At 48.4% G+C, this 72,089-nt stretch overlaps 1 protein-coding gene and 2 pseudogenes across 1 annotated transcript; all 3 read left to right on the top strand.

The window, feature by feature from the left end:
* The first annotated feature begins 17,625 nt into the window (after nucleotides 1–17,625).
* LOC125541515 (AAA-ATPase At3g50940 pseudogene) lies at nucleotides 17,626–19,386 on the top strand (annotated as a pseudogene).
* A 13,129-nt stretch (nucleotides 19,387–32,515) lies between these two features.
* Nucleotides 32,516–33,235, top strand: LOC147984623 (uncharacterized). The gene has a single exon (XM_087539785.1). It carries the CDS (start codon nucleotides 32,516–32,518, stop codon nucleotides 33,233–33,235), a length of 720 nt encoding a protein of 239 aa, XP_087395911.1.
* A 23,624-nt stretch (nucleotides 33,236–56,859) lies between these two features.
* Nucleotides 56,860–59,452, top strand: LOC125536531 (AAA-ATPase At3g50940 pseudogene; annotated as a pseudogene).
* The last annotated feature ends 12,637 nt before the right edge of the window (nucleotides 59,453–72,089 follow it).

Below are 72,089 nucleotides of genomic sequence, written 5' to 3' on the forward strand. Positions count from 1 at the left end.
CGAAGTATTTCTTGGCCTTCTTTAGGAGAAACACAACGCTGAAACGTTCCAGTGATGCTACGATGGTATAACTCTCTGTTAGAATCGTCATTGACTTGGACCGTCGGGTTATCTGTCGGGCCAGGGTCTCATCCTCTGGCAACTCGCCCCGGGTCATGTAAGCCAAGAACGGTACTGTCCAATCTGGAATGACGTGAAGAACTGCCACCAACTGTGCCTCCGGGTCTGGAACGGTCAACTCCTCCTCTATAGGTAACTTAACAGATGGGTTATGCAAAACATCCAAAAAAGGTGTTAGGTGGCACCGGCTTACGCTGAGATCCCAACCGGCTTAAAGCATCAGCCGCTTCATTCTTCCGACAGTCAATGTGTTCCACCTGATAACCCTTAAAATGTCCTGCCACGGCATCGACTTCATGGTGATAAGCCGCCATGAGAGGATCCTTGGAATCCCACTTGCCTGACACTTGTTGGGCCACCAAATCCGAATCGCCAAGACACCGGACCCGGCTCAGGCTCATCTCTTTAGCCATTCGAAGACCATGGAGCAAGGCTTCATACTCTGCTGCATTGTTAGTACAAGGAAACATTAATCGCAACACATAACAAAACTTGTCCCCTTGAGGAGAAGTTAAAACAACTCCAGCCCCCGAGCCTTCCAGCTGTCTGGACCCATCAAAATGAATCGTCCAATATGTGTTGTCTGGTTTCTCCTCTGGCATCTGCAACTCTGTCCAGTTGTTAATGAAGTCAACCAGCGCTTGAGATTGGTTGCAGTACGTGGCATATACTTTAAACCATGAGACCCAAGTTCAATAGCCCACTTGGCCACTTGTCATGTGGCTTCTCTATTTTGTATGATGTCTCCTAAAGGAGCAGAGCTAACCACAGTGATTTGGTGACCCTGAAAGCAATGTTTGAGCTTTCGGCTTGCCATGAACACCCCATAAACTAGCTTCTGCCAATCTGGATATCTTTGTTTAGATTCAATCAGCACCTCACTGACGTAGTAAACCGGCCGTTGGACCAGATGTTCCTTGCCAGCCTCCTTGCGCTCCACCACAATGGCCACACTACCAACACGTGAGTTAGCACCTACATATAACAATAACGGCTCTTTCTCAATCGGAGCAGCAAGAACCGGCGGCTTAGCAAGCTGCTTCTTCAGATCCTCAAAGGCAGAGTTTGCAGCATCACTCCAAACAAAGTCATCCGTCTTTTCATCATCTGATACAAAGGCATCGCCTTCTCCCCTAACCGGCTTATGAACCGGCTCAAAGCAGCAACGCGACCCGCCAGCCATTGAACGTCATTGATGCACGCCAGTTTGGCCAGGGATGTGATTGCCTTAATTTTCTCTAGGTTAGCTTCAATACCTCTATTAGACACCAAAAAACCCAAAAGTTTGCCAGCTGGGACTCCAAAAACACACTTGGCCGGGTTAAGCATCATCTTGTAGACTCGGAGGTTATCAAAGGTCTCCTTCAGATCTGTTACCAAGGTTTCCTCTTCTCTGGATTTCACCACTATATCATCCACATAAGCATGAGCATTACGCCCAATATGATTGTGAAGGCAATTCTATACACACCGTTGATAAGTCGCCTGGGCACTTTTAAGCCCAAAAGGCAGACAAATAGCAGAAGGCTCCAAACGGAGTGATGAAAGATGTTTTCTCCTGGTCCTTAACTGCCATCTTGATCCGATGATAACCTGAGTATGAATCCAAAAAACTCAAACGCTCGCAACCCGCCGTAGCATCAATGATCTGATCAATGCGAGGGAGAGGAAAAGGGTCAGCCGGACAAGCCTTGTTCAAATCGTTGTAATCCACACACATACGCCAGGTGCCGTTCTTCTTGCGTACAAGCACTGGGTTAGCCAACCACTCTGGGTGAAAAACTTCAACAATGAACCCGGCCGCTAAGAGCCGGGCCACCTCTTCTCCAATGGCCTTGCGCCTTTCCTCGTTAAACCGTCGGAGAAACTGCCTGACCGGCTTAAACTTCGGATCAATATTAAGAGTGTGCTCAGCGAGTTCTCTCGGGACACCTGGCATGTCAGAAGGTTTCCATGCAAAGATGTCCCGGTTCTCACGGATGAACTCGATGAGCGCGCTTTCCTATTTTGGATCCAAGTTGGCACTAATGATGAACTTCTTGGATGAGTCGCCATGCACAAAATCAACCGTTTTGGTGTCATCAGCTGACTTGAATTTCAACACCGGTTCATGCTCCGTAGTTGGCTTCTTTAAAGACGTCATGTCTGCCGTGTCAACGTTGTCTTTATAAAACTTCAATTCCTCTGCCGCACAAACAGACTCAGCATAAGCGGCATCACCTTCTTCACATTCCAGGGCTATTTTCCGGCTTCCATGTACTGTAATGGTGCCTTTATAACCCGGCATCTTGAGCTGCAGATATACATAACATGGCCGAGCCATGAACTTGGCGTAAGCCGGCCGTCCAAACAGAGCATGATACGGGCTTTTGATCTTAACCACTTCAAAAGTTAACTTTTCAGCCCTGGAATCATATTCATCCCCAAAGGCTACTTCCAGTTCAATCTTACCAACTGGGTATGCCGACTTACCAGGGACAACACCATGAAAAATAGTGTTGGATTGTTTAAGACTCTTATCATTCAACCCCATCCGACGAAACGTCTCATAATAGAGGATGTTGATGCTACTGCCTCCGTCCATGAGCACCTTAGTAAATTTATATCCACCAACCTGAGGTGCTACCACTAAGGCCAAGTGACCCGGATTGTCAACCCGGGGAGGGTGATCTTCTCTGCTCCACACAATAGGTTGTTCTGACCACCTCAAATAGCATGGAATCGCCGGCTCAACGGCATTGACAGCCCTCTTATGAAGCTTCTGGTCCGTCTTGCATAAACTAGTGGTAAACACGTGGTACTGCCCACTATTCAACTGTTTTGGATTACTCTGATACCCGGATTGTTGTTGCTGATTATTCTGGCCGGGTTCCTGATTATAGCCGCCCTGGTTACCCGGATGGCCCTAACCGTGAAAACCGCCTCCGCTTGACCCGGCGCCCGGGCCCTGAAAGCCGCCTCCGCCTGAACCGCCGCCAGGTCCGTGGCTACCATCAAACATGTTGGATTTTTTTAATGCCTTCATGATCGTACGGTCTTTCCACAGATGGGTAGTTGTCTTCTCCCGGGTGCCGTGTCTCGGACAAGGTTCATTCAGCAGTTGCTCGAGGGTGGGACCTGACCCGCCTGACCGAGGGGGTTGCCTACTCTTGCGCCGTTGGTTGTTGCCCTGTGCATTGGTGTTAGCCACAAACTCATCAGCCTTACGTTTATTACGTCCTTGATTTGCCGGGTTATGCTGGTGACCCTTGCCGTTGCCATTCTTCTTTCCCTTCCATGTTTTCTCTTCATCAGACAGGGGATCCTTGGTACTGTCAGAATCAGCATATTTGACCAGGGCAGCCATCAACTGGCCCATGTCATTGCAGTCACGCTTGAGCCGCCCCAGCTTCTGCTTCAGAGGTTCAAAACGGCAATTTTTCTCCAACATGAAGACTGCCGAGCCGGCATCCATCTTATCAGATGAATGTATTATCTCCTTAACCCGGCGCACCCAATGGGTCGTGGACTCACCTTCCTCTTGCTTACAATTAGTCAGGTCCACGATTGACATAGGTTTTTTGCATGTGTCCTTGAAGTTTTGAATGAATCGGGCCTTTAATTCCGGCCATGAGCCGATGGAATTGGGGGCCAATCCTTTCAACCAAGTGTGCGCCGTTCCATCTAATATCATAGTGAAATACTTAGCCATTGCTGCATCGCTGACTTCCAACAGCTCCATCGCCATCTCCTAACTTTCAATCCAGGCCCCAAGCTGCAGGTCGGCCGTGTAATTAGGCACCTTACGAGGCCCCTTGAAGTCTTTTGGCAAGTGCTCATTACGTATAGCCGGCACCAGGCAATGGACGCCTCATGTTCTTGTGGCTACTCCCACCTCAACAGAGGTTGCCGGATTAAGCCGGAAAAGCCTGATGAGCCACCTGCTCAACTGCTAGTTGAACCGCCCGCTCAGCCTCTTGACGGATCCTCTCCTGATCCGCCAAGTTAAGGGCTCCGCCCTGTGCCGACTCATGCCTGCGCGGTTGGTTACGGCGTTGATCGTTACTTGACATAGCGGCTGAGTCCATATGTCTGCTATAGCTTGGGCTCCGGCTTGGGTGAGGGGTCGAATGTATTCCGTCTCGACTATAAGAGTACGCATCCTGCTGCGCAGAGCTGTCTGAAGAAGTTCTCTCACCCTTCGTGTTTTGATTACTGTCGGAGAGTCGCCTTCCATCGGGAGAGCCGCCAAATGAGCCGACGCAGCAATGAGATTCTCCAAAGGATTGGAAAAGTGACCCGGTGGTATTGATGTATAATGAGGCAGAGCGGTATTCATACGAGGCGGTTCCATGGCCCGCGGCTGAACCGGCGCTCCGGGTGTCGTGATCCGATTTGCCTCCGGCGGGTTACTTGGACCGGCCCCGGGTGTGTGGAAAAGGTTCCTAGGATGAAGCGTCAGAGGTAGACGTGACTGAGTCTTCTAATGCCTTCTCCTCATGACCTCGTTTGATGCGTTTAGATCCACCGAGAGCCGAAAAGTCTCCGCTTGAAGCTGCTGAGCGCGAGCGTCCAAAGCCGCCCGCTCCGCGGCCATCCTGACCTCTTCTGCTGCTAAATTTTCCTTGGCATGTGTCATCTCTTCGCGTACCCGTGCCACCTCCGCGTCATGCTGAGCCTTATCCGCTGGCTCCACCACATCAGTCAATAGAGCCGTCAACTTATCCATGAGGTCCATTAGCATCTGAGCCGGGGGCATGTGGGGTCTCCAGACCCGGCTGCTGCCGACCCGATGGTTACTGCTGCCGCAGTCGTAGAATTCTGCCTGGGTTGAGTGCCAGCCATGAAAACTCTGGCTCGATTCGGCGGCTCGGAGAGGTCCGGAATACTGCTGCCATCGGAACAGCCCCCAAGCACGCCATCTTGCAGCTGATATAAAGAATCTGTCTCGCCTGAGGACAAATCACCGTCGGAACAGATGGCCGTCTCCCCGCCATCCACGGATCCTTCAGAAAACTCACCTCCATGGATGCAACCCATGAAGGCACGCTTTACGGCGGGTTGGGCCCGGGCGGATCTCGCACACTGAGCCGTCTCGATGATGTTGGTGTAGACGTCCGGCTTAGGGCCCGATTCACCGATCCGGCCGATGAAGACATGAATTCCGCTGAAGGGGACCCGGTACCCATACTCAATCGAGCCAGCCTCGGGGCCCCAGCCTTCGTTGTCGATGTAGAGTTTTCCGCGATGACTCTTGGTCATCCGGCCCACAGCGTATCCCTTGAGCCCTTCGAAGTTGCCCTTCAAGAACTCAAATCCACCGTGCGTTGGACCCACGGTGGGCGCCAACTGTCGTGGAATTGTCATGGTAGATGTCCTAGCAAAAGGACTTAGTCGTAGGGCCATCGCAACTAGGAATCTTAAAGGGGTTAATTGGGACAAAGGACACTAGAGATTTATACTAGTTCGGCCCCTTACGATGAAGGTAAAAGCCTATGTCTAGTTGTGTTGGAATTGCTGGGGTTTCGAAGACCAGGGAGCGAATATGCTTGTCCTGGCTTCGAGTTGTTGTTTCTCGCCCTAATCCGCCACCGGGTCGTCCCCTTATATATTCGGGTTGACGCCTGGCGGCGTATAGAGTCCCGGCCGGTTCATAAACGTGTCCGGCTCGGTGACTTCTTTATATGCCTTTCTTTACAAGTCTTTCCTTACATACGGTGGTTTACAATATTGGGCCTTAAGCCGCCTATGGGCTTAGGCCTTCTACAAGTCTTAATAAACTATCGCCTTGAATGTTACTGGACTTCTTTTGTAACCCGCCATTAGGGTTGACCCGGCCCCTCCTGGGCGGGTCTTACCTGGTAGCTATATTCCCGACAAGTATCCATAAAAGATTTAACACAATCAATATTAGGTGTTATACCTGACTCCTTACCTTCGTCGAGATCCCAATCTTCAGAGTTGCATTTAATTCTTTCCAATAAATCCCATTTAAATTCAGTAGTCTTCATCATAAAAGAGCCAGTACAACAAGTATCGAGCATGGACCGATTATCAAGAGAAAGTCGAGCATAAAAATTTTGAATAATAATTTCTCTTGAGAGCTCATGATTGGGAAATGAATATAACATTGACTTAAGCCTCCCCCAAGCTTGAGGGATGCTTTCTCCTTCATGAGCCCAAAAATTATATATATAATTACGATCACGATGAACAAGAAGCATAGGATAAAACGTCTGATGAAATTCCAATTTCAATCGGTTGTAGTTGCATGATCCCATATCATCACATAGCCTAAACCATGTCAATGCCTTTCCCTTCAAAGATAGAGGGAAAACCTTCTTCTTGATAACATCCTCGGGCATACCTGCAAGCTTAAATAATCCACAAACTTCATCCACATAGATTAGGTGTAAATCAGGATGCAATGTTCCATCACCTGTGAAAGGATTAGCTAGCAGTTTCTCTATCATACCTGAAGGAATTTCAAAGTAAACATTTTCAGTAGGTTCAGTAGATTGAGGAGCAACTCTTTGCTCTACTGGTCGGGGTGAAGATGCCCCGAACAAGCCCCTCAAAGGATTATGTTCCATAGTAGCAAGTGACAGTAAATTTCAGCACACTATATAAATTTTTCCTTACCAAATTCCACCTATCAAAGGCGCTTCACTCCCCGGCAACGGCGCCAGAAAAGAGTCTTGATGACCCACAAGTGTAGGGGATCTATCGTAGCCTTTTTGATAAGTAAGAGTGTCGGACCCAACGAGGAGCAGAAGGAAATGATAAGCGGTTTTCATCAAGGTATTCTCTGCAAGTACTGAAATTATCGGTAACAGATAGTTTTGTGATAAGGTAATTTGTAACGAGTAACAAGTAATAAAGGTAAATAAGGTGCAGCAAGATGGACCAATCCTTTTTGTAGCAAAGGACAAGCCTGGATAAACACTTATATAAAGGAAAGTGCTCCCGAGGACACATGGGAATTATCATCAAGCTAGTTTTCATCACGTTCATATGATTCGCGTTCGGTACTTTGATAATTTGATATGTGGGTGGACCAGTGCTTGGGTACTGTCCTTCCTTGGACAAGCATCCCACTTATGATTAACCCCTATTGCAAGCATCCGCAACTACAACAGAAGTATTAAGGTAAACCTAACCATAGCATGAAACATATGGATCCAAATCAGCCCCTTACGAAGCAACGCATAAACTAGGGTTTAAGCTTCTGTCACTCTAGCAACCCATCATCTACTTATTGCTTCCCAATGCCTTCCTCTAGGCCCAAACAATGGTGAAGTTTCATGTAGTCGATGTTCACATGACACCACTAGAGGAAAGACAACATACATCTCATCAAAATATCGAACGAATACCAAATTCACATGACTACTTATAGCAAGACTTCTCCCGTGTCCTCAGGAACTGTCGGTGTTCTGGGAACGGGGGTCCCCAGACTTGGCTGCCTGCGGCCTGCGGCGCGGCTCAAGCGGGGGCCCAGCACGGCCCATCTTCATCAGCTCAAGCTCAAAGACCCTCGCGAGGGGCCAAGCCTCGCGGGGAGGACGACAGGAAGCTTCCTCAGAGGCAGCCTCATCAGGCAGGCTCGCGAGGAGGCGGAGAGATCAAGGCAGGGGTACCTCGCGAGGAACCCGTGACGCAAGCCATGACGATCGAGACCAGGCGGGCGCCGGCCAGCGCAGTGTCCTTGCTTCCCCTTTGGTGCAAAGGGGGCAAGCACGGGCCAAGGCATAAGGCAAAGGTTACCATTCCGGTGCAACGAGACCAAGACCAGCTGGACGGCAGGACGGAGGTCACCGTGGAGCCCAAGACGGCATCATCACCAGTGCTTTTGGCAGCCGAAGACCACCTTTGGTCGGGATAACTTGTACTAGATATCCCCTTTCGAAATGGCCAATTGTTGGCGCCCTTCCCGCTCATTATTTGGGGAGAGGCCCAGGGCCTCTATAAATAGAGCTAGCCACCACAGAGTAGACATCATCTAGACATCTAGAGATCCCCAGAGACATCTAGACAGCTAGACATCTAGACATCTAGAGATCCCCAGAGACATCTAGACACCCCAAGAACATCGAGAGATATGGTAAAACCCTAGCAGAGAGAGAGAGAGAGGCGATGAACTCACCCTAGCAGTTCATCGCACCAACTCAAGAACACCTCTCGCGAGGCTGTTCTTCCCTTGTACTGTCCATCATCAGCCGCAGAGGCAATCCACCACACCACACGTGATCTTCCGTCGTCTCCATGGCAGACGCTTGTTGGGCTCGTGCCGAGCGCCTGGCTGCTCACGCCGCTCGCGTCGCCCAGACGGCGCCCGTCGGCGGCCCCCCTCGCCATTCCCCGTCGCCCACCGCCAACGCCGCCACCGGCCCGGCGGGGAACGAGTAGCAAGCCTCGTCCCAGCACCCCTCGGTGCGGCGGGATGGCCGCACCGCCACCATGTCACTGACTCCAGCTGGCTCGTCGTCACACGCCCGTCGCGCACCCATGGATGCGCACGCCTCACTGCTCTTGGCGCGGGAGCTCCTGCACTATCGCCCCGTCGACGACCTCTATGAGGACTGGCTCGCCCGCATCACCGAGCTCGTCAGTGCCGCAGGGGGCTCCCCCTTGCGGTCCCTCTCGCTTCCTCGCCCTCCGTCCCATGTAGGGGGCGAGGATCAGGAGGCGCCTCCGCCGCCTCCTCCCCAAGAAGGTGCCTTGGCTCCAAGGCGCGCAGCCCCAGGGCGAGACCCTCCACGACCGGCGCCAGCGCAGCAAGAAAGGAGCTTCCAGGAGATCCCACGTCCCCGGGAAGGTGCTCGCGCGCTCCCAGCGCCGGCGCGCCAAGATCGCTTCCCAGCGCCTCCACGACAAAACCCCGCGCTGCTCCCAGTGGCGGCGCGTGGTGACCCGCAAGAACGAGTCCAGCACCACCAAGGGGCGCCGGTGGCCACGGCGGGCTGCCTCGCCTTCACCCCCGAGCTACGCGGCGTCACATGGCCAGGCAAGTTCAAGCCTGACCTCCCTCCCCGCTACGATGGCACAGCGGACCCTGCGGAGTTCCTGCAGCTCTACGAGCTGGGCATCGTAGCCGCCAACGGAGACGAGAAGGTCATGGCGAATTGGTTCCCCATGGCGCTCAAGGACGGTGCCCGCACCTGGCTCCTGAACCTGGCGCCCGGCACGATCTCCTCCTAGAGCGAGATGCGCACCCACTTCATCGCCAACTTTCAGGGCACTCGCGACCGGCCCCCGGCCATGAGCGACCTACGCTGCATCAAGCAACAGCCAGGAGAAACCCTGCAGAAGTACATCCAGCGCTTCAACTACGCTCGCCTCAAGATCCCCAAGGTGACTAAAGAAGCCATCATCTCAGCCTTCTCCGACGGCGTGCGCGACGTCAAGATGAAGGAAAAGCTAGCAATCCATGAAGAACTGTGCACATCCCTGGAGATGTTCAACTTAGCGACCAAGTGCGCCAGGGCTGAGGAAGGGCGTCTCTCCCTTCTCGAGCTCCCGGCAGCCGACCCGAAAGAAAAGAAGCTCAAGGCCAAGGACGTCAAGCGCAAGGGGGCTGCCGTGCTAGCAGCAGAACCGGACACCAAGCGAGGCAGGGATCAGCCTGAGTCATCTAAGGGCGGACGATATTGCATGTACCATGACCTCCACACCCACAACACCAATAAATGTCAAGAGCTCAGAGCTGTGCGAGATGGGCGAATGGGCTATGGCCGAGGAGGAGGAAGAGGCGATGGACAATGGGAAGACCATAGCCTTCGCCAGGGATGGCATGACCGCCCTCGCGAGGACCACTGGCAGGACCAGCCTCGCGAGGAAGGCTGGAGGGGCCAGCCTCGTGAGGACCGTCCCCACGGCAACGCAGACCTCCCTCCTATGCCGCCTCCACCGAGGAGGAACGAAGACCAACACCAAGACAATGGGGCTGGGGGCTTCCAAGAGCCGCGTGCAATTGCTTGCATCCTGGGCGGCGCCCAGGCCCCAGCCTCACAGCGCATCTTCAAGCAGTTTGCTCGCGAGGTGAATGCAGTCCTTCCCAAGCTTGAGGCCACGCGCCCTCTCAGGTGGTCTTCGTGCGTGATCACATTCAGTTCCGCAGACCAGCTCAAGTGTGCGGCAACGGCTGGAGTCCTCCCGATGCTTTGCTCCCCAGTCATCAGCAACGTGCAGGTCACCAGGACCCTCATCGATGACGGAGCAGGACTCAACGTCCTGTCCGTCGAGACGTTTGACAATCTCCAAGTGCCATACGACCAGCTTCAGCCGACCAAGCCTTTCTCAGGAGTCACCGATGGTTCCACTGTTCCAATTGGGCAGGTTCGCCTTCCGGTCACCTTCGGGCAACGCAACAACTACCGCACCGAGCTCATCGACTTTGACGTCGCTCACATCCGCCTGTCATATAATGCCATCCTCGGGTACTCAGCCCTAGCCAAGTTTATGGCAGTGACTCACCATGGTTACAATGTCCTCAAGATGGCAGGAAACAGTGGAGTCATCACCGTACCCTGTGAAGAAAGGGACGCAGTGTGCTCGCTCGAGCGTGCGTTCCAAGCCGCAACAATCGAAGACCCAGATCGCAGGAGTGGGAGGCCTCCCGAGGCGACCCTAAAGAAGAAGAAGACCTCACCTGGCCAGAGCCACAAGGAAGCAGGCACCTTCGGAGGTATTGCGTCAGGATTCGCGCCCGATCAGGGAGCGCCGCCCTCTCGCGCATAGGAAGGCGCGCCCGGCGCCCTGCTTAGGCAGGGCTCGGGGGCTCTCTCTTGGAGAGCCACCGACCTTGCCAAGGTCGCGAGGGAGGCGCTCGGGCACCACTTGGAGGGGTGCTTCCAGGCACGCTTCCCTCAGAAAGGTACAAGTCAAAGGAGACAAAACCCTCAGGAGTTCATCGCAAGGAGCACCCAAGAGCTACAAGAGTCCAGAGTCATGCACGGCAGCCGCTGCTTGCCTGCCGTGGCCCCACATCCAAGCAAGGATGGAGGACTGCTCGTCTGCTTCGACGTATCAGGGCTCAACCGAGCTGCGTCCCAGGAGCGTCTATGGCCTTCGGCCGTAGGGCGCTGCGTGGGACCACCCCACAGCTATGTTCGCATGCCCTTCGGCCTGCCGAGCGCGGTCGCCACACATCAGCGCCTGTTGAGGAGCATTCTGGAGGCTCAGGAGGTCAGGCATCGCGCGGTCCTGGCGGAGATGGCTATGGTCCCCGAAGACCTGCACGTGCCACCAGAGCCTCCCGAGGTCCCTGGGCCTGGGGGCTCATGAGGGCCGACATCTTCACCGCGCATCGCTCACTTCCTCGGCATCACTTCATCTTCAACAGCACCAGGTGACATCTTTCAAAGTTCTACTTTCAGTTGGGAGCGCCCACAGGGCTGCACCATTCCCAGGCCGTGTGGGTCCGTCCCCGCGGCATGTATCCATTTTGTTTATGCTCTTTATTCACCTTGTTGGGGGCGGCCCTCGGGCTGCATCATCCCCACGCCGCTCGGGCCCGACCCAGCGGCGGTTGCTTTTACATGTGCTTGCTTGAAATTGGATTTCCTCCTATGTGCTTAACATACCTGACCTAATCACCTTCTCGATCGACGCCTATTTGAAGAGCCGCTCGCTCTGGCATGGCGCGAGCGCACGGGTCCATCCCTACAGCGTTGATAAACCTGAGTGGTCGAGCTCTGGTCGCGGTAACCCCGCACGGCACCACCTCACCAGGCCCTCAGTGCCCTGACCGCTCCCTCGGAGTGACCATAGGTTGGCCGGCGACCATAACGACAGGCCTTGTTTCTCCTCATGATTGGTGTGCAGGACCTACTCCAGGAGCAACATTGGGGGCATCGTGAGCTCTCTCTCCCTCTCTTCGGCACGGACCGCTTGCACGTTAAAAGGGGGTACCTGAGCATCGCGACTCATGGGCTCCTAATGGCTCTCCAGCCCTCACCCCCTGGCCTTGACCCACGGCATCTTGACCTGTCATACCAGCGGCGGCTGAGCTCGCTCGAGGGCCTGGACCTGAGGACGTAGAGCGTTAAGGAAAGTGCGGGGGAGTGGGAGGAAGCTCGCGAGGGCCTAACCCAGCAGTGCCTCGACCACCGCCTCTCGGGCCAGGCGCCTCTCCGAGGAACTACGTTAGACACACAAGATAAGTCGCGCCGTCACAAAAGCTAGACCAACGCAGCGCTAAATCCCCGCCCAGTGCAACTCTGTCACGGCGACGCTACCTTCCTTTCTCGCCCAGCAAGGATTGCTTGAGCGCTAAAGGGGACCTCCCGAGCATCGCGACTCGGGGGCTCTTACCGGACCTCGGGCCGCTCACCTCCTGGCCTTGACCACGGCATCGCGACCTGGCATACCAGCGACGGCTGAAGCTTGCCTGGGGACTGGGACCTGTCAGCGTAGAGCGCCAAGTCCTCGTGAGGATAGAAAGGGGGAGCTTAGCCGGAACAGAACAGACACCTCACGCTAATTCATATTAAGGATATAGTAATTACGAAAGCACGGCAGACGCCTTACATACCCCCGCGGGGCGTTGCTTTAATTCCTTGCAGGGAACAAAAGGTGCTAACCCTAAGGAACGCTACTTGCTAGCACCTCCCCAAGCGACGCCATCATCAACAGTGGGCTGCCCAGCGCCGGCGCCAACCCCATCCAGAGCAGTGGAGTCGGCAGCCCGAGGCAGCTGCCTCACTCCGAGCGCGGCGCGAGCTCGGAGGCTCGTAGCTGTCGTCACTCGTCTCCGGGGTCGCGAGGAGTTCGGGGGAGCCGTTGAAGCCCGCAGTCCCTTCGCTGCTGCCTGAGGAGCTGCAGGAGGACCATCGGGCGGGGCTGGACCTCGCCAGTTCGTCACCACTGCCGCTTCCCTTGGGGCAGCATTCCAGCCGGCGTCCTTGTGCATCAAAGACCTTGAAGAACATCAAGGAGGCGCCGTCGTATTCAAGATGGATCACCAAGGCGCCGTCCGCGCGACAGACCCGGGCAATCTCACCCCAGCCCCGGGTCATGAAGACCTTGCCCGGAGCGACGACCGCGACCTCCGCTCCGGTTGCAGGGGTGCCACAGTCGGTGTGCTGCAGCCAGAGCTCCAGGGCCCCGCTTGGCGGCATCTCGAAGGCGAAGGAGGGAGGAAGGCGGATCCATGAAGTTGGAGGCATGGCGGCGTGAAGCACGAGCTCGCGAGAGGAGCGCTCCGCGTGGACTCCAGGGGGGACGACACGCACCACTGTGACTCGCCGGCGTCAGCGGCGACGCTGTCGGTGTTGCTCGGCGCCCTCCCCCCTAGGGCCTACGACGCGGGCGTGCGAGGGCAGCGGAAACCCAAGCGGCGGCCGCTCGTACCACGGCCTCGACACCACCTGCCAGGCGCCTTCGTCCCGGTGGCAAGGGATTGGCCGCTTCTTCGGCGGGAGGGGGTCAGGACCCTCTCTGGGGGCCTTTCCCTTCTCCTCAGCTGAAAACCGGCGGATCGGTGCCATTGGCGCAAGAGGAAGCAAGGATAAGGAAGAAGAGGAGGAGTGACGGAAAGGGGTGAACCGGCGAAGCTCGCGCGGCCCCGTACTTATAGCCGGGGAAGGCCAGCCGCCGAGTACCATGACCTCAGGTAATCATGACCCATATCTTTGCATGCAGGGACTTGTCAAGTCGTGAAGTTGCCGAGGCGTCATGGGAAGTGCAGGCGCCCACGCCCACGCCCAATCAACCGCCACGCGACGCCCAAGGCCGCAGGCTGTTAGGGCCCGTGGCGCTTCGCGCTTGCCCCTTCGCTTCTCTGCTAAGCCAAGCCCGCGCGCGCCTTGGGCCCGGGGGCTACTGTCGGCGTTCTAGGAACGGGGGTCCCCAGACTTGCCTGCCTGCGGCCTGCGGCGCGGCTCAAGCGGGGGCCCAGCGCGGCCCATCTTCATCAGCTGAAGCTCAAAGACCCTAGCGAGGGGCCAAGCCTCGTGGGACGGACGACAGGAAGCTTCCTCAAAGGCAGCCTCATCAGGCAGGCTCGCGAGGAGGCGGAGAGATCAAGGCAGGGGTACCTCGCGAGGAACCCGTGATGCAAGCCATGACGATCGAGACCAGGCGGGCGCCAGGCGGGCGCCGGCCAGCGTAGTGCCCTTGTTTCCCATTTGGTGCAAAGGGGGCAAGCACAGGCCAAGGCATCAGGCAAAGGTTACCATTTCGGTGCAACGAGACCAATACCAGCCGGACGGCAGGACGGAGGTTACCGTGGAGCCCAAGATGGCGTCATCGCCAGTGCTTTTGGCAGCCGAAGACCACCTTTGGTCGGGATAACTTGTATTAGATGTCCCCTTTCGAAATGGCCAATTGTTGGCGCCCTTCCCGCTCATTATTTGGGGAGAGGCCCAGGGCCTCTATAAATAGAGCTAGCCACCACAGAGTAGACATCATCTAGACATCTAGAGATCCCCAGAGACATCTAGACAGCTAGACATCTAGACATCTAGAGATCCCCAGAGACATCTAGACACCCCAAGAACATCGAGAGATATGGTAAAACCCTAGCAGAGAGAGAGAGAGGCGATGAACTCACCCTAGCAGTTCATCGCACCAACTCAAGAACACCTCTCGCGAGGCTGTTCTTCCCTTGTACTGTCCATCATCAGCCGCAGAGGCAATCCACCACACCACACACTGGAGTAGGGTATTACACCACAACGGTGGCCCGAACCAGTATAAACCTCGTGTCTCTTGTGTTGTTCATCATTTTCATCTTAGTTCGCACGAGAGGATTAGGCGCAGATTGGTAGGGGAGAGATCTCCGCGCGCACCCCAGTGTTCGAACCTCAAGGGTCTGCCGGAACCCCAAACCCGACAGGAACAAACGTAACTATTCACAAATCATATTCATGTTCATAATAAGAGGGGTATTAATATGCATAAAGGATCTGAATATATGATCTTCCACCAAGTAAACCAACTAGCATCAACTACAAGGAGTAATCAACACTACTAGCAACCCACAGGTACCAATCTGAGGCTTTGGGACAAAGATTGGATACAAGAGATGAACTAGGGTTTGAGATGAGATGGTGCTGGTGAAGATGTTGATGGAGATTGACCCCCTCCCGGTGAGAGGATCGATGATGATGACGATGGTGATGATTTCCCCCTTCCGGAGGGAAGTTTCCCCGGCAGAGCAGCTCCGCCGGAGCCCTAGATTGGTTCCGCCAAGGTTCCACCTCGTGGCGGCGGAGTTTCGTCCCGTGAGCCAGCTTATGATTTTTTTCCTGGACGAAAGACTCCATATAGCCAAAGATGGGCATCAGAGGGCTGCCAGGGGTCCCACGAGGCTGGGGGGCGCGCCCAGGGGTGTAGGGCGCCCCCACCCTCATGGATGGTGGGTGGCCCCCCTCTGGTAATTCTTTCGCCCGATATTTTTTATATATTCTGAAACATGCTCCCGTGAAGTTTCAGGACTTTTGGAGTTGTGCAGAATAGGTCTCTAATATTTGCTCCTTTTCCAGCCCAGAATTCCAGCTACTGGCATTCTCCCTCTTCATGTAAACCTTATAAAATAAGAGAGAATAGGCATACGTATTATGACATAATGTGTAATAACAGCCCATAATGCGATAAATATCGATATAAAAGCATGATGCAAAATGGATGTATCAAGGAGCTGCACCGACAGACGGCCAAAAGCATCAGCGGCTGGACATCCGGCGCCTCAACAACGCCCTGATATCCGGCCTTCCCCGGAAATCTGGCACCACAAGTACAACAATGAAGGCCAACGCCAGGCCGGACATCCGGCCCGTGGCCCGGACATCCGGCATCTCGTGAACGATCGGACATCCGGCATCTCGTGTGTGTATGTGGGCAAATTATTTTATCTCTATCTCTACTACTTATAAAAGCGAAAGTTCTAATTCTTCTAAGAGCAATCCAACATCTCCCTTAAAAAACTGCTCGTAAAAATGGTTTTACAGGAGGACCGTAAACTTCACAGGAAGTTGTCCGAGAGCATCTTTTGTCAGTTCTTCTAAACTTCGTCCCCTAAATCCATTTTATTAAACAAAAAATAGATGATTTCCTAAGACCCGCCCGTCGGAGTTGAATCTGACGCGTCTTGGGAGGGGGTCCCGAGTTGGTGATCTTAGCTTGACGGTAACAAGACAAAGAGGAACATGATGTTTTACCCAGGTTCAGGCCCTCTCGAAGAGGTAAAACCCTACGTCATTCTTCTTTTATATTGATTGTGGATGGGGTATAAAGTACATGATCTACCTCGAGATCGTATGTGTATATGTGTCTCTAACTTAACCCTAGGGACTAAACCCCTCGGCTTATATAGACATCCGGGGTACCTAGGGTTACATGTAGGTCGGTTACATCTAGGGATAAATATGTCGATGATTCAAACATGCCTTGAAGTATGCGCCAAGTCTTCGAAGGATTCCATCTTGAGTAAGTCGTGGGTCATGGCAAACATGCCCCATTCTTCGGTTGTGTGGAGGTCCTCGGCCCAGCCCATGAATGATTGGCCGACGTGCTTAGCAACCCCTAGTCCAGGACACGGTCACCACCAGTCAGTGACACACATGAAGACGGGGGTGCGATAGTCGTCGGGAAGGGACGGTGCGGTGGTCGCCGGCACAGCGCGGGCACGAGGCAGCATGGCGGCGGGCAGCACGGATTGCGGCATTATGGCGATATTTATGGGAAGTTGGGGCGAAAAATCCTTCTCAAAGACTATGTGTAATGCAATTAATTTATTGCCTAATACTAAAATGTATTGCACATATGAGATCAATATGTAACATAATTAATATATTGCCTAATATTAGCATGCATTGCATTGCATATCAATATTGTCTAATCTTTGATAAGAAAATCCTTCTCAAATACTGTATGTATTAGTGTGTGATGCAATTAATATGTTGTCATAGGGCTAGGGTGTGCGTGTGTGCGTTCATAGGGGTGAGTATATGCGCATTTGCGTTTGTATTGTGTTCAAAAATAATATTAAGGTGCATTGTACATACGAGATTACTACTACTGTGTTTATATGAAAAAACAATTGAGCACCAGCTTGAACAGACAATTCCTATATTCGCAACAGGAAAAGAAAAACAGACTATTCCTATTGCTCCGACCTCCGATCAAGAGCTTCCTGATTTGTTTTTAGGGTAAGAGCTTCCTGAATTGTGTAAAGTCCTCGGTTGCGTGCTTCGTGAACCGTCCAGCTGGACTGTGTTAGATTTGAAGTCGGTTCGTTTCATCGCAGAGAAAAAAAAACAGAACAAGTCGGTTCTTTTTTGTTGCTGTTGCAAAAATCAATAAGTCGGTTCCTTAAATCTTGCTATAATCCATGGCTATACTGGAAAATTGAGTTCTTGGAGGAGCTGTTTCCGTGTCGTGCTCGTGTTCAGTTTGGAAAGTTTTTTTTTTTAGAATCATGTTTGGAAAGATTTTAGAGGTCGTATCCGCGTAGAACCTGTTAAAGCTGGATCCGATATAAATACAGGAGGAGGGACGCTGGCAACACAACGCGACGGAACACGAAACAGGAAAAGATTTATTTGTCTATATATTATTAGTCCTTGTTAGCCATGGATTTCTTGCCAAAGACAAGCATGGCGTCGTCGCCGGAGGGCGCAGCGGTGGTGAATGCGTACAAGAAGGCGCTTGCCACTGCGGCCTCGGTGAGCGCGTACGCCATGCTGGCGCGCGGCATGGCGCGGGAGCTCCTCCCCGACGAGCTGCGCGCCGCGGTGCGCTGGGGCGCCGCGTTCGTGCGCTCCCGCGTCAGCGCCCCCGACAAGGAGCGCCACACCATCGTCATCCGGCGCGTGCTCGGCGGCGGGTACAACGAGGACGACCTGTTCGACGCGGCGCTCACGTACCTGGCCACCAAGATCAACCCGCAGTCCATGAGCCGGCTCTGCCTCGCGCGCACCCGCAAGAGGGAGCCCGACGGGAGCGGCAGCTGCACCACGCTCCTGAGCATGGAGAACGGGAGCTCCACCACCGATACCTTCCAAGGCGTGGAGTTCCGGTGGACGTCCATCGAGAGCGGCGGCAACGACGGCAACAATAGGGGCAAGGAATGCCTGGAGCTCAGCTTTGACGCGGAGCACACGGAGACCGCGCTCCACAAGTACGTGCCCTTCATTACCTCCACGGCGGAGGAGCTGCGGTTGCGAGACCGCGCGCTCAAGATCTTCCTCAACCAGGGCTCGAGTTGGAAAGGCATCAACCACCACCACCCGGCCACGTTCGACACGCTCGCCATGGACCCGTCCGTCAAGCAGGCCGTGATTGACGACCTCGACCGCTTCCTGAAGCGGAAGGACTACTACCGGCGGATCGGCAAGGCATGGAAGCGCGGCTACCTTCTCTACGGCCCACCTGGAACCGGCAAGTCCAGCCTGGTCGCCGCCATGGCCAACTACCTCCGGTTCAACCTCTACGACCTTGACCTCTCGGGGGTGTACGATAACTCGTGCCTGCAGCGGCTGCTCATCGACATGTCCAACAAGTCCATCCTCGTCATCGAGGACATTGACTGCAGCTTTGACACCATGTCCAGGGAAGACCGCAAGGTATCCCATGCGACGACCTACACAGACGACGACGACGACGACGACGAGTACGACGACGCCCGAGCACGAGGATACCCCCCGGAGCGCGAGCGCAAGATAACGCTGTCAGGCTGCTCAACTTCATCGACGGCCTGTGGTCCACATGCGGCGAGGAGCGCGTCATCGTCTTCACCACCAACTACAAGGACCGCCTCGACCGGGCGCTGCTACGGCCGGGCCGCATGGACATGCACGTCTACATGGGCCACTGTGGCTGGGAGGCGTTCAGGACGCTGGCCCGGAACTACCACCTGGTCGAGGACCACGCGCTGTTCCCGGAGATTCGGGAACTGCTTTCCGTGGTGGAGGTGACACCGGCGGAGGTGTCCGAGATGCTGCTGCGGAGTGAGGACGTCGACGTTGCGCTACGGGTGCTTATCGAATTCCTCCAACAAAGAAGATGCAAAACAAATGAGGTAAATGAGAAGAACGGCCGCATAGCAGGATAGCAGAGACGGTATTTTGCAATGTTTCTTCAGTATTCGGACCCCCTTTCGTGGCGAACGCAGAACTTCAACTTTTATCTTGCTTCGATGAAGATGTAGCAGCCATTTCTTTTATCTTGTTTCTTCATTCGAGCTCCCTCTGCTGACACACGCAGCCATGAAATTATTTATTACTGATATTCTGAATTTTTACAGTGATCTGACATTTTCTTCTTTATACAAACAATTGTTGAGCTTTAACTTTCTTTATAGTTCCCCGCAAAAAAAAAACTTTCTTTATAGTTTTGCTAGGTCCAAATCATTGCTACACTCATCAAATCTTGAGCGAAAATCCGTGTGAAGTTGTCTTTTAGCTTTCTTTCTTGGGTTTATCTATGTGCCCTGGTCTGCTACTAAAGCCCCGCTGGTTGTTTAGTTTCCTTCTTCAGTTGATTGCTTCATGGTAACTGCTTCTGTAATATTAGCTGCTTCCTTTTATTATTTTTGTTTTTGCTTCCTAATCGCCAAGCCCCGGAAATTGCGATATGTTCCCTAAAATAGTCGAAAGTGGGATTATTTCTCCCAATTATATACAACAATTAATTATGATATTTTCTAGATTTGTTTCCTTACCAATGGCAAAACTGGATTTCATAAGGATTTCATAAGGAAGCATTCTTTCATAAGGAAGCATTCTTCTAGATGGACGGCATAATTATTTGGGAATGGCGTGAATCCCTTTTTTATGGAAATCATTTTGGGAAAGTACTATTATTTCTCACTAATTACGATCTCCGTCCCCAATTTGATATTATAGTCCCGGTGTAGATAGAAATTCCCTTATGATTTAGTAATTCCAAGCGATAATAAATACCAGGACTTAGCAATATTTGATTGATCACAATTCGGTATAATTCATTATAGGAATGTTTTCGATAGAAATGGTTTGCTTTTGCACATCGAAACCAAAATTTAATATTGCAGATACGTATAATTCAAAAGAATAGGTAAGATGTGTTTTGTAGATGGCAACATGATTTTATAGCACAAAAGCATTATACTTGATGCATGGAAGCATCGTTTTCGATTGTGAACAAACTCTCTAAGATAGGAAAAACACAGTTGTCAATTTAGTACTAGCAAAAAAAGCACGTGTGGAAGGACAAGAAGCATGAAGGATTTAAAAAAAATCCACTTGGTATAATGAACATTTTATATATAATTCAGAAGAATAGGTAAGATGTGTTTTGTAGAAAATTAATATCGCAGATACATATAATTCAGAAGAATAGGTAAGATGTGTTTTGTAGATGGCAACATGATTTTATATAGCACAAAAGCATTATACTTGATGCATGGAAGCATCGTTTTTGATTGTGAACAAACTCTCGACGACAGGAAAAACACAGTTGTCAATTTAGTACTCCCTCCGTAAATTAATATAAGAGCGTTTAGAATACTAAAGTAGTGATCTAAATGCTCTTATATTAGTTTACAGAGGAAGCACTAGCAAAACAAGCACGTATGGAAGGACAGGAAGCACGAAGGATTTAAAAAAAATTCACTTGGTATAACGAACATTTTACAGCTCTTTTAACAAAGAATGACACATTATTATAATGACACTATTTTGACTTCCGCCCAACCGACATAGCAGCGATGCTAAATGGGCTAATCAATCAATAAGTAGTACACGTGTCGCATGCTCCTTTTGTGAAACACGGTAGTCATGGACACATAACAATGTCAAACCCCATTCACATCATACTCAGCATCAACATAGCATCGTTGGCATTGTGTAGAAACATGAAGCATAACTACCCATCCACTGCTCCCAACAGGAGGTATTGCTCGTCTGTTCAATCCTTGGGTGCTCGAACAGCTCCTTCCCCTGCACCTACCTGGGGCTGCCGCTCACCCTACGCAAACAATCAGCAGCGCAGCTCCAATGCCTAGTGGATAAACTTCATGACTGCCTGCCGCATTGGAAGGCGGCAATGCTTCCGAAGAGTGGTCGCCTAACTCTGATCCTATCGGTCCTCTGCGCAATACCAATCCACTCCATGCTGGCCTTGAGCATTCCGGTGAAGATCATCAAGGCCCTGTCAAAAATCTGCCGTGGGTTCCTCTAGTGCGGGAAGAAAGAGGCGACAGGAGGGCACTGTGCCGTGGCGTGGGATAGTGTATGCAAGCCCAAGTGGGCAGGTGGGCTTGGGATCCCCGACCTGAGCTGGTTGAACAAGGCCTTACAAGCCCGATGGCCATGGCTACAGAAAACGGACAATGAGAGACCCTGGGCTGAGTTCAACATCGACATCCCTGCTGCTTCTCGCGAATTATACAACGCGGCTTCTCGGACGATCATAGGAAATGGCCGTAGCGCCCTTTTCTGGGAAGACCGGTGGCTTTCAGGCTACCGAGTTGGCGAGCTAGCTCCTGCCATCTACAATAGAGTTCGAAGGCGGACGAGAGCCTCACGGACAGTGGAGGGCGTGCTCATAGGTGGGGAATGGGCAAGAGACATTGGACCTAACCTCACTACAAATGAGATGGCACAATTCCTGGCTCTGTGGAAAAGGGTGGCGGGCATGCAACTAGTGGAAGGGGAGGAGGATAGAACTATTTGGTCATGGGAGCAGAACGGGATCTTCTCCGCGCGCTCTGCATACGCGGCAAATTTCATGGGCCTGCAAAGGTCACCAACGGCGGAGTTCACATGGAAATCAAACGCGCCACTTCACACTCGTTTCTTTCTTTGGCTCGCGATTCAAAATAGATGTTGGACATCCGACCGGCTAGCCAAGCGAGGGTTACCACATCAGAGCTCATGCCCCTTCTGTGACCAGCACGGGGAATCACTACAACATCTGCTTCTTGACTGCGTGTTTGCGAGGCAGGTCTGGCACGAGATGGGCTTGAGGACAGGGGTGCATGACATAGAGCCACTCCAGGATGAATCTTTGAGCGCCTGGTGCTTGAGGCAGGACCAACGTCCGGCACATCGCAGATCTTTCAGGGCTAAATGCATCCTGGCCTTATGGATAATTTGGAAGCATCGAAATGACATCGTGTTCAACGGGGCATCTTTATCTCTGCCACGAGTCAAGGAGCGGCTCCAGGACGAAGGGAAGCTTTGGGCCAAGGCTGGACTGTTCAAGGAGGACACTAAAGGTTTTGAGGAGCACGGTAGTAGGCAGACGGCGCGTGAGTAGTACGCCCTAGTGTACTGGCGGAGTTCGGGCGTGTGCCATGTAAATATTGTAGCCCGTGTGGATGCTTGGGAGTCTTTCCCATCCACTCTTTAATGAATGATACGCACACTCGTGCGTATTCGAGAAAAAACTCGAGCGACAAAATACCTATAAGTAGAAGATATTCTGAAACAAGGAAGCACACACTTGCATTGAAATGTATTATGATAAGAAAATTGTTAGTAGAATAAAATTTTACTTGAAGAAGCTATGCTCATAGTGGTTGAAGCACACATGGTTAAAGGAAGTGTTTGTACAAAGAAGCATATAATTGCAATGGTTAATGCAAATTTTTGCCACAATTGGTACACGCGTAAATAAAATAGTGAATCATAATTGCAAGCAGTGGATATGTGAATAACAGTCTCAACCTTATTGTCAGAAACATAGGAGTCATGAGAATTAAAGGAATCACATACAACAGTTGAAGTTATAATCCCTTTCCTGTCGTAAACTGCCCACGAAAGCCTAATCGTCTCAGTTCTTTAAAAACAAAAGAAGTCCAGCCGTCTAATCTTTCTCTCCTAAATAAAAAGGACGCTTCCGATGGCTCTTTATGCTACTCCCTCCGGTCCTTTTTAGTTCGCATATAAGATTTGATTAAAGTCAAGCCTCGTAAAGTTTGACCAATTTTGTAGAAAAAAGTGGCAACATTCATAATCTGAAATCAATACCACTAGATGTGTCATGACTTAAAATTTCATATTATAATACTTTAGCATGGCAGATGTTGATATTTTTTCATATAAATACGGTCAAACTTTGTGAAGTTTGACTTCAGAGAATTCTAATATGCAGAGTAAAAAGGACCGGAGGGAGTATCTCGCTGTGGTTTTGTTGCCAGTGGGAATTGGTCTGGTCCCTAAGAGCATCTCCAGCTGCGCCCCCAAGAAGGCCCCCCAGGCGATTTTTCGGCCGCCGGGGCCCAAAAATCGGCCCAGTCGCGTTCCCAAGGGCTCAGTTTTCGCCGGCTCGGGCCGAAATTGGCACCGGCGGACCCAACCCGAACCCGGCGCGCTGGGGGTCGCTCGGTGGCACCGGGCGAATCTTTTTTGGCGCGAAGAGCCGTGGGCCAGCCACGTCAGCGACTCGACTCTCTTCTCGCCGCTTCGTTGTCCTCATCGCCTCGTTTCCCGTAGAAAATCAATGCCAAAGCTGTGCGCTACGTGCGCTGTCGTGCCGGTCAGCCTCCGTTGATGCCTCACGGGCGGCGCAGTGAAGGCTGTTGGGGAACGTAGTAATTTCAAAAAAAATCCTACGCACACGCAAGATCATGGTGATGCATAGCAACGAGAGGGGAGAGTGTTGTCTACATACCCTTGTAGACCGACAACGGAAGTGTTATGACAACGCGGTTGATGTAGTCGTACGTCTTCACGGCCCGACCGATCAAGCACCGAAACTACGGCACCTCCGAGTTCTAGCACACGTTCAGCTCGATGACGATCCCCGAACTCCGATCCAGCAAAGTGTCGGGCAAGAGTTCCGTCAGCACGACGGCGTGGTGACGATCTTGATGTTCTACTGTCGCAGGGCTTCGCCTAAGCACCACTACAATATTATCGAGGACTATGGTGGAGGGGGGCACCGCACACGGCTAAGAGAACGATCTTGAAGATCAACTTGTGTGTCTAGAGGTGGCCCCCTGCCCCCGCATATAAAGGAGCAAGGGGGGTGCGGCCGGCCCTAGGAGGAGGCGCGCCGGAGGAGTCCTACTCCTACCGGGAGTAGGACTCCCCCCCTTTCCCTAGTTGGATTAGGACTTGGGGGAAAGGAGGAGAGGGAAGAAAGGAAAGGGGGCGCCGCCCCCTCCTTGTCCAATTCGGACTTGGGGGGAGGGGCGCGCGGCAGCCCCTAGGCCTCCTCTCCTCTTCCTCCACTAGGCCCATTAAGTCCCATTAGATTACCGGGGGGTTCCGGTAACCTCCCGGTACTCCGGTAAAATGCCGATTTCACCCGGAACACTTCCGATGTCCAAACATAGGCTTCCAATATATCAATCTTTATGTCTCGACCATTTCGAGACTCCTCGTCATGTCCGTGATCACATCCAGGACTCCGAACAAACTTCGGTACATCAAAATATATAAACTGATAATGAAAATGTCATCGTAACGTTAAGCGTGCGGACCCTACGGGTTCGAGAACAATGTAGACATGACCGAGACACGTCTCCGGTCAATAACCAATAGCGGAACCCGGATGCTCATATTGGCTCCTACATATTCTACGAAGATCTTTATCGGTCAGACCGCATAACAACATATGTTGTTCCCTTTGTCATCGGTATGTTACTTGCCCGAGATTCGATCGTCGGTATCTCAATACCTAGTTCAATCTCATTACCGGCAAGTCTCTTTACTCGTTTCGTAATACATCATCTCGCAAACTAACTCATTAGTTGCAATGCTTGCAAGGCTTATGTGATGTGCATTACCGAGAGGGCCCAGAGATACCTATCCGACAATCGGATTGACAAATCCTAATCTCGAAATACGTCAACCCAACATGTACCTTTGGAGACACATGTAGAGCTCCTTTATAATCACCCAGTTACGTTGTGACATTTGGTAGCACACAAAGTGTTCCTCCGGCAAACGGGAGTCGCATAATCTCATAGTCATAGGAACATGTATAAGTCATGAAGAAAGCAATAGCAACATACTAAACGATCGAGTGCTAAGCTAATGGAATGGGTCATGTCAATCACATCATTCTCCTAATGATGTGATCCCGTTAATCAAATGACAACACATGTCTATGGTTAGGAAACATAACCATCTTCGATTAACGAGCTAGTCAAGTAGAGGCACACTAGTGACATTTAGTTTGTCTATGTATTCACACAAGTATTATGTTTCCGGATAATACAATTCTAGCATGAATAATAAACATTTATCATGATATAAGGAAATAAATAATAACTTTATTATTGCCTCTAGGGCATATTTCCTTCAGTATCCCACTTGCACTAGAGTCAATAATCTAGATTACATAGTAATGATTCTAACACCCATGGAGCTTTGGTGCTGATCATGTTTTGCTCGTGGAAGAGGCTTAGTCAACGGGTCTGCTACATTCAGATCCGTATGTATTTTGCAAATCTCTATGTCTCCCACCTGGACTAGATCCCGGATGGAATTGAAGCATCTCTTGATGTGTTTGGTTCTCTTGTGAAATCTGGATTCCTTTGCCAAGGCAATTGCACCAGTATTGTCACAAAAGATTTTCATTGGACCCGATGCACTAGGTATGACACCTAGATCAGATATGAACTCCTTCATCCAGACTCCTTCGTTTGCTGCTTCCGAAGCAGCTATGTACTCCGCTTCACATGTAGATCCCGCCACAACGCTTTGTTTAGAACTGCACCAACTGATAGCTCCACCGTTTAATGTAAACACGTATCCGGTTTGCGATTTAGAATCATCCGGATCAGTGTCAAAGCTTGCATCAACGTAACCATTTACGATGAGCTCTTTGTCACCTCCATATACGAGAAACATATCCTTAGTCCTTTTCAGGTATTTCAGGATGTTCTTGACCGCTGTCCAGTGATTCACTCCTGGATTACTTTGGTACCTCCCTGCTAGACTTATAGCAAGACATAGATCAGGTCTGGTACACAGCATTGCATACATGATAGAGCCTATGGCTGAAGCATAGGGAACATCTTTCATTTTCTCTCTATCTTCTGCAGTGGTCGGGCATTGAGTCTTACTCAATTTCACACCTTGTAACACAGGCAAGAATCCTTTCTTTGCTTGATCCATTTTGAACTTCTTCAAAACTTTGTCAAGGTATGTGCTTTGTGAAAGTCCAATTAAGCGTCTTGATCTATCTCTATAGATCTTAATGCCCAATATGTAAGCAGCTTCACCGAGGTCTTTCATTGAAAAACTCTTATTCAAGTATCCCTTTATGCTATCCAGAAATTCTATATCATTTCCGATTAGTAATATGTCATCCACATATAATATCAGAAATGCTACAGAGCTCCCACTCACTTTCTTGTAAATACAGGCTTCTCCAAAAGTCTGTACAAACCCAAATGCTTTGATTACACTATCAAAGCGTTTATTCCAACTCCGAGAGGCTTGCACCAGTCCATAAATGGATCGCTGGAGCTTGCACACTTTGTTAGCTCCTTTTTGGATCGACAAAACCTTCCGGCTGCATCATATACAACTCTTCTTTTAGAAATTCATTCAGGAATGCAGTTTTGACATCCATCTTCCAAATTTCATAATCATAAAATGCGGCAATTACTAACATGATTCGGACAGACTTAAGCATCGCTACGAGTGAGAAGGTCTCATCATAGTCAATCCCTTGAACTTGTCGAAAACCTTTTGCGACAAGTCGAGCTTTGTAGACAGTAACATTACCGTCAGCGTCGGCCTTCTTCTTGAAGATCCATTTATTCTCAATTGCTTGCCGATCAATGGGCAAGTCAACCAAAGTCCACACTTTGTTCTCATACATGGATCCCATCTCAGATTTCATGGCTTCAAGCCATTTTGCGGAATCTGGGCTCACCATCGCTTCTTCATAGTTCGTAGGTTCATCATGATCTAGTAGCATGACTTCCAGAACAGGATTACCCCACTCTGGTGCGGATCTTACTCTGGTTGATCTACGAGGTTCAGTAGAAACTTGTTCTGAAGTTTCATGATCATCGTCATTAGCTTCCTCACTAATTGGTGTAGGTGTCATAGAAACCGGTTTCTGTGATGTACTACTTTCCAATAAGGGAGTAGGTACAGTTACCTCATCAAGTTCTACTTTCCTCCCACTCACTTCTTTCGAGAGAAACTCCTTCTCTAAAAAGTTTCCAAATTTAGCAACAAAAGTCTTGCCTTCGGATCAGTGATAGAAGGTGTATCCAATAGTTTCCTTTGGATATCCTATGAAGACACATTTCTCCGATTTGGGTTCGAGCTTATCAGGTTGAAGCTTTTTCACATAAGCATCGCAGCCCCAAACTTTAAGAAACGAAAACTTTGGTTTCTTGCCAAACCATAGTTCATAAGGCGTCGTCTCAACGGATTTCGATGGTGCCCTATTTAACGTGAATGCGGCCGTCTCTAAAGCATAACCCCAAAACGATAGCGGTAAATCAGTAAGAGACATCATAGATCACACCATATCTAGTAAAGTACGATTACGACGTTCGGACACACCATTACGCTGTGGTGTTCCGGGTGGCGTGAGTTGCGAAACTATTCCGCATTGTTTCAAATGTACACCAAACTCGTAACTCAAATATTCTCCTCCACGATCAGATCGTAGAAACTTTATTTTCTTGTTACGATGATTTTCAACTTCACTCTGAAATTCTTTGAACTTTTCAAATGTTTCATACTTATGTTTCATTAAGTAGATATACCCATATCTGCTTAAGTCATCTATGAAGGTGAGAAAATAACGATATCCGCCACGAGCCTCAACATTCATTGGACCACATACATCTATATGTATGATTTCCAACAAATCTGTTGCTCTCTCCATAGTTCCGGAGAACGGTGTTTTGGTCATCTTACCCATAAGGCACGGTTCGCAAGTACCAAGTGATTCATAATCAAGTGGTTCCAAAAGTCCATCAGTATGGAGTTTCTTCATGTGCTTTACACCGATATGACCCAAACGGCAGTGCCACAAATAAGTTGCACTATCATTATCAACTCTGCATCTTTTGGCTTCAACATTATGAATATGTGTGTCACTACTATCGAGATTTAATAAGAATAGACCACTCTTCAAGAATGCATGACCATAAAAGATATTACTCATATAAATAGAACAACCATTATTCTCTGATTTAAATGAATAACCATCTCGCATCAAACAAGATCCAGATATAATGTTCATGCTCAACGCTAGCACCAAATAACAATTATTTAGGTCTAATACTAATCCCGAAGGTAGATGTAGAGGTAGCGTGCCGACCACGATCACATCGACTTTGGAACCATTTCCCACGCGCATCGTCACCTCGTCCTTAGCCAATCTTCGCTTAATCCGTAGTCCCTGTTTCGAGTTGCAAATATTAGCAATAGAACCAGTATCAAATACCCAGGTGCTACTGCGAGCATTAGTAAGGTACACATCAATAACATGCATATCACATATACCTTTGTTCACCTTGCCATCCTTCTTATCCGCCAAATACTTGGGGCAGTTCCGCTTTCAGTGACCAGTCTGCTTGCAGTAGAAGCACTCAGTTTCAGGCTTAGGTCCAGATTTGGGTTTCTTCTCCTGAGCAGAAACTTGCTTGCTGTTCTTTTTGAAGTTCCCCTTCTTCCCTTTGCCTTTTTTCTTGAAACTAGTGGTCTTGTTGACCATCAACACTTGATGCTCCTTCTTGATTTCTACCTCCGCAGCTTTCAGCATTGCGAAGAGCTCGGGAATTGTCTTATTCATCCCTTGCATATTATAGTTCATCACGAAGCTCTTGTAGCTAGGTGGAAGTGATTGGAGAATTCTGTCAATGACGCAATCATCTGGAAGATTAACTCCCAATTGAATCAAGTTGTTATTATACCCAGACATTTTGAGTATATGCTCACTGACAGAACTGTACTCCTCCATCTTGCAGCTATAGAACTTATTGGAGACTTCATTTCTCTCAATCCGGGCATTTGCTTGAAATATTAACTTCAACTCCTGGAACATCTCATATGTTCCATGACATTCAAAACGTCGTTGAAGTCCCGATTCTAAGCCGTAAAGCATGGCACACTGAACTATCAAGTAGTCATCAGCTTTGCTCTGCCAGACGTTCATAACATCTGGTGTTGCTCCAGCAGCAGGCCTGGCACCCAACGGTGCTTCCAGGACGTAATTCTTCTGTGCAGCAATGAGTATAATCCTCAAGTTACGGACCCAGTCCGTGTAATTGCTACCATCATCTTTCAACTTTGCTTTCTCAAGGAACGCATTAAAATTCAACGGAACAACAGCACGGGCCATCTATCTACAATCAAACATAAACAAGCAAGATACTATCAGGTACTAAGTTCATGATAAATTTAAGTTCAATTAATCATATTACTAAAGAAATCCCACTTAGATAGACATCCTTCTAATCCTCTAAGTGATCATGTGATCCAAATCAACTAAACCATGTCCGATCATCACGTGAGATGGAGTAGCTTCATCAGTGAGCATCATTATGTTGATCATATCTACTATATGATTCATGCTCGACCTTTCGGTCTCCGTGTTCCGAGGCCATATTTGTATATGCTTGGCTCGTCAAGTATAACCTGAGTATTCCGCGTGTGCAACTGTTTTGCACCCGTTGTATTTGAACGTAGAGCCTATCACACCCGATCATCACGTGGTGTCTCAGCACGAAGAACTTTCACAACGGTGCATACTCAGGGAGAACACTTCTTGATAGTTAGTGAGAGATCATCTTAAAATGCTACCGTGAATCAAAGCAAGATAAGATGCATAAAAGATAAACATCACATGCAATCAATATAAGTGATATGATATGACCATCATCATCTTGTGCTTGCGATCTCCATCTTCGAAGCACCGTCATGATCACCATCGTCACCGGCGCGACACCTTGATCTCCATCGTAGTATCGTTGTCGTCTCGCCAATCTTATGCTTCTACGACTATCGCTACCGCTTAGTGATAAAGTAAAGCATTACAGGGCGATTGCATTGCATACAATAAAGCGACAACCATATGGCTCCTGCCAGTTGCCGATAGCTCGGTTACAAAACATGATCATCTCATACAATAAAATTTAGCATCATGTCTTGACCATATCACATCACAACATGCCCTGCAAAAACAAGTTAGACATCCTCTACTTTGTTTGTTGCAAGTTTTACGTGGCTGCTACGGGCTTAAGCAAGAACCAATCTTACCTACGCATCAAAAACCACAATGATAGCTTGTCAAGTTGGTGTTGTTTAACCTTCGCAAGGACCGGGCGTAGCCACACTCGGCTCAACTAAAGTTGGAGAAACTGACACCCGCCAGCCACCTGTGTGCAAAGCACGTCGGTAGAACCAGTCTCGCGTAAGCGTACGCGTAATGTCGGTCCGGGCCGCTTCATCCAACACTACCGCCGAACCAAGGTATGACATGCTGGTAAGCAGTATGACTTATATCGCCCACAACTCACTTGTGTTCTACTCATGCAAATAACATCAACACATAAAACCTAGGCTCGGATGCCACTGTTGGGGAACGTAGTAATTTCAAAAAAATTCCTACGCACACGCAAGATCATGGTGATGCATAGCAACGAGAGGGGAGAGTGTTGTCTACATACCCTCGTAGACCGACAGCGGAAGCGTTATGACAACGCGGTTGATGTAGTCGTACGTCTTCACGGCCCGACCGATCTAAGCACCGAAACTATGGCACCTCCGAGTTCTAGCACACGTTCAGCTCGATGACGATCCCCGGACTCCGATCCAGCAAAGTGTCGGGGAAGAGTTCCGTCAGCACGACGGTGTGGTGACGATCTTGATGTTTTACTGTCGCAGGGCTTCGCCTAAGCACCACTACAATATTACTGAGGACTATGGTGGAGGGGGGCACCGCACACGGCTAAGAGAACGATCTTGAAGATCAACTTGTGTGTCTAGAGGTGCCCCCTGCCCCCGTATATAAAGGAGCAAGGGGGGTGTGGCCGGCCCTAGGAGGAGGCGCGCCGGAGGAGTCCTACTCCTACCGTGAGTAGGACTCCCCCCTTTCCCTAGTTGGATTAGGACTTGGGGGGAAGGAGGAGAGGGAAGAAAGGAAAGGGGGGCGCCGCCCCCCTCCTTGTCCAATTCGGACTTGGGGGGGAGGGGGGCGCGGCAGCCCCTAGGCCTCCTCTCCTCTTCCTCCACCAGGCCCATTAAGGCCCAATAGGTTACCAGGGGGTTCCGGTAACCTCTCGATACTCCGGTAAAATGCCGATTTCACCCGAAACACTTCCGATGTCCAAACATAAGCTTCCAATATATCAATCTTTATGTCTCGACCATTTCGATACTCCTCGTCATGTCCGTGATCACATCCGGGACTCCGAACAAACTTCGGTACATCAAAATATATAAACTGATAATGAAAATGTCATCGTAACATTAAGCGTGCGGACCCTACGGGTTCGAGAACAATGTAGACATGACCGAGACACGTCTCCGGTCAATAACCAATAGCGGAACCTGGATGCTCATATTGGCTCCTACATATTCTACGAAGATCTTTATCGGTCAGACCGCATAACAACATACGCTGTTCCCTTTGTCATCGGTATGTTACTTGCCCGAGATTCGATCGTAGGTATCTCAATACCTAATTCAATCTCGTTACCGGCAAGTCTCTTTACTCGTTTCGTAATACATCATCTCGCAACTAACTCATTAGTTACAATGCTTGCAAGGCTTATGTGATGTGCATTACCAAGAGGGCCCAGAGATACCTCTCCGACAATCGGAGTGACAAATCCTAATCTCAAAATACGCCAACCCAACATGTACCTTTGGAGACACCTGTAGAGTTCCTTTATAATCATCCAGTTACGTTGTGACGTTTGGTAGCACACAAAGTGTTCCTCCGGCAAACTGGAGTTGCATAATCTCATAGTCATAGGAACATGTATAAGTCATGAAGAAAGCAATAGCAACATACTAAATGATCGAGTGCTAAGCTAATGGAATGGGTCATGTCAATCACATCATTCTCCTAATGATGTGATCCCGTTAATCAAATGACAACACATGTCTATGGTTAGGAAACATAACCATTTTCGATTAACGAGCTAGTCAAGTAGAGGCACACTAGTGACGTTTAGTTTGTCTATGTATTCACACAAGTATTATGTTTCCGGATAATACAATTCTAGCATGAATAATAAACATTTATCATGATATAAGGAAATAAATAATAACTTTATTATTGCTTCTAGGGCATATTTCCTTCAAAGACCGGGCGACGCGCGTCCCCTCGGCCGCCACGCCATCAAGCCACGCGTAACGCGCCGGCCAAGCCTACCACGCGGCGCCTTCGCCTATATAAGCCGACCACCAGCGCGCCGGAGGCCCGCACAGACACTCCACCACCGATGCGCCCATTTCTCCCCCCTTCCTCCTCTCGCCGTCTCCAGTCCAGAAGAATGGCCGAGCACTTTCCAGGCAACGGCGCGGCGGCGAATGGCTTCGGGCGCCGCCATCTTCACGAGGACGAGGCTCGCCTCCTTTTCGAGGCCGAGTACCCGGTCCCGCCGGACATGCGGGTGCCCGGGGCTTGGAGGATCAGCGCCGGCGGCGTGCCGGTGCCACCACCACCCACCGGAGTGGCGGTGTGTGCGGAGATCACACGTATCCGCGCGTCCCTGCCGCGGACGGCGAGGGAGGGGCCACGGTACGTCCCCAACAGCCCGCTCTGGGAGCCCTACTTCCGACGCCGTCACGCCGAGCAGCTCGAGGCCACCAACGGCGTCGTGCCCTCCGGCAGGCTCAACTCCGATGGCCGGCGCCGGTGGTGGGGCGTGCCTGGCCGCACGTTGAAGGCCGTCCTCAAGTACATGGAGGGCGGCAACACGCCGCGCCTCGAGTACCCAGCTCCATCGTCCTTCTCACGCCGCCGTGGAAGCTCCTGGACGCCGAGGCGCATGGAGCGGCCTGGGGCGTCCTCCTCCTCGTCCGGCCGCTCGTCGGGCTCTCCCTGCCTCCGCCCCGTCAAGCCGAAGCCCCAGGACACGCCTGTCAGCGCGCGCACCCGCAGCTCCGGCGTCCGCATCGGCGACTCCGCCCTCCCCCCCCCCCCACCGGCCGCTTCGTCCTCGTCGAGCCAAAGCCGGAGCCCGACCTCCTCGCAGAGTACGAGGAGATAGCCTGGCGCGGCTTCTCCGACGAGGACGCCCTGCGGTGGGCGCGGGACGACTAGCTCCGGACGGAGATGACTCGGCAGACCCGGGCCCTGGAGGAGATCGCCGCCCGCAAGCGTGGGGGCGAGGACGAGCACGGCATCGTCGTCCTCGACAGCGACGACGACGACGACGCCCCCGGACCGTCCAACCCGCCGCGCCAACCGGGGGAGGGATGCAGCAGGGACGGCGGCGCCGGCGGAGACGACGACGACGACGGCGGCGACTACACGCAGTTCTACCGCCTCCTCGGCATGTAGAACTGCAAAGGCGGGCGGCGGGCGGCGAGGTAGACGGCGAGGAGCGGCGATGGAGACAGCGGGGCAGCCCGTGCTAGTTTTTTTTGTAAAATATGTTTAAATTTGGACGAACTCGCCGATGTTTGCGATAAATTTGAATCATGTTTGTGCCGTATTTGACTTTTTTTAAAAAAACATGGGCGCCGCGATTGGGAAACATCACGCCTTTAATGCGCGGTTTAGCGCCGGTGTGTCCCAGGGACGATTTTTAGCCCTTCTGGGAGGCCAACGGGTGGAGATACTCTAATAACATCGACGAGATTGCAGCGGTATGTTCCGGCAAACCTGCTCCGGCGCCGTTGGGGAAATAGTACAGGTTGGTTCCAGTTGTATGCTGTCGGATCTGACATGGTGTACAGGAGTCCCATGCTATCTTCCTTCTCGGCCTGGGAGGAACGAGCAAGTGGAGACGCCGGCCAGCCGGCCAGGTCCTCGCCAATGGCATGGAGGTTAGCAACGAATGCTTGGAGGAAAGCTGAGCGTTCATTGGGATGTGGACACGCCCGATGGACCTTCACTCTTTATAGGGGCAGCTTTATCTCGGCAACGCCATGTCCAATAAAATATTCGATTTTGTGTCTCAGCGTCATCAAAATTGTTGCACAGATCTTGAACTATGTGGTTGATGTGGATCCGGCTCCTCTACCGTGCCGTGCCTTCTCTAGGACGCCAACGAAGCAGTAATCTAGCCCAGGAAACTACTAAAAGCCCATATCAACAGGCCAGCGGCTCTCCTGATGCCTGATGCATCTGATTAACATCACTAGTCTTCTCAAAAAAAACTTTAACAGCATTAGTCCATGGCTGCATGTTCTCATGACTTCTTGGATGTGGCTAAATTTCGACCTATTTAAATTTGGTTAAGTATATAAGTCGACTGTTGTCTGCATATGTTGTTTCTCAACTTTTTGTCTTCTTCTGGATTTATAGTTTGTAATACATGAATATATTTGCTAAATTTTCAAACTAAAAATATGTAAATGTAGGAAATGGTACTGTTGCCTGCTCGAAGGTAAACATAAATATACTTGAAAAATACAAATATATTTTAACAGAATATAAATATGTTGCTTCAAGCGGGCAATGGTACAAATATAAGTTTTCTCATTTTTTGTATTTTATTTCACCCCTATTTTTTAGCAAAGTAAATAATATTAGAGAGACCAGGGAAGACTAAAAACTATTAGAGAGACCGGGCGAAGGTGGACACGGCCGCGGCGTCGATCCTGGCTTCCAGCATGTGCCGGCGCTGCTTCCTCTTGGCCGACTGGACGGCGCGCTACGGGTGCCGCGGGCCTTGTCTCCTTTGCCAGAGACGGGGCGCGTGTGAGTGGGCGGGAGGTTTTTGGGAGAGTGGGGAGGAATGGTGGCGCTGTGCCACCGACTAGCGGGGCAGGGGGAGGAGAAGGGCTGGCGTCGTCCGCGTCCGTCTCGTGTCCGCGCCGATACAAATGCGGCCCAAATTTGAGCGTGGAATGGGTCACGGGCGAACAAAAAAGGACGCGTGCCCGTCTGGGTCGCCGCGTTGGGCCGAGTTTCGTGTCCGCATCAACCCATGGACACAAGCGAACAAAATGGATGGTCCGGTTGAAGTTTCTCTTAGAGCATCTTCAGCCGTTCGCCCCCCAAGGGCACGAAAAAGCGCCGCTTGGGGGCGAACCGGCGTTTTTTTCGGCGTAGGGACGAGCACGCTCCCAGCCGCCCCCCCAGGTCGCCCCCACAGTTCGTCCAAGTTTTAACAAACACGGCCAAATTTAAACAAACACGGCCAAATTTCAGCGAAATTTAGCCGTTTTTTACATGAATAAAAGGGACGAAAAAAACCTAAACTACGGCCGATGCTTCTCCTCCTTGACACAGCATCAACAGCGACCCCTTGCCCCGGCGCGCTGCTTCACTCGAGCGGCGGGTCGTTGCCGCCCTCGACGTGCGCGAGGACGCCGCTGAGCGTGCGGCCAGGGACACCCCACCACAGGCGGCGGCCCTCGCTGTTGTTGCGGCCGCGCAGCATCGGTGCGTTGTTCGTGGAGACGAGCCGCTCCTCCTCCCGGCGTTCGAAGCACGCCGCCCACGCCGCGTGGTTGTCGGCGACGTACTCCGGGAGCGCCCGCTCCGCGGCTGTCAGGGACGTCCGCGCATGCTCGAGCTCGGCGTGGAAATAGGGCGTCTCGGGGACGGGCAGAGGGGGGACAGGGACCCCGCCGGCGCTGAGCCTCCACCGTGACGGAAGGCGTACGTCGGGCGTTGCGGGGTATTTGGACTCGTGGAGGAGGTTTGCCTCCCACTCATTCAGCGGAGGCGGCCGAAACCCTTGGCCACCGCCGCGTCGCCGGGGTATCTCGCGCTCATGGTTGCCGGGGAAGAGAGAGGGGCTCGAACGGCGGAGAGAGGGGAGGAACTGCGGTGGCGAGGAAGGGGAGGACTGCCGATGGATGGGTGCCTCACCGGCGCGGCCAGGGGCGCCTTATATAGCGGCTCGGGGGCGGCCGCGTGCGACACGCGTGGCAGAAGGCAGGGCGGCGTCGCCGCACTTCGCCGCCCGTGAATCAATGGCATGCTGGCATTGATTCCCCGCGGAAAAACCGAGACGATGAGGACGACCAGCCTTCGTCTCGCTGACGCGCCGGTCCCGCCACTCTTTCACGCCAAAACGTTCGAACTGACGCCCCCGGGCGCCCCCCAGCGCACCGGGTTCGGGTTGGGTGCGCCGACGCCAATTTCGGCCCAATCCGGCAAAAAACAGGCTCGTGGGGGCGTGACTGGGCCGATTTTTCAGCACCGACACTAAAAAACAGCCTTGAAGGGATTGTTAGGGAAGCGGCTGGAGATGCTCTTATGAGCACCTACGAGAAACAGGTGAACATACAGCTGCGGTTGCATGCAGCCGACGAACATGCAATCATAGTTAAGCATGACCGATGGCATGCGCTTGTTATTGTGTGTGATTGTTTGACATGCAACTGTAGTGACGTGTGGTTTAGGATTGAAAAAAACACCAAAAACAAAAAACATATCAATAAAGCCAATAGAACAATTACAAATAAAAGGTAGGAAAAAATATAAAAATTGCTCTGCGTAAAATATAATTTAGATTATGCAAAACCATTTTTCAAATATGAGTTCATTTTAATTTTAGAATGTTGCTCATGTATATTAATAATAGGTAATTAGTTTTTATAGGGGAATAGTTTATTTTTGGTTTGCAAAAGAGTTAATTAGTGTTTTTGGGTTTGAGAAAGAGTTAATTAGCTGACATATGCAGGCGCGTGATGCATCAGTGTACAGCTGGACTGGTTAGATAGACTTTCACCGAGGAGTTCGGCCTTTTTTGCCCATATCAATACCTGCGCTGGGAGGTAAGAGCAACTCCATTGAGGCGATTCATTTCGTCCGCTCGCGTTTGTTTGGGTTAACACGCACAAAAGTAAAGACCCAACGCGCCGATCCAAACTTAAATCGTGTCCGCCTGGCGTCCGCACCGACCCATTTCCAGCCCAAAATTGCGTCTGGAATGCGTCGGCGCGGACGCGAAGCGGACGCGCCGCACGTCTCCTCGCCGTTCGCCGTGTCCTCACCTGGCAGCCACCTAACCGCCACCGATCGTCTTATTTATGACGACTACTAACAACGGGCCCACGCGCCAGCCAGTGGAAACGTCCTTTTTTGACGGGGTCGGCCTCATCCACTTCTCCCGTCCACATATGGCCCCCACCACTCTCTTTGCTTCCTCGCCGGCGACCGCAAACCCTAGCCATGGTCTTCGGCAGCAACAATGGCAAGGGCAAGGGCAAGGGCAAGGGCACCCTCGACGCCTCGTCCTCCCGTGCTCCCCTTCCCCCTCCTCCTCCGGCGGCGACACGTTTCCGCCCTGGTCGTCGGCGCCTACACATCCCGGTGCACCAAGCGCGGTGGCACTGGGAGTACAGGCAGCTATTGCCGTACCCCGATGTCACGCTGCCGCACCGTTGGCATCTGGATCCGCAGCGGATCCCGGTGCCGGCGGTTCCTCGTACCCAACGGGCACACGAGGACGAGATGCGCAGGCGTCACACGCAGCTCACGCCGGAGAAGCATCGGCTGCCAGAGTACGCCGCCGACTCCCCCAACTGGGAGGCATGGTTCGCCCTCGAACACGAGGAGCAACGACGCTCGCGTGTCGACGCCGTCCCGCCGCCGTTCCCACCGCCGCCCCCGCAGGTAGAGCCGGAGGACATGGAGGCGGAGGCGGAGTACCAAGCCGCCCTCGAGGAGGCCCTACAGCATCTATAGGCTAGCCGCCTCGAGGAGGACGCGCACTGGGATGGGCTGGAGCAATCCCTTGCCCTGTCGGTAGCGGAGGACTCTGTCCACACCCCGCTCTTCGTGCCGCCACCGCCACCGTCGCCGCCCGTCCAGCCCAAGCCGGAGCCGGAGCCGACGCGTAAGCGCTCCCCGCCTCCACCCACTTGGCCGGAGGAGGCCTACTCGTGGACGGGCCAATACCGCGAGTGGGTGAGCGCGCCTTCTGTCCACTTCGCCGCGACGCCGGAGGAGGAGGCAGCCCACCTCGTGAAGGAAATATGCCCTAGAGGCAATAATAAAGTTATTATTTATTTCCTTATATCATAATAAATGTTTATTATTCATGCTAGAATTGTATTAACCGAACACATAATACATGTGTGAATACATAGACAAACAGAGTATCACTAGTATGCCTCTACTTGACTAGCTTGTTAATCAAAGATGGTTAAGTTTCCTAGCCATTGACATGAGTTGTCATTTGATTAACGGGATCACATCATTAGGAGAATGATGTGATTGACCTGACCCATTCCGTTAGCTTAGCACCCGATCGTTTAGTATGTTGCTATTGCTTTCTTCATGACTTATACATGTTCCTATGACTATGAGATTATGCAACTCCCGTTTACCGGAGGAACACTTTGTGTGCTACCAAACGTCACAACGTAACTGAGTGATTATAAAGGTGCTCTACAGGTGTCTCCGAAGGTACTTGTTGAGTTGGCGTATTTCGAGATTATGATTTGTCACTCCGATTGTCGGAGAGGTATCTCTCGGCCCTCTCGGTAATGCACATCACTTAAGCCTTGCAAGCATTGCAACTAATGAGTTAGTTGCAGGATGATGTATTACGGAACGAGTAAAGAGACTTGCCGGTAACGAGATTGAAACTAGGTATTGAGATACCGACGATTGAATCTCGGGCAAATAACATACCGATGACAAAGGAAACAACGTATGTTGTTATGCGGTCTGACCGATAAAGATCTTCGTAGAATATGTGGGAGCCAATATGAGCATTCAGGTTCCACTATTGGTTATTGACCGGAGACGTGTCTCAGTCATGTCCACATAGTTCTCGAACCCATAAGGTCCGCACGCTTAACGTTTCGATGACAGTTATATTATGAGTTTATATGTTTTGATGTACTGAAGGTTGTTCGGAGTCCCAGATGTGATCACGGACATGACGAGGAGTCTCGAAATGATCGAGACATGAAGATTGATATATTGGAAGCCTATGTTTGGATATCGGAAGTGTTCCGGGTGAAATCGGGATTTTACCGGAGTACTGGGAGGTTACCGGAACCCCCGGGAGGTTAATGGGCCTTAGTCGGTCTTTACGGAGAAGAAGAGAGGCGGCCAGGGCTGGGCCGCGCACCCCTCCCCCCTAGTCCAAATAGGACAAGGAGAGGGGGGCGGCACCCCCCCTTCCTTCCTCTCTCCCTCCTCTTTCCCCCTCTCAAGTCCTAATCCAACTAGGAAAGGGGGGAGTCCTACTCCCACTCCCGGTGGGAGTAGGACTCCTCCTGGCGCGCCCTCTCTCCTGGCCGGCCGCACCCCCCCTTGCTCCTTTATATACAGGGGCAGAGGGGGCACCCTAGAGACACAACAATTGATCGTTTGATCTTTTAGCCGTGTGCGGTGCCCCCCTCCACCATAGTCCACCTCGATAATACTGTAGTGGTGCTTAGGCGAAGCCCTGCGTCGGTAGAACATCATCATCGTCACCACGCCGTCGTGCTGACGAAACTCTCCCTCAACACTCGGCTGGATCGGAGTTCGAGGGACGTCATCGGGCTGAACGTGTGCTGAACTCCGAGGTGCCATACGTTCGGTACTTGATCGGTTGGATCGTGAAGACGTACGACTACATCAACCGCGTTGTGCTAACGCTTCCGCTTTCAGTCTACGAGGGTACGTGGACAACACTCTCCCCTCTCGTTGCTATGCATCACCATGATCTTGCGTATGCGTAGGAAATATTTTGAAATTACTACGTTCCCCAACAGTGGTATCAGAGCCTGGTTTTATGCGTAGATGTCATATGCACGAGTAGAACACAAGTGAGTTGTGGGCGATATAAGTCATACTGCTTACCAGCATGTCATACTTTGGTTCAGCGGTATTTTTGGATGAAGCGGCCCGGACCGACATTACGCGTACGCTTACGCGAGACTGGTTCTACCGACGTGCTTTGCACACAGGTGGCTGGCAGGTGTCAGTTTCTCCAACTTTAGTTGAACCGAGTGTGGCTACGCCCGGTCCTTGCGAAGGTTAAAACAACACCAACTTGACAAACTATCGTTGTGGTTTTGATGCGTAGGTAAGAACGGTTCTTGCTAAGCCCGTAGCAGCCACGTAAAAATTGCAACAACAAAGTAGAGGACGTCTAACTTGTTTTTGCAGGGCATGTTGTGATGTGATATGGTCAAGACATGATGCTAAATTTTATTGTATGAGATGATCATGTTTTGTAACCGAGTTATCGGCAACTGGCAGGAGCCATATGGTTGTCGCTTTATTGTATGCAATGCAATCGCCCTGTAATGCTTTACTTATCACTAAGCGGTAGCGATAGTCGTAGAAGCATAAGATTGGCGAGACGACAACGATGCTACGATGGAGATCAAGGTGTTGTGCCGGTGACGATGGTGATCATGACGGTGCTTCGGAGATGGAGATCACAAGCACAAGATGATGATGGCCATATCATATCACTTATATTGATTGCATGTGATGTTTATCTTTTATGCATCTTATCTTTCTTTGATTGACGGTAGCATTATAAGATGATCCCTCACTAAATTATCAAAGTATAAGGTGTTCTCCCTGAGTATGCACCATTGCGAAAGTTCTTCGTGCTGAGACACCACGTGATGATCGGGTGTGATAGGCTCTACGTTCAAATAGAATGGGTGCAAAACAGTTGCACACGCAGAATATTCAGGTTAAACTTGACGAGCCTAGCATATAACAGATATGGCCTCGGAACACGGAGACCGAAAGGTCGAGCGTGAATCATATAGTAGATATGATCAACATAGTGATGTTCACCGTTGAAACTACTCCATCTCACGTGATGATCAGACATGGTTTAGTTGATATGGATCACGTGGTCACTTAGAGGATTAGAGGGATGTCTATCTAAGTGGGAGTTTTTAAGTAATACGATTAATTGAACTTAAATTTATCATGAACTTAGTAGCTGATAGTATATTGCTTGTCTAGGTTGATTGTAGATAGATGGCCAGTGCTGTTGTTCCATTGAATTTTAATGCGTTCCTTGAGAAAGCAAAGTTGAAAGATGACGGTAGCAATTACACGGACTGGGTCCGTAACTTGAGGATTATCCTCATTGCTGCACAGAAAATTTACGTCCTGGAAGCACTGCTAGGTGTACCACCTGCGCCAGCAACTGCAGACATTGTGAATGCCTAGCAGTCAAGTGTTGATGACTACTCGATAGTTCAGTGTGCCATGCTTTACGGCTTAGAACCAGGACTTCAACGACATTTTGAACGTCATGGAGCATATGAGATGTTCCAGGAGTTGAAGTTAATATTTCAAAAGAATGCCCGGATTGAGAGATATGAAGTCTCCAATAAGTTCTACGGCTTCAAGATGGAGGAGAATAGTTCTGTCAGTGAGCATATACTCAAGATGTCTGGGTACTGCAATCACTTGATTCAAGTGGGAGTTAATTTTCCGGATGATAACATCATTGACAGAATTCTCCAATCACTGCCACCAAGCTACAAGAGCTTCGTGATGAACTATAATATGCAAGGGATGGATAAAACAATTCCCGAGCTCTTCGCAATGCTAAAAGCTGCGAAGGTAGAAATCAAGAAGGAGCATCAAGTGTTGATGGTCAATAAGACCACCAGTTTTAAGAAAAAGGGCAAAGGGAAGAAGAAGGGGAACTTCAAAAAGAACAGCAAGCAAGTTGCTGCTCAGGAGAAGAAACCCAAGTCTGGACCTAAGCCTGAGACTGAGTGCTTCTACTGCAAGCAGACTGGTCACTGGAAGCGGAACTGCCCCAAGTATTTGGCGGATAAGAAGGATGGCAAGGTGAACAAAGGTATATGTGATATACATGTTATTGATGTGTACCTTACTAATGCTCGCAGTAGCACCTGGGTATTTGATACTGGTTCTGTTGCTAATATTTGCAACTCGAAACAGGGGCTACAGATTAAGCGAAGATTGGCTAAGGACGAGGTGATGATGCACGTGGAAATGGTTCCAAAGTCGATGTGATCGCAGTCGGCACGCTACCTCTACATCTACCTTCGGGATTAGTATTAGACCTAAATAATTGTTATTTGGTGCCAGCGTTGAGCATGAACGTTATATCTGGATCTTGTTTGATGCGAGACGGTTATTCATTTAAATCAGAGAATAATGGTTGTTCTATTTATATGAGTAATATCTTTTATGGTCATGCACCCTTGAAGAGTGGTCTATTTTGTTGAATCTCGATAGTAGTGATACACATATTCATAATATTGAGGCCAAAAGATGCAGAGTTGATAATGATAATGCAACTTATTTGTGGCACTACCGTTTAGGTCATATCGGTGTAAAGTGCATGAAGAAACTCCATACTGATGGACTGTTGGAACCACTTGATTATGAATCACTTGGTACTTGTGAACCGTGCCTCATGGGCAAGATGATTAAAATGTCGTTCTCCGGTACTATGGAGAGAGCAACAGATTTGTTGGAGATCATACATACAGATATATGTGGTCTGATGAATGTTGAAGCTCGTGGCGGATATTGTTATTTTCTCACCTTCACAGATGATTTAAGCAGATATGGGTATATCTACTTAATGAAACATAAGTCTGAAACGTTTGAAAAGTTCAAAGAATTTCAGAGTGAAGTTGAAAATCATCGTAACAAGAAAATAAAGTTTCTACGTTCTGATCGTGGAGGAGAATATTTGAGTTATGAGTTTGGTCTTCATTTGAAACAATGCGGAATAGTTTCGCAACTCACGCCACCCAGAACACCACAGCGTAATGGTGTGTCTGAACGTCGTAATCATACTTTACTAGATATGGTGCGAACTATGATGTCTCTTACTGATTTACCGCTATCGTTTTGGGGTTATGCTTTAGAGACGGCCGCATTCACGTTAAATAGGGCACCATCGAAATCCGTTGAGACGACGCCTTATGAACTGTGGTTTGGTAAGAAACCAAAGTTGTCGTTTCTGAAAGTTTGGGGCTGCGATGCTTATGTGAAAAAGCTTCAACCTGATAAGCTCGAACCCAAATTGGAGAAATGTGTCTTCATAGGATACCCAAAGGAGACTGTTGGGTACACCTTCTATCACAGATCCGAAGGCAAGACTTTTGTTGCTAAATTCGGAGTTTTTCTAGAGAAGGAGTTTCTCTCGAAAGAAGTGAGTGGGAGGAAAGTAGAACTTGATGAGGTAACTGTATCTGCTCCCTTATTGGAAAGTAGTTCATCACAGAAACCGGTTTCTGCGACACCTACACCAATCAATGAGGAAGTTAATGATGATGATCATGGAACTTTAGATCAAGTTGTTACTGATCCTCGTAGGTCAACTAGAGTAAGATCCGCACCAGAGTGGTACAGTAATCCTGTTCTGGAAGTTATGTTACTAGACCATGACGAACCTACGAACTATGAAGAAGTGATGGTGAGCCCAGATTCCGCAAAATGGCTTGAGGCCATGAAGTCTGAGATGGGATCCATGTATGAGAACAAAGCGTGGACTTTGGTTGACTTGCCCGGTGATCGGCAAGCAATTGAGAATAAATGGATTTTCAAGAATAAGACTGACGCTGACGGTAATGTTACTGTCTATAAAGCTCGACTTGTTGCAAAAGGTTTTCGACAAGTTCAAGGGATTGACTAAGATGAGACCTTCTCACCCGTAGCGATGCTTAAGTCTGTCCGAATCATGTTAGCAATTGCCGCATTTTATGATTATGAAATTGGGCAAATGGATGTCAAAACTGCATTCCTGAATGGATTTCTGGAAGAAGAGTTGTATATGATGCAACCAAAAGGTTTGCCGATCCAAAGGGAGCTAACAAAGTGTGCAAGCTCCAACGATTCATTTATGGACTGGTGCAAGCCTCTCAGAGTTGGAATAAACGCTTTGATAGTGTGATCAAAGCATTTGGTTTTGTACAAACTTTTGGAGAAGGCTGTATTTACAAGAAAGTGAGCGGGAGCTCTGTAGCATTTCTAATATTATATGTGGATGACATATTGTTGATTGGAAATGATATAGAATTTCTGGGTAGCATAAAGGGATACTTGAATAAGAATTTTTCAATGAAAGACCTCGGTGAAGCTGCTTATATATTGGGCATCAAGATCTATAGAGATAGATCAAAACGCTTAATTGGACTTTCACAAAGCACATATCTTGACAAAGTTTTGAAGAAGTTCAAAATGGATCAAGCAAAGAAAGGGTTCTTGCCTGTGTTACAAGGTATGAAGTTGAGTAAGACTCAATGCCCGACCACTGCAGAAGATAGAGAGAAAATGAAAATGGTTCCCTATGCTTCAGCCATAGGCTCTATCATGTATGCAATGCTGTGTACCAGACCTGATGTGTGCCTTGCTATAAGTCTAGCAGGGAGGTACCAAAGTAATCCAGGAGTGGATCACTGGACAACGGTCAAGAACATCCCGAAATACCTAAAAAGGACTAAGGATATGTTTCTCGTTTATGGAGGTGACAAAGAGCTCATCGTAAATGGTTACGTTAATGCAAGCTTTGACACTGATCCAGACGATTCTAAATCGCAAACCGGATACGTGTTTACATTGAACGGTGGAGCTGTCAGTTGGTGCAGTTCTAAACAAAGCGTCGTGGCGGGATCTACATGTGAAGTGGAGTACATAGCTACTTCGGAAGCAGCAAATGAAGGAGTCTGGATGAAGGAGTTCATATCCGATCTAGGTGTCATACCTAGTGCATCGGGACCAATGAAAATCTTTTGTGACAATACTGGTGCAATTGCCTTGGCGAAGGAATCCAGATTTCACAAGAGAACCAAGCACATCAAGAGACGCTTCAATTCCATCCGGGATTTAGTCCAGGTGGGAGACATAGAAATTTGCAAGATACATACGGATCTGAACATTGCAGACCCGTTGACTAAGCCTCTTCCACAAGCAAAACATGATCAACACCAAGGCTCCATGGGTGTTAGAATCATTACTGTGTAATCTAGATTATTGACTCTAGTGCAAGTGGGAGACTGAAGGAAATATGCCCTAGAGGCAATAATAAAGTTATTATTCATTTCCTTATATCATGATAAATGTTTATTATTCATGCTAGAATTGTATTAACCGGAAACATAATACATGTGTGAATACATAGACAAACAGAGTGTCACTAGTATGCCTCTACTTGACTAGCTTGTGAATCAAAGATGGTTAAGTTTCCTAGCCATTGACATAAGTTGTCATTTGATTAATGGGATCACATCATTAGGAGAATGATGTGATTGACCTGACCCATTCCGTTAGCTTAGCACCCGATCGTTTAGTATGTTGCTATTGCTTTCTTCATGACTTATACATGTTCCTATGACTATGAGATTATGCAACTCCCGTTTACCAAAGGAACACTTTGTGTGCTACCAAATGTCACAACATAACTGGGTGATTATAAAGGAGCTCTATAGGTGTCTCCAAAGGTACATGTTGAGTTGGCGTATTTCGAGATTAGGATTTGTCACTCCGATTGTCGGAGAGGTATCGCTGGGCCCTCTCGGTAATTCACATCACTTAAGCCTTGCAAGTATTGCAACTAATGAGTTAGTTGCAGGATGATGTATTATGGAACGAATAAAGTGACTTGCCGGTAACGAGATTGAAACTAGGTATTGAGATACCGACGATCGAATCTCGGGCAAGTAACTGATACGTCTCCATCGTATCTATAATTTTTGATTGTTCCATGCCAATCTTATTCAACTTTCATATACTTTTGGCAACTTTTTATACTATTTTTTAGACTAGCATATTGATCCAGTGCCCAGTGCCAGTTCCTGTTTGTTGCATGTTTTTTGTTTCGCAGAATATCCATATCAAACGGAGTCCAAACGGAATAAAAACTGTTGGAGATTTTTTTGGAATATATATGATTTTTGGGAAGAAGAATCCACGCAAGACGATGCTCGAGGGGCCCATGAGGTAGGGGGCGCGCCCCTGACCCTCGTGGCCACCCCATAAGGCGGTTGATGCCCTTCTTTAGTCGCAAGAAAGCTAATTTCTGGATAGAGATCGTGTCAAAATTTCAGCCCAATCGGAGTTACGGATCTCCGGGAATATAAGAAACGGTGAAAGGGAAGAATCTGAGAACGCAGAAACAGAGAGAGACAGAGAGACAGATATAATCTTGAAGGGGCTCTCGCCCCTGCCGTGCCATGGAGGCCATGGACCAGAGGGGAAACCCTTCTCCCATCTAGGGAGGAGGTCAAGGAAGAAGAAGAAGAAGGAGGGGGGCTCTCTCCCCCTCGCTTCCGGTGGCACCGGAGTGCCACCGGGGGCCATCATCATCACCGCGATCTACACCAACACCTCCGCCATCTTCACAAACATCTCCATCACCTTCCCCCCTCTATCTACAGCGATCCACTCTCCCGCAACCCATTGTACCCTCTACTTGAACATGGTGCTTTATGCTTCATATTATTATCCAATGATGTGTTGCCATCCTATGATGTCTGAGTAGATTTTTGTTGTCCTATCGGTGGTTGATGAATTGCTATGATTTATTTAATTTGCTTGTGGTTATGTTGCTATCCTTTGGTGCCCATCATATGATTGCGCGCGTGGATCACACCCTAGGGTTAGTTTGTATGTTGATAGGACTATGTATTGGAGGGCAAGAGTGACAGAAGCTTCAACCTAGCATAGAAATTGATGCATACGGGATTGAAGGGGGACCAATATATCTTAATGCTATGGTTGGGTTTTACCTTAATGAACATTAGTAGTTGCGTATGCTTGCTAATAGTTCCAATCATAAGTGCATAGAATTCCAAGTAAGGGATGACATGCTAGCAGTGGCCTCTCCCACATAATACTTGCTATCGGTCTAATAAAGTAGTCAATTTCTTAGGGGCAATTTCGCAACTCCTACCACCACTTTTCCACACTCGCTATATTTACTTTATTGTTTCTTTATCTAAACAGCCCCTACTTTTTATTTACATACTCTTTATTATCTTGCAAACCTATCCAACAATACCTACAAAGTACTTCTAGTTTCATACTTGTTCTAGGTAAAGCGAACATCAAGCGTGCGTAGAGTTGTATCGGTGGTCGATAGAACTTGAGGGAATATTTGTTCTGCCTTTAGCTCGTCGTTGGGTTCGACACTCTTACTTATCGAAAACTGTTGCGATCCCCTATACTTATGGGTTATCAAGACCTTTTTTCTGGCGCCGTTGCCGGGGAGCAATAGCGTGGGGTGAATATTCTCGTGTGTGCTTGTTCGCTTTATCACTAAGTAATTTTTATTTGCTGTTCTTAGTTGTTTTCTACCTTTAGTTATGGGTAGGAAACGCAAAATAGCAAAAAAATTAGTTGTACCTACTGAACCATTGGTTGAAGAACCAATCAAAATCTATCACACTGCTGAAGCTTATTACTTGGATCATCTTCGATCCCTTTGTGATCGTGCCGAAACCCCAACTAGCTTAGTTGAGGGCAAATCTTTAGATGAGCATGCTTGTTATGTGCGATACCGTATATCCGAAAAAGGGAAATTATTATGGAGTCAAATTCAACGTTTGTAATGCTATGCTTGGAATTTATGTGAATTATATGATTTTACTTGTTGTTCTGAAAACCCTAAGAAACACCTTCCCTACCAATGTGAGTTTATTGATAATGGGATCTTATCTTCTTATGCTAAAGGTGTTTATAGTTACTATGATGTTCAACAAATTGAAGAATTTGTTGCTTTTGAGGGTGCTTATGAAATTGCTTCTTTGATTGAAAAGTATGATGCTACTTTTCACAAATCTGAAAATTTTGCTATGATAATTATGCTTCTAATACCTATGTTAAACAATATATTGAGGAATACTCCGCTGTCCAAGAATAGACTAATATTTTGCAGGAGTCTATGGAAGAAGAAATTGATGAAACTGTGAGTTCATTGGATGAAAAAGATGAGGAAGAGAGCGAAGAACAAAAGGAGGAAGAGCGGATTGATCATCTGTGCCCACCTTCTAATGAGAGTAACTCTTCAACTCATACATTGTTTAATTCCCCTTCGTGCTTACCGAAAGATGATTGCTATGATGACTGTTATGATCCCTTTGATTCTCTTGAAACATCCCTTTTTGATGATGCTTGCTATGCTTGTGGCCAAGATTCCAATATGAATTATGCTTATGGAGATAAACTTGCTATAGTTCCTTATGTTAAACATGAAATTGTTGCTATTGCACCCACGCATGGTAGTCCTATTATCTTTTTGAATTCTCCAAACTACACTATATCGGAGAAGTTTGCACTTATTAAGGATTATATTGATGGGTTGCCTTTTACCGTTGCACATGATGATTTCGATAAATATAATATGCATGTGCTTGTTGCTCCTACTTGCAATTATTATGAGAGAGGAACTATATCTCCACCTCTCTATGTTTCCAACATGATAAAATTGCAAAAAATGTTTATACTATGTATTGGCCTTTACTAGGTGTGCATGAATTGTTCTTTTATGACATGCCGATGCATAGGAAGAGAGTTAGACTTCGTCATTGCTTGATATATGTTGCTTTGTGCTCACTACTAAATGCTAAATCATTGTTAATTAAAATTGGCTTTGATATACCTTGGGATCCGGGTGGATTCACTACTTGAGCACTATATGCCTAGCTTAATGGCTTTAAAGAAAGCGCTTCCAGGGAGACAACCTAGAAGTTTTAGAGAGTCATTTATTTCTATTGAGTGCTTTCATATAGTTTAAAAACAACAAAAATAAAGAGGGGAACCCAAAACTTTTCAAAAAGGAAAGTAAAAGTGAGAAAGACAAGCACTGTTGAAGTGGGAGAGCTCCTTGAACTTTGTTCATGCTCAGGACAACTTTGTGAATCTTGATTACAGAAACTTTTCAATAAAAATAATTACCCCCTTGTACAATTCCATTGTATTATAAAAATAATGTGCCAAGGTTTGCCTTTAGCATGTTTACTTTTGCTTGATGGTTTGTACGGTGCAGAACAGAAACTTTGGCTGTAGTGTGCGATTTTACATTTTTAGCTGGAACGTCAAATGGTTCTGATTCTTTTTGCACTGTCTTCCTATACAAATTTTTTATTTTTCCTAATTTTGGTAGAAGTTTTCAAGTATCAGAAGTATGGTGAATGTTCAGATTGCTACAGATTGTTCTGTTTTAGACAGATTCTGTTTTTGATGCATAGTTTGCTTATTTTGATGAAACTATCAATTTATATTAGTGGATTAAGCCATGAAAAAGTTATACTACAGTAGAAACAATGCAAAAACAAAATATGAATTGGTTTGCAACAATACTTATAGTGGTGATTTGCTTTATTATACTAATGGATCTTACCGAGTTTTCTGTTGAAGTTTTGGGTGGATGAAGTGTTCGATGATCGAGAAGGTTTCGATGTGAGAAGAAGGAAGAGAGGCAAGAGCTCAAGTTTGGGGATACCCGAGGCACCCCAAGTAAATATTCAAGGATACTCAAGCATCTAAGCTTGGGGATGCTGGGGAGGCATCCCCTCTTTTTTCAACAAATATCGGTATGTTTTCGGATTCATTTCGTTCATGCGATATGTGCAAGTCTTGAAGCGTCTTTTGCATTTAGGTTTTTCTTTTTCTTTTTATGCACCATGCTGGTATGAGATAGTCCTTGGTTGATTTATATAATGCTCATTGCACTTCACTTATATCTTTTGAGTATGGCTTTATATAATGCTTCATGTGCTTCACTTATATCATTTGAAGTTTGGATTGCATGTTTCTCTTCACTTAGACAACCACCATTTGTAGAATGCTCTTTTGCTTCACTTATATTTGTTAGAGCACGGGCATATCTTTTGTAGAAAGAATTAAACTCTCTTGGTTCACTTATATCTATTTAGAGAGATGACAGGAACTGGTCATTCACATGGTTAGTCATAAAATCCTACATAAACTTGTAAATCACTGAATATGATATGTTTGATTCCTTGCAATAGTTTTGCGATATAAAGATGGTGATATTAGAGTCATGATAGTGAGTAGTTGTGGATTGTAGAAATACTTGTGTTGAGGTTTGTGATTCCCGTAGCATGCATGTATGGTGAACCGTTATGTAACAAAGTCGAAGCATGATTTATTTATTGATTGTCTTCCTTATGAGTGGCGGTCGGGGACGAGCGATGGTCTTTTCCTACCAATCTATCCCCCTAGGAGCATGCGCGTAGTACTTTATTTCGATGACTAATAGATTTTTGCAATAAGTATGTGAGTTCTTTATGACTAATGTTGAGTCCATGGATTATACGCACTCTCACCCTTCCACCATTGCTAGCCTCTCTAGTACCGTGCAACTTTCGCCAGTACCTTAAACCCACCATATATCTTTCTCAAAACAGCCACCATACCTACCTATCATGGCATTTCCATAGCCATTCTGAGATATATTGTCATGCAACTTCCATCATCATCATATACATGACTTGAGCATTCATTGTCATATTGCTTTGCATGATCGTAAGATAGCTAGCATGATGTTTTCATGGCTTGTCCATTTTTTGATGTCATTGCTACGCTAGATCATTGCACATCCCGGTACACCGCCGGAGGCATTCATATAGAGTCATATCTTTACTCTAGATATCGAGTTGTAAGTAAATAGAAGTGTGATGATCATCATTATTAGAGCATTGCCCCAGTGAGGAAAGGATGATGGAGACTATGATTCCCTCATAGAGTCGGGATGAGACTCGGGACTTTACAAAAAATAAAAGAGGCCAAAGAAGCCCAAATAAAAAAAGAGGCCAAAGAAGCCCACCAAAAAAATAAAAAAAATAAAAAAAAGAGAAAATAAGAAAATGAGAGAAAAAAAGAGAAGGGGCAATGTTACTATCCTTTTACCACACTTGTGCTTCAGAGTAGCACCATGTTCTTCATAGAGAGAGTATCCTATGCTTTCACTTTCTTATACTAGTGGGAATTTTCATTATAGAACTTGGCTTGTATATTCCGATGATGGGCTTCCTCAAACGCCTGAGGTCTTCATGGGCAAGCAAGTGGGATGCACACCCACTTAGTTTCCAGTTTGAGCTTTCATACACTTATAGCTCTTAGTGCATCCGTTGCATGGCAATCCCTACTCCTCACATTGATATCTATTAATGGGCATCTCCATAGCCCGTTGATACGCCTAGTTGATGTGAGACTTTCTCTTTTTTTGTCTTCTCCACATAACCCCCACCATCATATTTTATTCCACCTAAAGTGCTATGTCCATGGCTCACGCTCATGTATTGCGTGAAAGTTGAAAAGGTTTGAGAGCGTCAAAAGTATGAAACAATTACTTGGCTTGTCATCGGGGTTGTGCATGATGTTAATATTTCGTGTGGTGAAGATGGAGCATAGCCAGACTATATGATTTTGTAGGGATGAGCTTTCTTTGGCTATGTTATTTCAATAAGACATAATTGCTTGGTTGGTATGCTTGAAATATTATTGTCTTTATGTCAAAAGATAGATTATTGTTTTGAATCACTCGTGTCTTAATATTCATGCCATGATTAGACATATGATCAAGATTATGCTAGGTAGCATTCCACATCAAAAATTGTCTTTTTTTTCATTTACCTACTCGAGGACGAGCAGGAATTAAGCTTGGGGATGCTGATACGTCTCCGTCGTATCTATAATTTTTGATTGTTCCATGTCAATATTATTCAACTTTCATATACTTTCGGTAACTTTTTATACTATTTTTGGGACTAACATATTGATCCAGTGCCCAGTGCCAGTTCCTGTTTGTTGCATGTTTTTTGTTTCGCAGAATATCCATATCAAACGGAGTCCAAACAGAATAAAAATTGACGGAGATTTTTTTTGGAATATATATGATTTTTTGGAAGAAGAATCCACACGAGACGATGCTCGAGGGGCCCACGAGGTAGGGGGACGCGCCCCAGGGTTTCAGGCGCGCCCCTGACCCTCGTGGCCACCCCGTAAGGCGGTTGATGCCCTTCTTTCGCCGCAAGAAAGCTAATTTCCGGATAGAGATCATGTCAAAATTTCAGCCCAATCGGAGTTACAGATCTTCGGGGATACAAGAAACGGTGAAAGGGAAGAATCTGAGAACGCAGAAACAGAGAGAGACAGAGAGACAGATCCAATCTCGGAGGGGCTCTCGCCCCTCCCGTGCCATGGAGGCCATGGACCAGAGGGGAAACCCTTCTCCCATCTAGGGAGGAGGTCAAGGAAGAAGAAGGAGGGGGGCTCTCTCCCCCTCGCTTTCGGTGGCACCGGAGTGCCACCGGGGGCCATCATCATCACCGCGATCTACACCAACACCTCCGCCATCTTCACCAACATCTCCATCATCTTCCCCCCTCTATCTATAGCGGTCCACTCTCCCGCAACCCGTTGTACCCTCTACTTGAACATGGTGCTTTATGCTTCATATTATTATCCAATGATGTGTTGCCATCCTATGATGTCTGAGTAGATTTTCATTGTCCTATCGGTGGTTGATGAATTTCTATGATTGATTTAATTTGCTTGTGGTTATGTTGCTATCCTTTGGTGCCCATCATATGATTGCGCGCGTGGATCACACCCTAGGGTTAGTTTGTATGTTGATAGGACTATGTATTGGAGGGCAAGAGTGATAGAAGCTTCAACCTAGCATAGAAATTGATGCATACGGGATTGAAGGGGGACCAATATATCTTAATGCTATGGTTGGGTTTTACCTTAATGAACATTAGTAGTTGCGGATGCTTGCTAATAGTTCCAATCATAAGTGCATAGAATTCCAAGTAAGGGATGACATGCTAGCAGTGGCCTCTCCCACATAATACTTGCTATCGGTCTAGTAAAGTAGTCAATTGCTTAGGGGCAATTTCGCAACTCCTACCACAACTTTTCCACACTCGCTATATTTACTTTATTGTTTCTTTATCTAAACAGCCCCTACTTTTTATTTACGTACTCTTTATTATCTTGCAAACCTATCCAACAATACCTACAAAGTACTTCTAGTTTCATACTTGTTCTAGGTAAAGTGAATATCAAGCGTGCGTAGAGTTGTATCGGTGGTCGATAGAACTTGAGGGAATATTTGTTTTGCCTTTAGCTCCTCGTTGGGTTCGACACTCTTACTTATCGAAAACTGTTGCGATCCCCTATACTTGTGGGTTATCAGTAACATACCGATGACAAAAGGGAACAACGTATGTTGTTATGCTGTCTGACCGATAAAGATCTTCGTAGAATATGTGGGAGCCAATATGAGCATCCAGGTTCCACTATTGGTTATTGACCGGAGACGTGTCTCGGTCATGTCTACATAGTTCTCGAACCCGTAGGGTCCGCACGCTTAACGTTTCAATGACAGTTATATTATGAGTTTATATGTTTTGATGTACCGAAGGTTGTTCGGAGTCCCGGATGTGATCACGGACATGATGAGGAGTCTCGAAATGGTCGAGACATGAATATTGATATATTGGAAGCCTATCTTTGGATATCGAAAGTGTTCCAGGTGAAATCGGGATTTTACCGGAGTACCGGGAGGTTACCGGAACCCCCCGGGAGGTTAATGGGCCTTAGTGTGCCTTTACGGAGAAGAGGAGAGGCGGCCAGGGCTGGGCCGCGCACTCCTCCCCCCTAGTCCGAATAGGACAAGGAGAGGGGGCGGCGCCCGCCTTCCTTCCTCTCTCCCTCCTCTTTCCCCCTCTCAAGTCCTAATCCAACTAGGAAAGGGGGGGGAGTCCTACTCCCGGTGGGAGTAGGACTCCTCCTGGCGCGCCCTCTCTCCTGGCCGGCCGCACCCCCCTTGCTACTTTATATACAGGGGCAGAGGGGGCACCCTAGAGACAGAACAATTGATCGTTTGATCTTTTAGCCGTGTGCGGTACCCCCCTCCACCATAGTCCACCTCGATAATACTGTAGCAGTAGGCGAAGCCCTGCGTCGGTAGAACATCATCATTGTCACCACGCCGTCGTGCTGACGAAACTCTCCCTCAACACTCGGCTGGATCGGAGTTCGAGGGACGTCATCGGGCTGAACGTGTGCTGATCTCGGAGGTGCCGTACGTTCGGTACTTGGTCGGTCGGATCGTGAAGACGTACAACTACATCAACCGCGTTGTGCTAACGCTTCCGCTTTCGGTCTACGAGGGTACGTGGACAACACTCTCCTCTCTCGTTGCTATGCATCACCATGATCTTGCGTGTGCGTAGGAATTTTTTTAAAATTACTACGTTCCCCAACACCTCGAGCGATGGAAGGAGCACTGGCTCTGCCAGGAGCAGGCCGATGGCGAGGAGCAGATGTGCTATGACGCTATGCTCCAACGCGACGCGGAGGCGCTCCGGCTCGAGGAGCACGAGAAGGAGCGCGCGCGGTTTGCCGCAATGCCGCCGCCCCAGCAGACGCCGGAGGAGGCTGCCTTGGCAGCGTACCAGGCGGCGTTCAGGTGGGCTGGCCCTGCCCGTTCTTCATCGACCTCACCGACGACGGCGGCGTCGACGGCAAGGGTAAGAGCAAGGCCGACGACGTCTAGGGCAGCGTGCCGGGCGGCAGCAGGCGAGCGCAGACTTTTTTAATGTTTTATTTAATGTTTATTTGATTTAGATGGACTTTGGCCAGCGTTTGACCGGTCACTTTTTGTTCAGTTGTGTTTATTTATGTTTATTTCGTGCAACTTATTATTATTTTTTCACGGCGGCACATTTGGGCCGGCCTCCCGTTGGACGGTTCAAGCCGACCCATTTTAAAATGCGGACGCACACGTCCGCCTGACCGACCCAAACAGACAAAAAACAGATAAAGCGCGCGCCCGTTTGAGTCGTCCCGTTAGAGTTGCTCTAAGAAGGTACGGCACTCTGCCGTGTCCAGCAGGCACGGTAGAGGAGCCGGTTCCACCACGGATATGCGTGTTAACCAGACGGCGGCAACATGCGACAGCAGTACTGGCATACCAGGATCCCATGCTATCATTGGCACTATCATCACAAGGTATTGCAGACAACGATGCCCACTGTCCTCTAGCTTCTGCTACTCATCCTTCTTTTTTATCATAGTGATTTCGTCTATTACTTTTGGATTGTGCATAACCTACCAGTTAATTTGATTTCAGGTAAATGCGTGTAGTGATTGGAGCGGGCACGTTACTAGGTTTGCATGTTCTTGCCCCATAGGTGTTCTTTCAAGTCAGTGGGTCTATTTTCTATTCGTGATTCCTGCATATTCCCTGCTACACTTAGGTTATTCTTTTAGCTTTTCACCGATCTTTGTTGCATTCTTTTAGCTTTTCACCGATCTTTGTTGTTTGATAATCTAAAAGGAGAATTTCTTCCAGGAAGAAAAATTGTATTTCTCGCCATGGTTGGGGATAATCACGCATGGACAAATATGACCGGATGATGAGTTACGTTTTCACTTGCTTGCATAATGCAATCTATTCATAACTATTGGTGTTCAAGGTCAGTCGTAATTGCAATTTAGACGCATTATTATCTCAGCCCCACCTGTTTTAGCAGATTGCACATATTTGCTTCAATTTTCGGAAAGGTGATCTAGGCAAGTTTTCATCGTGTTGTGTTCAACCTTTCTAATGATTACTGGAACAATCATATTACTACATATACTAATTGGTGCTAATCTCAGACAACTTTTAATTGGAGAATGTGCTTTTTAGGATAAACACGCCAGGAATTTAGTACTATTTGTTACACATTGTTCTCCTCTATGCGCATCTCTTCAATAGGTATATCGGAATGTCCCGCGGCAACGCGTGGGGAATTATCTAGTTCATCTAACAAGAGGAAGACTCACGTAGCTCTACTCGTCAGCTTTAATATTCGGGAGACGAGATGGACGGAGATTTCAACGTTCGAGCTTCAAGTGTAAAAACCTGACGTTCGAGCTGTATCATTTTCGTTAATTATCTACTCCCTAATATCAAAATGCAATTAAGATTTTGCCTACCATCCTCTCAAAAAATATTACTGAGTACCAAATATTAACGTGCATTGCATATACACGATTATTATTAGTACTAGGTATGAATGTATATGGATGCATGTACATTTTAGATAGGATATTAATTGCATGTGTATATTAGGTAGAATATTAGTAGCATTTTGATACTCATTGGTAGAAATTTAATTGCATGCGATACGCCTGATTTGGTAGCTTGCTTCACCCCGAAGGAAAGGCCTACCGATGTGTAAACCGGCATTGAGTAAATACGACTTCGCCCCGAAGGAAAGGTCACACACTTCACCCAACTATCCAAGATCCGAGACCGAGTAGAACCTCTGTTTCCTGGTGGTCTGCAAGAGTTAGGCCAACTTTACCGTACGATCCTAAAACTCACCCTATTTTGTTCGGATTTTATCCGTATAAGATAGAAATAGAGAGAGAAAACGCCGGACAGAGGCCGGACAAACTCGTTGCACGCAGCATTGCTACCCCATTTTTACCCCATTTCACCAGCTGTCCGTCCTCGTCATTTCTTCAAACACGTAGCAGGCATAGCAAACTCGCCGCTGCGGCCGCCTTGTCCGCCCAAGCTCGCCGCCGCGCCCCGCGCCCGGGCCAGGCCGTCCGTGCCGCCGCGCCCCGCGCCCGCGCTAGGCCACCCGTGCCGCCGCGCCCCTCGTCCCCGCCGCGCCCGCGCACGCCGCCCGTCGCCGCGCGCCGCGCCCGCGCGCCAGCGCCATGGCTGCCCGCGGCCGCGCGCCAACGCCATGGCTGCCCGCGGCCGCGCCCCGCGCCCGCGCACGCCGCCTGCCGCCGCGCGCCGCGCCCGCGCGCCCGCGCCATTGCTGCCCGCTGTGGAGTTGGCCGTTCCGTAGGGGCATGAAGAGCAGCCCGGCGCCCGGAGAGGCGCGACCTTCTCCCCCTCGCGGTGGCGCCTGTCGCTCCGGCGCCCGGAGAGGCGCAGCCAGAAGTAGCAGAAGGCGAGGCCGTCGAGCCGGGCCAGCGCCGGGAGCGCGTCGGGCAGTGGGTGTACGAGGTGCGCGTGCCCGGGATCTTGGTGAAGTACTCCAGCTCCCCTGGGCCAGGCCGGACACCACCGGCGCCACGACCCCTCCCCCGGCGCGACGCGTGCCGTTGGCCGCGCCGGCGGCCGCAGAGAGCGGCGCTGCCCTCTTCTCGTCCCGCTCCAGCCGGTACGCGAGCAGCTTGGTCGCGGTGGCGTTCTTTGAGCATTTCCGACGGGCTTGGCAGAGGCATGGGAGGCGGCGGCGAGCAGGAGAAGGAGCGTGGAGAGGGAGAGCAAAGGCGGAGATCGGTGTGAACTGGAGGGGGGCCGGTGCTGCTGTTGTACTGGAGTGGCGTGGTGCGCGTGGTGGGCAGGTACAGAAAAGGAGAAAAAAAGAGACTGACAGGTGGGGTCGAGGGTGGACACAGACGGATGATGAGGACGCGAAGATGTCCGCTTTGGCCCCAAACCAAGAGCAACTTTGGTCTGAAAATAAGGCAAAAGCGGACACGGACCGGACGAAATGTCCATATTCTCCCATGCGTTGGGTCGTTCGGTTTGTCCGTTTTATCCTAAACGGACATAAACGGACGGGGTAAAAATGGGTCACGCGATGGAGTTGGCCTGATCCGGCGATCTAACCTGCAATAGTACTACTATAAAATATACACGGGGGTGGGGGTGCATGCCAGCAAGGCAAAGCGACGGATACTGAAGCAAGAAACCAATCCAGTTCATTGATTCCTTGCTGACGATGAGGACTATGGCGGCGCCATCGGAGGCGGCGGTGGAAGCATTCAAGCAGGCGCTGGCGACCGCTGCCTCGGTGTCCGCGTACGCCATGCTTGCGCGCGGCATGGCGCGGGAGCTCCTCCCCGACGAGTTGCGCGCGGCCGTGCAGTGGGGCGCGGCGTTGGTGCGCTCCCGCTTCGGCGCCCGCGACAAGGAGCGCCACACCATCATCATCCGACACTACGACAACGCCGCGTCCAGCCAGAACAGCTTCTTCGACGCGGCGCGCACGTACCTGGCCACCAAGATCAACCCGCGCACCATGTCCCGGCTCTGCCTCGCCCGCTCCCTCATCACCGAGCCCGACGGGAGCATCAGCTGGAGCACGCTCCTGTCCATGGAGGACGGGGGCTCCATCACAGACCACTTCGACGGCGTTGAGTTCCGGTGGGCGTTCATGGAGGCTGGCGGCGATGACGGCAATAGGGCCAAGGGCGGGGGCGAGACCCTAGAGCTCAGCTTCGACGCGGAGCACGCGGACACCGCTCTCGACAAGTACGTGCCCTTCATCAGCTCCACGGCGGAGGAGCTGCGACGCCAGGACCGCGCGCTCAAGATCTTCATGAACGACTACGGGTCGTGGCAAGGCATGAACCACCACCACCCGGCCTCCTTCGAAACGCTCGCCATGGATCCAGGGCTGAAGCAGGCCGTCCTGGACGACCTCGATCGCTTCCTCAAGAGGAAAGACTACTACCGGCGGATCGGAAAGGCTTGGAAACGCGGCTACCTGCTCTACGCCACCCCCCCCCCCCCCCCCCCCCCCCCGCACCGGCAAGTCCAGCCTGGTGGCCGCCATGGCCAACCACCTTCGTTTCAACCTCTACGACCTCGATCTCTCCAGTGTGCCCGACAACTCGTACCTGCAGTGGCTTCTCATCGACATGTCCAACAAGTCCATCCTCGTCATCGAAGATATTGACTGCAGTTTCGACACCATGTCGAGAGAAGACCGCAAGGACCACCCCGACGAGGACGATGGACGAGACAACCAATCGGGAGATGAGCGCAAGATGACACTGTCGGGGCTGCTCAACTTCATCGACGGGCTGTGGTCGACCAGCGGCGAGGAGCGCATCATCATCTTCACCACCAACTACAAGGATCGCCTCGATCCGGCGCTGCTGCGGCCGGGGCGCATGGACATGCACGTCTACATGGGTTACTGCTGCTGGGAGGCATTCAGGAAGCTGGCCTGGAACTATCACCTCATCGACGACCACCCTCGGTTCCCAGGCATACAGGAATCACTTGCAGGGGTGGAGGTAACGCCCGCCGAGGTGTCCGAGATGCTGCTACGGAGCGAGGACGCCGATGTTGCGCTACGGGTACTTCTGGAATTCCTCCGAGAACGAAGAGGGGCAATAAAAGAGTCAGAGGACAAGCATGATGCGTAGCATGGTACTAGCAGAGAAGACAAATGTTGTGTGTACCAAAAGAAAAAAAGACAAATGTCTTGAGCCTTTTTCTTGAGGTGAAAAATGTTGTAAGAACATCTCCAAAAGAAAGAAGCCAAATGTTGTGTGTTAAAAAAAAGACAAATGTTGTGAGCAGGTTACAAAAACACTTAATCATCACTTATTGAAGACCTCCAATAATGTTTTTCTGCTTATTCGGAATGAATGCTTCGCAGAACCTCATTGACCTCATCCCCAATACTCCTCTCTCTCTCTCTCTCTCTCTCTCTCTCTCACGACGGACCATAGAAGGTGGACCCGCACCCTGCTGGAGATGCTCCAAGGAGCTTTGCTAGCATTTTTTATGCTCCAAGCTTGTAATTGTTATATTTCTTTTTTTAGACAAATTTGGAAACTCACACCATACAAATAGTAGAAAATCAGGCTTTCAAGGCGGTTCTGATACATGGGTCGTCAATGTTGGTTACTCCCGCCACAAAGCATGTGTACTCGCTAATAGTCACGACGGCCCAAGCGGTTTCCTAGAACCATTTGCACTATTCACATAACACAATTCCTCCAAGAGCAGAGAGGGGCAATAAAAAAGTCAGAAGACAAGCACGATGCGTAGCATGGTACTAGCAGAGAAGACAAATGTTGTGTGTATCAAAAGAAAAAAAGACAAATGTCTTGAGCCTTTTTCTTTGAGGTGAAAAATGTTGTAAGAACATCTCCAAAAGAAAGGAGTCAAATGTTGTGTGTTAAAAAAAAGACAAATGTCATGAGCAGGTTAAAAGAACTCTTAATCATCATTTATTGAAGACCTCCAATAAGGTTTTTCTGCTTATTCGGAATGGACGCTTCGCAGAACCTCACTGACCTCATCCCCAATACTCCCTCTCTCTCTCTCTCTCTCTCTCGCTCTCTCTCTCTCGCTCTCTCTCTCTCTCTCTTTATCTCTCTCTCACGACAGACGATAGAAGGTGGACCCACACCATGTTGGAGATGCTCCAAGGAGCTTTGCTACATCCACGAAAGGTTACGTGAGAGGGAGGCTTACGGGGTGAGATGGCATTGCTTAATTGGGCTTAGTGGGGCACTGGGCCCACCCTGAAAATCAGGGGGGGAGGTTTGATTAGTTTAGATTGAAAAGTTTCGTAGGGTTACGTAGGAGTCTTCGTAGGTGTAGCATTTTTTATGCTCCAAGCTTGTAATTGTTATATTTCTTTTTTAGACAGATTTGGAGACTCACACCATACAAATAGTAGAAAATCAGGCTTTGAAGGCGGTTCTGATACATGGGTCGTCGATGTCGGTTACTCCCACCACAAAGCATGTGTACTCGCTAATAGTCACGACGGCCCAAGCGGTTTCCTAAAACCATTTGCGCTATTCACATAAAATTCCTCCAAGAGCAGAGAGGGGCAATAAAAGAGTCAGAGGACAAGCATGATGCGTAGCATGGTACGTCTTCCGTAAACTAATATAAAGGCATTTAGTAGCAGAGAAGACAAATGTTGTGTGTATCAAAAAAAGACACAAATATTTTGAGCCTTTTTCTTTGAGGTGAAAAATGTTGTAAGAACATCTCCAAAAGAAAGAAGACAAATATTGTGTATTAAAACAAGATAAATGTCATGAGCAGGTTAAAAACCACTTAATCATCATTTATTGGAGACCTCTAATAATGTTTTTCTTGTTATTGAGAATGAACAGCTTTGCAGATCCTCGCTGACCTCATCCCCAATACTCTCTCTCTCTCTCTCTCCACACGATAGGAGGCGGACCCACACCCCGTTGGAGATGCTTCAAGCTTGTAATTGTTATATTTATTTGTTTACACAAATTTGGAGACTCATGCCGTACAAATCATAGAAAATCAGGCTTTAAAGGTGGTTTTGATACATGGGTCGATGTTGGTTACTCCCGCCACAAAGCAGGTGTACTCGCTAATACTCACCGCGGCGTGAGCGGTTTCCTAAGACCATCTACGCTATTCACATAACGCAATTCCTTCCTGACAACCGCATGCAGTGATTTTGTACCGGAGGCGGTTACTAACTACCTGCATAACACTATGATGTGGAGGTGGTTTCTCTTTTTGAACCACGTGTAATACATATCAGATCATTATATAAATTTCTTGTTGTTGTAACCACCTTGCAAATAAATTATCTGATTTGGCAATCAACACTTACAAGAGCAATCAACAGTAGCATGATATCATATACTCCAAAACTAAATGAAAAAGATCAAGTACAATAACTAAATCCAAAATGATAAGTGTCACATGATGTGGCATGAAGCAATCCGGTGCTGACTGTTTTACAACTAAAGTTGTCACACGAAAAGAAAAAAAAACTAAAACCTGCCATTCAAAGAAAGTTGTCATGCTTGACAATTAAAGTTGCCATCCTCGCATCACTAAACTTACTGTAAAAAATGTTCGGAGTTGTCATGTGTCAGTGTTACACGTGTGACACCTTATCATGGTTCAACTAAAATAACACTATTTTGACATGAAACCTGAAGATCAAAACTAGGACAGTTTACAATGTCCAAACAACAATTTAAAGTATTACTAGCACACATGTTCGTGCGTTGCAACGGGAAAGAAAAATAGCATGCATTCAAATTTAGTGGGAATTGCATATGCAAAACACATTATCTGCTCATTATTTGTGTTTCACTATAGAGCAGAGCAAATGCTCCTAGAAATGAGTAGCTCTTATTTATCCACATAACTTTCTTCCATTAATTATAAGCAGCGAAGAATCTGTGTACATCGCGGGCAGCCATCATACAATATTTTTATTTCATGATGTACAAATCTTATAATAATCAGTATAGTATACCATATAATTTTTTAACCTTTTTATGAATTCGTTCTAGCTAGCTAACAAAATCACTTTGAGCTCATTACAAAAAAATCATAATTTTTCTGTTCAGATATGTGTTTGATTGAAAATCCTTAAGAAATTATGGTACCTAAGTTATCAACATGTCATTACATTTTTTCCTCAGTAAATAATCAAAGCACTATATGGTAATGTTTTTGTTACTCATATTATTATTATTTACTATCAAAATGTAGAATTAAGTTGCTAAATTTTAGTCCACTGTACAAAGTTTTGGAAATTTATTAATCAATTTGCATGTGTTAATTATTTAACTTAACTAATCTGTATTAAAGCATGCATGGTTTTAATGTTTACACTTGCATAGCCATAACATCTACTACTAATTATGTTTGTGTTTAAAGAGATCGGTGTCATTGACTTCTCTTCCCATGCTAGCTATAGCTCCTAGTCATGCTAAGACATACCAGATATGAAGAAACATACCTGATGAATTATATCATTATATGTTGCGTACCACCCCTTCGTTCGTCTTGGAATTTGGCCATATGTGTGGGGAGGATGCAGACTGCAGACCACAACCACAATGATGTCCTGGAGCAGGTGTCGATGACCTTCATTCTTCTTGCAATTTGGTTGTATGTGTGGCGCTTGCCAGCCTTCTCAAATGTGTGATTCATATTTTTAACGGTGGACTGGAGGAACTCAATCAATCTCCATGTCAAGCATCTCATTTCTTCTCAACCCAACTATTAGCTCTTTGGCTTATTCATACGAAGATCACATCCCCGTTTTGAACTGCTAGAAGATCTTGCTGAAGGAAAACCGACGTGCACACTGACCCAGGCTTGTATATATCAACATGAGTTATTACAGCAGATGGTCATACATGGAACAAGTTCAATGTTAGGCTCTAGACCAAACTATGCTGCAAAACATGTCAGCCATCAAACACTTCACAACTACTATGTTCTATTAATATAATCATTTCTGTTTCATAATATGGACATGCTTCATGAAACAACAATCTGAATCCACGTATGAACAGAGAATGCTTAGATGCACTACTTGAAGAGGATGCCATGCATTAAGATATTCTCCAGTCAATGCAATTTCCAAACTGTAACCATTCGGATATTTCGCAAAAAAAGCAATTCCCAAACTGTACTGCAAAACTTCCAAGCAATCAAACACCTCGACCAACCTTAAGAATTTGGCATGCGTATATAAGAAATAAGAGCATCTGTCTTTTTTTAGAAGAATAAAATCATCTGTCATACCCGCACATAGGAACATATTGTGAAGAGGGGTCATGGGCCGTGGGCCAAGTCTCACATGGGCCGGCAGGGTTGATCCTCATCTACAAAGTTGAGTAGAGCCAGGGCATCTTACAAAAACAGAACATGAACCTGTTGTATGTCTTCTTCTTCCTCTGTCTTGATGTTGTTCTTCTCTCTAAAATTCCCGATTTCTTTGATGGCCGCACTCCACAAGCGGCGTTACCCTTTCCGTCCTCACATCTATGATCGCCGCAGCCATGGGGTGTGACACAATCTTAAAGCTAGCCCATCATGATCGCTCTCGTGATCCAGAGCTTCATGGGCCATTCAAGCTATGCAACGTTGTCCGCCTGGCCAAGGATTGAAGGATGGGTAGGGCCATGAAATCCCAAGGGTTACCATCCTCAAGTAAAAGTCACAACCACACAACCTTCCTCCCAACCTCCATGACTCCATCCCGAAGTCATACCCCACCGCCTGCCCCACCAGCTCATCCCACACATCAAACCCGGACACCTAGAGCTCATCTCACCAGAACCCCACCCCCTCACGATCGCGTCTCTCGGGTTCTTCAGCACATATCCAACAACTGCAGGGTGGGTGGTGGTGACGTGGCCCGATCGATGTGGACATGAACAGCATCAGGGTGGTATACTAGGAGCAGTTCAGGCCAAAGATCGAGGGCACCGTTGCTGGTAACAGGCACAAACACTTCAAGGATGTGCTCGTCTTGCTCATCTTTGGTAGGTAAAGTAAACTAACATGAACGGATGGGTTCCGATTCTTCTTCCCATCATGGTTGTACCTCGTACGTATGCCCCATGTGGATGAACAGTGCCACAAACAGCATGAGGAGCCGCCAACGGGCTTAGGTGGCGTCCATTGGCGCTCCTCGCATCTCTCATTGGTCTTCAGAAGAAACATCGCCCTCCTCAAACTTGCTAGCGGCGTGAGCAAAACTCAATCCTGGCACCGCCGATAGGTCGACTTTATTGCCATTGGAGGCGGTGGTTCGTGGTTTCCACATGGTGGTGAGCGTTGCTGTCGTGGTTTTGTCACGCAGATGTCCTCGTGAAAGGACTTAGTCATGGAGCCATCGCTACGGGTTAGCTTAAAGGGGTTAAACCGGACAAGGGACACGAGAGTTTTTATACTAGTTCGGCCCCTTCGATGAAGGTAAAAGCCTACGTCTAGTTGTGTTGGTATTGCTAGGGTTTCGATGACCAGGGAGCGAACCCGCTTTGCCTGGCTCTCGAGTTGTTGTGTCTTGTCCCTAAACCGCTGTCGGGTCATCCCTTTATACACATAGCCGAGGCCGGATCATAAACGCGTCCGGTTCGGTCTCTATTCCTTCTAACTTACAATACAAGTTACATATTCATGCCGGTTTATGTTTACAGGCCTTAACCCGCCTATGGGCCTTAGGCCTTCCTGAAGCACCACCATCCTTGTCTTCATGGGCCTTTGAATAAAGCAACCATTATGGGGATAAGCCGGCTTCTCCTAGCTGGTTTACGCCCATTGGTAATTGTTGGGGAACGTTGCAGAAAATAAAAAAATTTCCTACGTTTCACCAAGATCAATCTATGGAGTCAACTAGCAACGAGAGGAGAGTGCATCTACATACCCTTGTAGATCGCGAGCGGAAGCGTTCAAGAGAACGGGGATGATGGAGTCGTACTCGCCGTGATCCAAATCACCGATGACCAAGTGCCAAACGGACGACACCTCTGCGTTCAACACACGTACGGAGCGGATGATGTCTCCTCCTTCTTGATCCAGCAAGGGGGAAGGATAGGTTGATGAAGATCCAGCAGCATGACGGCGTGGTGGTGGATGCAGCAATGATCGCAGCAGGGCTTCGCCGAGCTTCTGCGAGAGGGGGAGGTGTAGCAGGGGAGAGGGAGGCGCCAAGACTTGAGGTGCAGCTGCCCTCCCTCCCCCCCTTTATATAGGCCCCCTGGGAGGCGCCAGCCCTGGAGATGGGATCTCCCAAGGGGGCGGCGGCCAAGGGGGGTGGAGTGCCCCCCAAGGCAAGTGGAGGCGCCCCCCACCCTATAGGGTTTCCAACCCTAGGCGCAGGGGGGCCCAAGGGGGGGGGCGCACCAGCCCACTATGGACTGGTTTCCCTCCCCACTTCAGCCCATGGGGCCCTCCGGGATGGGTGGCCCCACCCGGTGGACCCCCGGGACCCATCCGGTGGTCCCGGTACAATACCGGTGACCCCGAATCTTTCCCGATGGCCGAAACTACACTTCCTATATATAATTCTTCACCTCCGGACCATTCCGGAACTCCTCGTGATGTCCAGGATCTCATCCGGGACTCCGAACAACTTTCGTATTACTGCATACTCATATCTCTACAACCCTAGCGTCACCGAACCTTAAGTGTGTAGACCCTACGGGTTCGGGAGACACGTAGACATGACCGAGACGGCTCTCCGGCCAATAACCAACAGCGGGATTTGGATACCCATGTTCGCTCCCACATGCTCCTTGATGATCTCATCGGATGAACCACGATGTCGAGGATTCGAGCAACCCCGTATACAATTCCCTTTGTCAATCGGTACGTTACTTGCCCAAGACTCGATCGTCGGTATCCCAATATCTTGTTCAGTCTCGTTACCGGCAAGTCACTTTACTCGTACCGTAATGCATGATCCCGTGATCAACCACTTGATCACATTGAGCTCATTATGATGATGCATTACCGAGTGGGCCCAGATATACCTCTCCGTCATACGGAGTGACAAATCCCAGTCTCGATTCGTGCCAACCCAACAGACACTTTCGGAGACACCTGTAATGTACCTTTATAGTCACCCAGTTACGTTGTGACATTTGGCACACCCAAAGCACTCCTACGGTATCCAGGAGTTGCACAATCTCATGGTCTAAGGAAATGATACTTGACATTCAGAAAAGCTACAGCAAACGAACTACACGATCTTTGAGCTAAGCTTAGGATTGGGTCTTGTCCATCACATCATTCTCCTAATGATGTGATACCGTTATCAATGACATCCCCATGTCCATAGCCAGGAAACCATGACTATCTGTTGATCAACGAGCTAGTCAACTAGAGGCTCACTAGGGACACATTGTGGTCTATGTATTCACACATGTATTACGATTTCCGGATAATACAATTATAGCATGAATAATAGACAATTATCATGAACAAGGAAATATAATAATCATTTTATTATTGCCTCTAGGGCATATTTCCAACAGTCTCCGACTTGCACTAGAGTCAATCATCTAGTTACATTGTGATGAATCGAACACCCATGGAATTCTGGTGTTGATCATGTTTTGCTCTAGGGAGAGGTTTAGTCAACGGATCTGCGACATTCATATCCGTATGTACTTTACAAATATCTATGTCTCCATCTTGAACATTTTCACGAATGGAGTTGAAGCGACGCTTGATGTGCCTGGTCTTCTTGTGAAACCTGGGCTCCTTGGCAAGTGCAATAGCTCCAGTGTTGTCACAGAAGAGTTTGATCGGCCCCGACGCATTGGGTATGACTCCTAGGTCGGTGATGAACTCCTTCACCCAAATTGCTCATGCGCTGCCTCCGAGGCTGCCATGTACTCCGCTTCACATGTAGATCCCGCCACGACGCTCTGCTTGCAGCTGCACCAGCTTACTGCTCTACCATTCAACATATACACGTATCCGGTGTGTGACTTAGAGTCATCCAGATCTGTGTCGAAGCTAGCGTCGACGTAACCCTTTACGACGAGCTCTTCGTCACCTCCATAAACGAGAAACATGTCCTTAGTCCTTTTCAGGTACTTCAGGATATTCTTGACCGCTGTCCAGTGTTCCTTGCCGGGATTGCTTTGGTACCTTCCTACCAAACTTATGGCAAGGTTTACATCAGGTCTGGTACACAACATGGCATACATAATAGACCCTATGGCTGAGGCATAGGGGATGACACTCATCTCTTCTATATCTTCTGCCGTGGTCGGACATTGAGCTGAGCTCAATTTCACACCTAGCAACATAGGCAAGAACCCCTTCTTAGACTGATCCATATTGAACTTCTTCAATATCTTATCAAGGTATGTGCTTTGTGAAAGACCTATGAGGCGTCTTGATCTATGTCTATAGATCTTGATGCCTAATATATAAGCAGCTTCTCCAAGGTTCTTCATTGAAAAACTCTTATTCAAGTAGGCCTTAATGCTGTCCAAAAGTTCTGTATCATTTCCCATCAAAAGTATGTCATCTACATATAATATGAGAAATGCTACAGAGCTCCCACTCACTTTCTTGTAAACGCAGGCTTCTCCATAAGTCTGCATAAACCCAAACGCTTTGATCATCTCATCAAAGCGAATGTTCCAACTCCGAGATGCTTGCACCAGCCCATAAATTGAGTGTTGGAGCTTGCACACCTTGTCAGCATTCTTAGGATCCACAAAACCTTCCGGCTGCATCATATACAATTCTTCCTTAAGGAAACCATTAAGGAATGCCGTTTTGACGTCCATTTGCCATATCTCATAATCATAGAATGCGGCAATTGCTAACATGATTCGGACGGACTTTAGCTTCGCTACGGGTGAGAAAGTCTCATCGTAGTCAACCCCTTGAACTTGTCGATAACCCTTAGCGACAAGCCGAGCTTTATAGATGGTCACATTACCATCCGCGTCTGTCTTCTTCTTAAAGATCCATTTATTTTCTATGGCTCGCCGATCAATGGGCAAGTCAGTCAAAGTCCATACTTCGTTTTCATACATGGATCCTATCTCGGATTTCATGGCTTCCAGCCATTTGCCGGAATCTGGGCCCGCCATCGCTTCTTCATAGTTCAAAGGTTCACCGTTGTCTAACAACATGATTTCCAAGACAGGGTTACCATACCACTCTAGTGCGGAACGTGTCCTCGTGGACCTACGAAGTTTAGTAGCAACTTGATCTAAAGTTTCATGATCATCATCATCAACTTCCTCTCTAGTCGGTGCAGGCACCTCAGGAACATTTTCTTGAGCTACGCCACTTACCGGTTCAAGAGGTAATACTTCATCAAGTTCTACCTTCTCCCACTTATTTCTTTCGAGAGAAACTCTTTCTCTAGAAAGGACCCATTCTTGGAAACAAAGATCTTGCCTTCGGATCTGAGGTAGAAGGTATACCCAACAGTTTCTTTAGGGTATCCTATGAAGACGCATTTTTCCGACTTGGGTTCGAGCTTTTCAGGTTGAAGTTTCTTGACATAAGCATCGCATCCCCAAACTTTTAGAAATGACAGCTTAGGTTTCTTCCCAAACCATAATTCATACGGTGTCGTCTCAACGGATTTCGATGGAGCCCTATTTAAAGTGAATGCGGCGGTCTCTAAAGCATAGCCCCAAAATGATAGAGGTAAATCTGTAAGAGACATCATAGATCGCACCATATCTAATAGAGTGCGATTACGACGTTCGGACACACCATTACGCTGAGGTGTTCCAGGCGGCGTGAGTTGTGAAACTATTCCACATTTTCTTAAGTGTGTGCCAAATTCGTGACTCAAGTATTCTCCCCCACGATCTGATCGCAAGAACTTGATTTTCCTGTCACGTTGATTCTCAACCTCACTCTGAAATTCCTTGAACTTTTCAGAGGTCTCAGACTTGTGTTTCATTAAATAGACATACCCATATCTACTCAAGTCATCAGTGAGGGTGAGAACATAATGATAGCCACCGCGAGCCTCAACACTCATTGGACCGCACACATCAGTATGTATGATTTCCAATAAGTTGGTTGCTCGCTCCATTGTTCCTGAGAACGGAGTCTTGGTCATTTTACCCATGAGGCATGGTTCGCACGTGTTAAATGATTCGTAATCAAGAGACTCTAAAAGTCCATCTGCATGGAGCTTCTTCATGCGTTTGACACCTATGTGACCAAGGCGGCAGTGCCACAAGTATGTGGGACTATCATTATCAACCTTACATCTTTTGTTATTCACACTATGAATATGTGTAGCATTACGCTCGAGATTCATTAAGAATAAACCATTCACCATCGGAGCATGACCATAAAACATATCTCTCATATAAATAGAACAACCATTATTCTCGGATTTAGATGAGTAGCCATCTCGAATTAAACGAGATCCTGATACAATGTTCATGCTCAAAGCTGGCACTAAATAACAATTATTGAGGTTTAAAACTAATCCCGTAGGTAAATGTAGAGGTAGCGTGCCGACGGCGATCACATCGACCTTGGAACCATTCCCGACGCGCATCGTCACCTCGTCCTTCGCCAGTCTCCGCTTATTCCGAAGCTCCTGCTTTGAGTAACAAATGTGAGCAACCGCACCGGTATCAAATACCCAGGAGCTACTACGAGTACTGGTAAGGTACACATCAATTACATGTATATCACATATACCTTTTGTGATGCCGGCCTTCTTGTCTGCTAAGTATTTGGGGCAGTTCCGCTTCCAGTGACCACTTCCCTTGCAATAAAAGCACTCAGTCTCGGGCTTGGGTCCATTCTTTGGCTTCTTCCCGACAGCTTGCTTACCGGGTGCGGCAACTCCCTTGCCGTCCTTCTTGAAGTTCTTCTTACCCTTGCCTTTCTTAAACTTAGTGGTTTTATTTACCATCAACACTTGATGTTCCTTTTTGACTTCTACCTCTGCTGATTTCAGCATTGAATATACCTCAGGAATGGTCTTTTCCATCCCCTGCATATTGAAGTTCATCACAAAGCTCTTGTAGCTTGGTGGAAGTGATTGAAGGATTCTGTCAATGACCGCGTCATCCGGGAGATTAACTCCCAGCTGAGTCAAGCGGTTATGCAACCCAGACATTGTGAGTATGTGCTCACTGACAAAACTATTTTCCTCCATCTTACAGCTGAAGAATTTGTCGGAGACTTCATATCTCTCGACCCGGGAATGAGCTTGGAAAACCATTTTCAGCTCTTCGAACATCTCATATGCTCCGTGTCGCTCAAAACGCTTTTGGAGCCCCGGTTCTAAGCTGTAAAGCATGCCGCACTGAACGAGGGAGTAATCATCAGCACGTGTCTGCCAAGCGTTCATAACGTCTTGGTTCTGTGGGACGGGTGCGTCACCTAGCGGTGCTTCTAGGACATAATCTTTCTTGGCAGCTATGAGGGTGATCCTCAGGTTCCGGATCCAGTCCGTATAGTTGATGCCATCGTCTTTCAGCTTGGTTTTCTCTAGGAACGCGTTGAAGTTGAGGACAACGTTGGCCATTTGATCTACAAGACATATTGTAAAGATTTTAGACTAAGTTCATGATAATTAAGTTCATCTAATCAAATTATTCAATGAACTCCCACTCAGATAGACATCCCTCCAATCATCTAAGTATAACATGATCCGAGTTAACTAGGCCGTGTCCGATCATCACGTGAGACGGACTAGTCAACATCGGTGAACATCTTCATGTTGATCATATCTTCTATACGACTCATGTTCGACCTTTCGGTCTTCTATGTTCCGAGGCCCTGTCTGTACATGCTAGGCTCGTCAAGTCAACCTAAGTGTTTGCATGTGTAAATCTGTCTTACACCCGTTGTATGTGAACGCTGGAATCTATCACACCCGATCATCACGTGGTGCTTCGAAACAACGAACTGTCGCAACGGCGCACAGTTAGGGGGAACACTTTCTTGAAATTATTATGAGGGATCATCTTATTTACTACCGTCGTTCTAAGTAAACAAGACGCAAAAACATGATAAACATCACATGCAATCAAATAATAGTGACATGATATGGCCAATATCATATAGCTCCTTTGATCTCCATCTTGGGGCTCCATGATCATCTTGTCACCGGCATGACACCATGATCTCCATCATCGTGTCTCCATGAAGTTGCTCGCCAACTATTACTTCTACTACTATGGCTAACACGTTTAGCAATAAAGTAAAGTAATTTACATGGCGTTTCTCAATGACACGCAGGTCATACAAAAAAATAAAGACAACTCCTATGGCTCCTGCCGGTTGTCATACTCATCGACATGCAAGTGGTGATTCCTATTACAAGAACATGATCTCATACATCACATATATATCATTCATCATTCATCACAACTTTGGACATATCACATCACATGACACTTGCTGCAAAAACAAGTTAGACGTCCTCTAATTGTTGTTGCAAGTTTTACGTGGCTGCAATAGGGTTCTAGCAAGAACGTTTTCTTACCTACATAAAAGCCACAACGTGATTTGTCAACTTCTATTTACCCTTCATAAGGACCCTTTTCGTCGAATCCACTCCAACTGAAGTGGGAGAGACAGACACCCGCTAGCCACCTTATGCAACTAGTGCATGTCAGTCGGTGGAACCTGTCTCACGTAAGAGTACGTGTAAGGTCGGTCCGGGCCGCTTCATCCCACAATACCGCTGAAGAAAAATAAGACTAGTAGCGGCAAGAAAGTTTACAACATCTACGCCCACAACAAATTGTGTTCTACTCGTGCAAAGAGAACTACACATAGACCTGGCTCATGATGCCACTGTTGGGGAACGTTGCAGAAAACAAAAAATTTCCTACGTTTCACCAAGATCAATCTATGGAGTCAACTAGCAACGAGAGGAGAGTGCATCTACATACCCTTGTAGATCACGAGCGGAAGCGTTCAAGAGAACGGGGATGATGGAGTCGTACTCGCCGTGATCCAAATC

The sequence above is a fragment of the Triticum urartu genome, chromosome 2A (assembly GCF_056163025.1).
Source record: "Triticum urartu cultivar PI428250 chromosome 2A, HENAU_Tu73, whole genome shotgun sequence".
Classification (NCBI taxonomy): Eukaryota; Viridiplantae; Streptophyta; class Magnoliopsida; order Poales; family Poaceae; genus Triticum; species Triticum urartu.

Bases quoted from the DNA above. Each gene is read 5' to 3' on its own strand.
- LOC147984623 (XM_087539785.1), top strand. From the start codon at position 32,516: ATGGCCGAGCACTTTCCAGGCAACGGCGCGGCGGCGAATGGCTTCGGG.